Source organism: Magnolia sinica, chromosome 1, assembly GCF_029962835.1.
Source record: "Magnolia sinica isolate HGM2019 chromosome 1, MsV1, whole genome shotgun sequence".
In the NCBI taxonomy this organism is placed as follows: Eukaryota; Viridiplantae; Streptophyta; class Magnoliopsida; order Magnoliales; family Magnoliaceae; genus Magnolia; species Magnolia sinica.
In genome coordinates this window covers 60,926,023-60,998,111 of record NC_080573.1, presented here as the reverse complement: position 1 = coordinate 60,998,111, position 72,089 = coordinate 60,926,023, and the positions used below count along the sequence as shown (strand labels likewise).

General features: G+C 38.0%; 2 protein-coding genes, 1 long non-coding RNA gene and 1 pseudogene across 4 annotated transcripts; 2 read left to right on the top strand and 2 right to left on the bottom strand.

The window, feature by feature from the left end:
- Window positions 1-25,587: 25,587 nt before the first annotated feature.
- LOC131245597 (uncharacterized) lies at window positions 25,588-26,627 on the top strand. Its single transcript, XM_058245203.1, has 4 exons — window positions 25,588-25,788; window positions 25,899-26,003; window positions 26,097-26,168; window positions 26,249-26,627. The coding sequence occupies exons 1-4, from the start codon at window positions 25,765-25,767 to the stop codon at window positions 26,471-26,473; spliced, it is 426 nt and encodes a 141-aa protein (XP_058101186.1). The 5' UTR covers window positions 25,588-25,764; the 3' UTR covers window positions 26,474-26,627.
- Window positions 26,628-29,506: 2,879 nt separating this feature from the next.
- On the bottom strand, window positions 29,507-42,282 carry LOC131245527 (uncharacterized). 2 transcript variants are annotated; one of them, XR_009170909.1, is made up of 3 exons: window positions 42,192-42,282; window positions 37,730-37,786; window positions 29,507-29,586 (listed from the first exon to the last, which is right to left on the bottom strand). It is a non-coding gene; the product is annotated as an uncharacterized LOC131245527 (long non-coding RNA). The 2 variants fall into 2 exon arrangements; XR_009170917.1 differs by lacking the exon at window positions 42,192-42,282 and adding an exon at window positions 38,078-38,115.
- A 23,825-nt stretch (window positions 42,283-66,107) lies between these two features.
- LOC131245455 (calcium-dependent protein kinase SK5-like) lies at window positions 66,108-67,706 on the top strand (annotated as a pseudogene).
- A 2,153-nt stretch (window positions 67,707-69,859) lies between these two features.
- Window positions 69,860-72,011, bottom strand: LOC131245385 (protein FAR1-RELATED SEQUENCE 5-like). The gene is made up of 3 exons (XM_058244859.1): window positions 70,467-72,011; window positions 70,315-70,375; window positions 69,860-70,160 (listed from the first exon to the last, which is right to left on the bottom strand). Exon 1 carries the CDS (start codon window positions 71,925-71,927, stop codon window positions 70,611-70,613), a length of 1,317 nt encoding a protein of 438 aa, XP_058100842.1. The 5' UTR covers window positions 71,928-72,011; the 3' UTR covers window positions 69,860-70,160; window positions 70,315-70,375; window positions 70,467-70,610.
- Window positions 72,012-72,089: the final 78 nt, after the last annotated feature.

Below are 72,089 nucleotides of genomic sequence, written 5' to 3'. Positions count from 1 at the left end.
GCTTACCATGTTGCATCAGGACAACACCCAAACTAACTCGCGAGGCATCGGTAAATACAACAAATCGATCACTTTCAGAGGGAAGAGTGAGGACAAGAGTGGACGTGAGGCGGTCCTTCAGCTCCATAAATGCCTGCTCACAAGTATCACTTTAAACAAACTCGGCACCCTTCCGGGTCAACCTGGTCAACGAGGCTGTAATACGAGAGAATCCCTCAATAAAACGTCGGTAGTAGCCCGCCAAACCAAGGAAACTGCGGATCTTGGATGCATTTGTGGGCTGGCCCCACTGACGCACGGCATCGATCTTCGAGGGGCCCATTGTGACACCCTGCCTCGTCACCACATGACCGAGGAACTTCACCTCCTCCTGCCAGAACTCACACTTCTCTAGCTTCGGGTAAAGCTGGTGTGCATGGAGGATCTGCAATGTAATCTCTAAATGCTGCTCATGCTCATCACAGGTCCTCGAATGTATCAGAATGTCGTCAATGAACACCGCAACAAACTAGTCGAGATATGGATGGAAGACCTCGTTCATCAACTACATGAATACAGTGGGCACATTGGTCAATCCAAAGGACATGACTTGGAACTCAAAATGACCGTAGCACTTCCTGAAAGCTGTCTTTAGGATATCCTCATCTCGAACCTGAACCTGATGATAACCGAAATGTAAGTCTATCTTCGAAAAGAATTGTGCCTCCTGCAGCTGATCAAACAAATCATTGATCCTCGGGAGTGGGTACTTGTTCTTAATCGTAACCTTATTGAGCTCGCGGTAATCTACGCAAAGCCTCAACGAGCCATCCTTCTTCTTCACAAAGAGTACCAGCGCTCCCCACGGTGAACTACTCAGACGGATAAAGCCTAGCTCACGTAACTCATCCAATTGCTTCTGTAGTTCCCGTAACTCCAATGGTGACATACGATACGGGGCCTTCGAAATAGGTGCGGTACCAGGCATGAGATCAATCTGGAACTCGGTGTGCTGACGAGGTGGTAACCCCAGAATCTCCTAGAATACATCGCGAAATCCATAAACGACCGGCAACTGGTCGATGCTCAAAGCAGCTGAGTCCTCAACGACACACGATAATAGGTAAGAAAGCTGCTCTCCTCTGGGCTCGGCAACAAACTGAAACTTTAGCATGCTGGGTATACAAAACGTGACTGTCCTTGCAAAGCAGTCTAATATGGCGTGGTACTCGGTGAGCTAATCCATACCTAGGATGACATCAAACTCAGACATCATTAATACAAATAAATCAGTAGGCAAAAAGATACCCCCAATTAGAATGGGGTAAGACGAGCAAAATTAGTCTAATACTGTAGTCTTCCACAAGGGCGTCGATACTGACAAACCCTTATGGGCAGACTCCATCGGTAAACCAGTCGATCGGCAGAAATCAGTGGTCATAAAGGAATGAGATGCACTAGAATCAAACAATACACGTGCAATACATGCCGAAACAGGGAGAGTACTCTCGACGACTCCTCCTGATGACTGAGGGTCCTGCTGGGTGGCATAAAATCTACCCTGGGCCTGCTGGGGAGGTGCAGGTCCCCTCTGAGGTCTCTGCTGATGCTGCTGCCACTGTGGCGGCCTGATTTACTGCCTCTGCTATTGTGGGGGAGGTCTCGAAGGCTGATGTTGTGGTTACTACTGCTGTTGTGAGGGCTGTCGTAGAGGTTGATACAGTGCCCTCGGCTGCTGCTGCTGTGGATGGGGAAACTAGTGTCTACGATGTCCGGTCCTACCACACCCAAAGCAGGTACCTGAAAACGGTCCCGGAGGTGGTGCAGGGGGTGCCACTGGTGCTCGAAAGCTGGGCGGGTCATACATCGCTGCTGTGGACGATGCTACTACTGCCGCGAACCACCGGAGGGCGCCTTCCTCTTCTGATCTCCTCTCTGGTCACGGGCTCTCTGCAGACAGGCCCAATCTGACTCGTAGATCTGGGCCCTCTCCATAATCTGCTCAAACGTCGGAAGCATGTGTCCTACCACACGGCTCCTGAGGGCAGGATGCAAACCGTTCTCAAAACGGCGGGCCTTCCGCCCCTCATCATCAACAAGATACATCGCGAATCTCGATAGTGCGACGAAATGTACCTCATACTGGGACACAGTCATGTCCCTCTGGACCAGAGTCTCAAACTCTAATGCGCGCTGCTACCGCACATGCTCGAAAAAGAACTTCCGGTCAAACTGGTCTGCAAAGTCCTCACAAGTCCACACGAAATTGGCCGCTACTGATCGGGCGACAGATACACACCAATGCTGAGCCTCACCCTGGAGAAGGAATACAGCTAATGGAACTCACTGCTGGGTCGTACATCTTATGGTGTCGAATATCTTCTCCACCTCAGAGCACCATATCTCTACTGCAGTAGGGTCTGACTCACCTTGAAAATGCGGGGGATCATGCTGTCTGAAGTCCTTGAGAATGGCACTCGCACGCTCCTGCTTGGCCACAACTGGCGTAATAGTGGGACGCTTAGTCTGCCCTTGAAAGATAACAGTCATCATCTGTAGCATCTGCTGAAGCTGCTGTAGTCATGGGTGCTGTCGACGCTGTGCCAGGCTCACACAGGGGACCGGGAGTCACTTGGGTCACTCTCCTAGGCGGCATGTCCTATAGGAATAAACAAGGGCCTATCAGCCTTGAGAATTTTTGAAGGCATAAATGTTAAGGGGGTCTATGTTGGAAAATTGCTAAGTTATTCAGACTCGGGACCTATTTATTTTAAGTTCATAACAGGTATGTGATGTGATCCTTAGGTATTCCCAAGTTATACTTTGATGCCAACTTCTGTTATGCCCCAAACTCATAAAATGGGCTCACAAAATTCTCGATCACCGAATCCGGCGCCGACAGCCTCCGTAGTGCCCAATTCTTAGATTTCGGCACTAACATGCCAGATTCCGATCCTGGGATCCTACAAGGAGGATTTTCAGTATGAATTTTTTTTTTAAATGGAGCATAACCACAAGCATAACCAAATCACAAAACAACGTCACCACATATCCACTATATCAAAAACTTTAAGTACAATGCGGAAAGGGAAATACAAGGTAATCAAAAAGCTTTAAAATGATCTGATACGCACTCCTGCCTCAGCGTTGTTGCGATCCAATTACACCTGCATGCAACAGTCATGCATAAGCTTACAAAAGCTTAAAGGGTGGTGTAAGTGTGTGTGCAAGGCAAGCGCTAAGTGTATAATATTAGAGTAATGTGAAAATATGTGGTAAGTCCATGAATGCTAACAGCTGTAGCAAAGCTATGTGATACAAGGCATGAATGTTATCAGCCATACCAAGGCTATGTAATGCGTGGCTTGTGTAGCCAAATGTCATATGCGAGATACAAAGCAAGCATGCCAGTACTCATCGAGTACACATATCAGTACAGTTCCTCTCTAAGATATCACCGGGGTTTAGTACACTCCACAGGGACTGCCGCCTCCCTAACCGCACAGTCCAGCGAGTGGAATATACCTCACTATCTGCCTGACCAGCAGTCTGCCAATACATACCTGGCTCATCCATAGCAGACTCATTTGCGAGCTGGTCAAACTCAGCCTAGCTTATAGCCCCCTCACTTGGGCGGATAAGGCCACACCCCCTTCCAATCGACCACGACACAGTGGAAGACATGGCCTACTAGTATTCGGCACTCGGACGGTCGTGTATCCACTCGGTCTAGACGTTAGAGCACCTCTTGGTACCAAAAAGGTTCTTGGACTTTCACCCAAGGACATCCTAAGTGCCCACAGTGCTAGAGCAAAGTATTTTCGATATCCGATACGGCCATCCACGATGTACCTATGGAGCCACGGCCCTGATGTCGCTAGGGCGTACAATGATCAAGTCACACATATGCGAGATGCATGAGTCACACCGTACAGTCATGTAGCAATCCCGCGCGTACCACGTGCTCATGTGGGGCACTCCATCTCATAAGGAGTCTCGTAAATGTCTCAGCCCAATGGCTTATGCTATGATCAAACATTCTTCATATCAAGCATACATATGATGCGCATGGCATGAGTCATGAAATTATACTAAGCATGTTATAAAGTGATGAGCTATTGACACGTATGAGCTTATCAATGGGCCTTAAGGAGAGTTACATTGCATACATTTAACCAACATTGTACTTATAATGTGGGCGTCAAACCATCATTGCTCCCAAGGCATAGCCCGCTATAAAGGTCAACACATAAACTACGGTGGAATCACATTACAATGGTCCTATATGCATCTCATTGGGCCTCGACCCATGGGCCTCCGATCCATCAAATGAGCCTCATAATGTGGGCCTCATATATATCAAAGTGGGCCTCAACAATGGGCCACAAATGCATCAAGATGGGCCTCCTTAAATGGGCCTTGTAATATCAAGGTGGGCCTCAACAACGGGTCTTATATACATCAAGGTGGGCCTCAACAACGGGTCTTATATATGTTAAAGTAGGCCTCAACAATGGGCCACAAATGCATCAAGATATATATAATTTTTATATAAATGAATCACCTCAAAAGATTAACTAGACTGCACTCCAAATAACAGTGGTAACGATGATTTCCACTGTTAAAATCCTATAAGGCCCACCGTTATGTATTTTTGGGATCCAACCTATTCATAGGTTAACACGGAGATAGATTGAGTAGAGCAAAAACATCAGCTCGATCGGAACTACCGTGGCCCTTAAGAAGTTTTGAACGATGAATGTCACTATCCTTACTATTTTTCAGCAATGGGGATCGACTTGAACCATGGGTCTGACTCATTCTGTAGCTGATGCCATAAAATGAGCTTTCAAGGTGGTTGGATGGTTTGGATGCAACACATGCATCATGGTGGGTCCCACCATCCAGGTGTGGATGGTGTGGATAAAACACATAAATCATGGTGGGTTCCACCATCCACTGCTGTGGACGGTGTGACTAAAACACACACATCATAGTGGGTTCCACCATCCACGGTTGTGGACGGTGTGGATAGAACACATACATCTTGGGGTCCCATGTGGGGCCACCATAATGTTTATATGTCATCCAACCTGTTGATAAGGTCACGCTGACCTGGATGGAAGGAAAAACAAATTTCATATTGACCCAAAACTTCTGTACCCATAAAAGGGGTTTCAATGGTTGCCATTCAATCACCATTGCTTCCTATGATGTGGGCCACCTGAGCCACATATACGGCTCAAATTGGGAGGGGGTTCATAGTAAAAAGTGGCCCACCATCTGTACGGTGTGGATAAACAACACACATCATGGTGGGGCCCACAGTTGGGACTGTGGTCCCTGCCCACCCGCCAAAACGAAGCAGTGTCCTGCTGCAGCGTCAGCGGTAGCAAGCGCTGCACTTATTTTGTTTTTTTTTTTTAAATGTAGTTTTTTCACATCAGGTAAATCCACCCCAGCCATTGGCCCCCATGGCTCAAGACAAGCCAAACAAGCCCAATATTCAATAAATTTTGGGGTACAGAAACATCAGGGTAGATTTCAATGGTAGACACACTGTTTGCTATGCTATGGCCCACCCAAAATTCGGATCAGGTTCATCTTTCGGCTCAATGCCTAAAATGATATAAGGAATGGAATGGACGGCTTATATCAGATCAATACGTTAAGGTGGGGCCTGCATGAGCGTCTCACCTCAAAAGCTTAAACCAAGCTAATATATATATATATATATTGACTTTTCTATTGTTGTCAGTACACCCCTGCTCACCCTTCACTAGACCACGTCCAGCGTCCCTGGACGCTAGATGGTTTGAATGTAACACATTTAAGGTGGGCCCCACCCACAGACCAACTACTAGGGTGGCCACCAAATGGTTGGATGGTGTGGATAAGGTACCTATCAAGGTGGTGTCGATCCGGGTAGACCACACGGCCACATCATCATACAACAAAAATGAAAGAGAGAGGGAGAGAGAGAGAGAGAAAGGGAGTGAGACACACGTGTGATGGAAGGGACCCCGACACTATGGGCCCTCCCTTTCAAGCATCCAATCATACATCAAGTGGGTCCCAGTACATGTGGGCCCACCAAATCAAAAAATCAACGGTGGAGATTACTTCTCCACCAAGATGCAAGGTCTAGATGACCCTATTTATGCAAGAAAAAATAAACATCATGATGGGGTCCATGGAGAACGGTCCCATCATGGAATGATCATGGGAATCAAGGTGGGCCATCGGCCACATCTTAGGGTCCAAAGTGAGATCCATACCATCGATCGGTAGGCCTCACTTGGCCCATCTTAAAAACATGAAAACTAGCCTATAGAAGCACCCACCGTTCGATCTCCTTGGCCCGATGGAAAGCCGATCTCCTTGTGTCTCACTTTGATGGAAGGTGGTGAGAGATGAAGGGCTAGGATGAAGGATTTTGGGAGAGGAAAGTGGGCCACACAACTCACTCTTTTCTCACATGGAAGAGCTTGGACGTGGGATTTTTCCTTGCTTAGGAATGTGGGTTTGAGAAATAAGAGAGAGAGTAGCTTAGGTAGGCCTTGATTACTTGTAAGAGAGGTATGGGTGGCTATAGTAATAAATGCTTGTAAGAAGGGCTAAGGGTAGGGTGGCTAGCCATAAGTGCTTGTATGAAGGGCTAGGGGTAGGTAAGGTGGCTATAGCTAAGGTAGGGTGGCTATAGCTAGAGTAGATTGGCTATAGATAGGGTGATGTCATCACTCTCATGATTTTCTAGGGATTAGTGCCACATGGAGTAGGTGGGTCCCGCAATATGTGGTCCACGACCATTATAATGCACGGTCCACATCTTATGATATAAGCGTTAGATTGGCGCACGAGACGCGGCGTTGGAACCGCGGTGACGGTGCGGTCACAATGGTACAGGTCTCGGATTAAGCTGACTCAAATCTATAAGATATGACTTAGGATCGAGTACAAATATCGATTATAGGTCGCAGATTGTCAGAATTCGAGGGGAATGATCACGGGAGTCAATGGAATAGTGTGAACTATGATACGGGTCTTACAATACAGATACGGATAGTATTTGTAGCTAAATTAGTGCTCAATCCGTAGCAATATGCTAAATTTAATAACAGCTACGGTCAATATCCGTAGCTATATCTTACATTAAAATTTTTATAATTATTCATTCATTCAATTACCACCTGCATAATCATTCATTCATTCAATTACAATCATTCATTCAATAATGAATCAATTACAATCCTTCATTCAATCAATTACAAATACAAATACAAATACAATTATAATTACAATTACAATTGCAATTACAAGTACAGTTATAGTTACAATTACAATAATATACTGAAAATATGAAGAAAATGTCATCAGGTCATTATCCCTTTCTTGGTGAGTCTGCTCCCCAACTGATGAATATCGTAGATCTGACACACGCTACAAAGATCCTCTTCCCTTTGCACCAATCTCCTTTGCATTTCTCTCTATTTTGCAGGAGGCAATACCTTTCCATCTATCGGTTCTTTTTCCTTCAAGATTTGTTACTACCAGTAGAGAGGAGATAATCAACATAGATTGATGAACAACCAAGAGATGAAGATGGGTACATGTTTGTACCCATTCCTAGCCGACGCCCAATTTCCTTAGCAATTGCCAATTGATCACCTGCAATGGTTTCCGTGGGGGACATTAGTGGAAACATATATATAGTAGCACTGACTGGCAGTGCGATAATACAAAGAAAACCAATTCAAACATGAAAAGAATGATTTCGACAATGAGAAAACTAAAAAAAAAAGGTTCACTACTCCCAAACTTCAGTTGGGAAATCTGTAAATATAAAGGCAAAAAAGGAATTGATCAACCATTGTATTTGTTGTTTGGTTGTGGATATCTCTATTTAACCTTTTTCTCATACTATGAAATTTGCTTAGTTATGTTAACTATTGATTCAATTCACATAAATAAAAAGAAAAGAAGTGTTAATATCACAACTGCTGGACAGTACTTGATGCTAAATTCTCATGAATGAGCTACGAACTGTGACACCGTAATCATCAGTATCTGAGCAATTCAGGGATTGGAATTTCTAAAATACAATAGAGGAAAACTATGTAGTTAAGTATGAGTTTATTTAAGGGTTTTCTCAATGTCATCAACGTTTCGAGAGAATTGAGTATTGGTTCTATAAACTGTTCAGAGTCAGTAACATTTCCTGATTTACAATTCCTTGCAGTCTTGGTTGGCAACATCAAAGAATTTGCAATAAGATTCCAATCATTTTTTTTTCAATAGTGCGCTCATTCATATGTATTTTTCCTGTACAGAAAACAATTCACAATACCAATAAAGCTCAATTGTAACAGGTTCTGCCTCAGGTACATCAGGTGCATGTGTATCTCTATGTAGAACATGTAAAAGATGTGCAAGGTTCCACGTTCCAAAAGACCTCCAAAAACAAATTAGAATTCCATCTCCATTTGAATGAGAATGTAAATGCAATTTGTAACTCTGACAAAAACTTTTATGCTCTGGCAAAACAAACCAAAAATGGAGCAATGAAAGAAAAAAATGACATGAAAAGGAAAATAAAGCTACCAAAATCTATGCCACCTCAACAAATTTCTCCATTAGAACTATGGGCTAGAAAGAGACAGCTGAGAATAAATTAATGCCATTTCCAAGATTACATCATGATCTGCTTAGTTGCAGAATTGAAATGGACTGCAAATTGAATTTGAATACAAACTTTTACAAATCATTCCACATCAAGAAACCTTATAAGCTACTAAGAAATTTCCAACCCATAGTGATAGATGATTGATTTGTAGGATGAAGGATATCCATATTAAATCAGTCAGTACAAGGAAAAAAAAATAAATAGATTATGGTTGCTACAAATATAAACAACAAAAATGGCAATATCTTTACATTGTTGTATATCAAGAAGCTTCATAGTAAGCTAGAAATTCATCACTCACAGTAACAGATAATCAAAATAGCTATAAAAAAACTGTAACTTGTTTATATACAATATTGAAGTTACAAGCCATAAATGGTTTACCTCTGATTCTTGAAATTCAAAATGTTTAGTAGTTCCAATCATGAAAGATTCCAATTGCCACTTGAGTTCTTTGGAATCGGTACAACAAAGAAACCCAACTTCAATTCAATGAAATTATCAATGAAAATAGAGAATTATGCATGAAAAAATGTTAAAAAAATTGAACATTTTTCTATGGCACTCTTGCTTTGCGCCAAAGCCTCAGCTCTTCCGGTAAGCTTCACATCAAATTAATGTGTATGATAACCATCAGTCATTTCTCAGCAATGATTCAGAATAAGAAAGAAAGAACAACCATCATACAAAGGTGTAAGACATGCAAAGTTGTAGGGCATTAAAAACAAGAATCATGAGATAAGTGAGAGTGAATCGGCATACTTTCTGCGAGAAGTTTATACAACTTTCTTTGGTATAATGCTAGCTTAAAAAGAATACAAGACAAGCATTTCCCTGCAGGTGTTCATTTTAATAAAAGGAAAAAGGCAGCAGAAAAATCTGTATAGTTCACTCATTTGATGGGTCCACAAGCTACAAAAAAATCTTATTGTTATGATGACTCCAAGCTACTCGCTGAAACTGCCTTGAAAATTCCTCATAAAATCTGAATAGACTTAAAATAAGAGTTCAATCTCCTAACACTTCATCGCATCCCAGGATATGTAGCTTTCTTGTCATGAGTTTCAGCTTCTTTTCCACTTTATTCTGGGATTCCATCTCTAGTTGTAGCTGCCTTTCTAGCTCTATGAGCTGCATCTCCTCTAAAAGGAGATAAGGGAATGAGAAGAAAGAAGGATACTCAATTCAAAATCAAAGCTGACTTAGATTCCCAACATGTAATTTTAACTAAGAAATCCATCAAATTACAATACCCATGAATTTTTTACATGGGAAAAAACAGAGGAGAGTATTCAAAAAATAGAAATTAAAAAAAAAACCCACAAAATTCTACAGATATTATAAAATTATAATATAATAGAAATGACAGTAGTCTTTCCAAAAAATAAAAAAAGAAAAGATAGTAGCAAAAGGAAATGAAGAAACATAGCTTAACATGTGGGTCCACTGTACATTTCTTTTTGTCAATGAAAAAACATAGCTTAACCATTCGGTTTGTGCTTTGGGTGTATTTAGCAGTGGACTATCTTTTATTTATACATTCAGACAAGAGAAAAAAGGTTAGTAATCTGGCAGAGTTGATGGATGGAAGGCAGGCACTTAAAAATTGGTAAAAAAATTACATACCTGGAATGCAAGTAATTAAGTTAAATTGTCCAAACCTGGAATGCACATGGATGGCAGGGCTCACACGCATGTGGAATTAGCGAATCTCTTTCTAATTTTGGCAAACTTGGTTTCAAAGACCTGCTTTTCCATAGCATCAAGGTTGTCCATTACTTTCAACCAAAAAAGGAATGGTAAATCAAACTTGCATAGAATTATGAACTCGGATTGACAATCATTGAGATTCCATAAGAAAAAGGAAAGTGCAGATGAAACAACATTTTTTTTCATCTTGCTGAAATAAAAGAATTAGTTCTTATGCCATTAGCCAAAGTAACAACATTTTTTAAAAAGAAAAAGATGTAGAAGAAACCTCTTTCAAAGCTACACCTGGAATTACAACAAAATGAAACAAAAATAGATGTTTTTTTAATGATTTGTTCTAGCTGGAAAAAAACAAAAAAAGTTATCATGCCATAGTTTTCTATTTTCACTTCTTGGCCGTTGTAGCCTAAGAAGTGACTATTATGAACTATGGAACTGTTCTCTTCCAAGAAACAGAACATGGAACTGTGAACCATTTTTTTTTAGATGAACTGTATTTTTTATTTTTTATTTTTGAAAACTAAATGAAACAAAGTATGGAACTGCTCCAAAACAGATTCATCGGAGGAAAAAAAAATAGAACTATAATCTTTTGTAATTTTGAGATGACGTGCTCCCAACAACACATTTGTAATCTATATGGAAAAAAGAATTAATGAATTATGAAAATTTTGTCCCTTTTTGAAAGATTATCGAGAAAAGTAAAAGAAAAAAAAGGGATTAGCTCAAACCAACAAACTTGGAGTGTAAATCGATTCATCTAAATCATCATCCTGTTGAACAGAAATGCAATGATTAGTATCCATGAGAACATCCAGAACCAGACAGAATGACTTGATAATGAGTTCTTCAAGGAGCCATCATCAACATGTCTGCAAAACTATGCGTGAAACATGCCATTTTTTAATATTTGTGGTAGCATTTATGTGACTGTGTGCAACAAATGCAAGAAATAGGAGGCATGAAAGTAGGTACTTCCAAGGCAGAGGAGACTGGCTTTCTAGTAGTCCTCTAATCTAACCCAAGAAATAGGAACCAAGAAAGTAATTCTTTTAGGATGTGAAAGAGAAAAATAGAGGCATTAAAAAAAGAGCTTCCTATAACTAATGAAATTCACTACGATAGTAAAAAAAACTAACTCCAATTGCCTACATTCTTTAAGGACACTTCTGGACACTTAGCCATAGAACCTGGGGCTTTAAGTATAGACAACAAATTCTCTTTTGGTTGGGGCTCATCACTCAATGATGATAATGGTGAAGTCATTGATGCATCCCCACTTATTGCAGGAAAAAGAAAAAGTATAGAACAGTATCAACAAATAAGCAACTTTAATAAGAAACAATAGTAAAATCTCCTTGACATGAGTGGTGAAAACAATTGAAAACTTCATAGATTTAACAAGACCACCGCAATAATAATTTAAAGAAAAAAATGGTAAGAGTTACATGGCATATGTGTGAAATATAGATGCAATTTCCATCCCGGTCTCATTTTGCATTTTCCTTGGCCAGGAAAATCTATCCCTGAGAGAAAAAATAAGCTTGTAGAATCATCGCCTTGCAATTGTTCGTATCCACTACATCTATGGCTATTGTGAACGTTCTAAAGACATCTAATCTCTGTATATAAGAACCTGCAATGATGAGGAGCAACAATTACAAGCATAATATTAGATTCAGTTGCTAAATAATGTTTTTGTTGTAATATTCTGGAACATTAAAAAATGAACTTCCGTTACTAAAATTTAACAACAAATCTCAACAGTAGAGGCTATATGATTAAGAATTGGCACAGTATGTACTAATGAAGTGAACTGAAATAATTAGTTCTTGAAGTGGAAGTGACAAAATTGCAATTACCTTAATATTCATATTGAGGAACCAGTCTCCAAATTTCAATTATATTAGCATCATGTCAGATACAATTGGAAGTTAACTACAACTTGAGGGCTACTCCCTCATATCATAAATACTAGGACAATTTCACCATTTCCTTTCTATTGAACTAACCATGGTTAATTGGTCACGGTGCATCCAAATGCCCATCATTCAATGAAAGCCCGTGATGTGAAGGTGTGGGACGTGCTAGAATCTAGGTAGACGCCAACATGTGCTGGAGATCTGTGAAATTAATCCATATTCTGAAAGAGTACGTGACACAATTGAGAATATTGGTTGAAGCATTTCTTCAAACATGTAGGGGGCCATGGACAGTGGTAGACATGGCTGCTGCCCAATTTTCGGCTATTAAAAGAGAAAAAAAGAGAGAAAGAGAGAATACCTCGAGTGCCTCTTTTTTTTCTTTTTTTTTTACATGGAGACTATAATTCTTCTTCAAGAGACAATGTTTAAGAAGTTCAACTACTGCTACAACAAGGGCAGATACTTCAGAACCATGAAGAATGAGTAAATCTTTCTATTTTTATTTTATTTATTTATTTTTTATAGGAACGGGATTTCTTAAAATTTCACAAACAAGGGGAGAAATCCGAATTATAAAAGAGATTTCAACATCAAAGCTGGGAAAAAAAAAAAGGAATGTGATACCCAAACACCCAAATCCAGATGGACAAAAAACCATCAAATCCCAAAACAAAACCCCCCACTGAAGAAAGCATAAATTACCATAAACCCAGGAACCTAAATCCCCAAAACACAAAAACCATCATACCCCCAAAAGAAAATGTTGAAACGAACGACAAAAAAAACCCACCCTCAAACCCAACACGATCAGACCCCAAAATCATTTAAAAAATAAAAAATAAAAATTCCCACCCATGAAATGAAAGGAAAAGATGATCCTTTTCCCATTACAGATTCAGAAAAATAAACCATAAAAGTGATTTTTACAAAAGCCCAAATCCTTTTCCCATTACAGATTTTAGGAAAGCCCTAATTCCAATATTGTAAAATATGATAATACGCAGATTTGCAGATCTATAAATAAAAACCTTAAATCTCTATTTGAGAGAAATGAGTACCTGGTTGGGGAAGAGGTGAAAGGGTGAGGGCTACTGGCCGCACCGGATCTGGAGATGATGCTGGAGATGATGTGCTGAGAGAGAGAGAGAGAGAGAGAGAGAGAGAGAGAGAGAGAGAGAGAGAGAGGGAGGGAAGGGCAACGGCGAGCAAAGGCAAGGGAGTGCGAGAGAGGGAAGGTGAGGGCGAGAGGGACAGGGAGAGGGAAAGTGAGGGTGAGAGCGAGAGGGAGAGGGAGAGGGAAAGGGAAAGTGAGGGCGGGAGTGTGCGGGGGTTTCTTTTACCAAAAGAATAAGCTAAAATTTTTGGGACCGTCATTGCATGGACGAACCTGTCATGGGCTCATGGGGCCCACCATGATGTACATGGTTTATCCAATCCATTCATTCATTTTAGGATCTAATTATATGTGTGATACAAAAAAAGGAGGCAGATCGAAGGACCACATGGATCACACAAATATAAATGGCGGCGACTTAATATCGGCTATTTCCAATGGTGTGGTCCACTTGAGCCTTCGATCTGCCTCCTTTTTTAGGCTTATGCTTTAAAATGAGCTGTCCAAATGGATGGACGGCTTAGATAAAACATGCATGTTGCGGTAGACCCATGGAGGCTCTTAGGGTACTGTAAAACATCAGTAGGCTGTGGGGGGTGCAATATCCTTTAGCTATGGATTAAAACCGTAGTAAATTAGCTACGGTTTATATCCGTAGTAAAAAAATCTCATAGTCTGTAGCGTTTGGTCATTTTTTTGGTAGTGTTGGATTCCTTATCCAAGCCCAAACTGTTGATGCAGTTTCTGGCTCACCCCTTCTACTACTCGAACACCTGCACAGGAAGAAGACAAAGGAGACCTTATTTTTTATAGGGGACCCTCTGATGCCAAAGTTAGGCCAAGACTCTGAGTCTAATAACTTAATGATGGGTTAGAGGTGAGAATGTGTGTGTACCTTTCACCGTTAGGGGCTTCTTACTTATAGAGGAGGTGCAATCCTGTGGATTTGGGATATTTCTCTGATTTGCAGAAGACCTGGATTCCTTATCCAAGCCCAAATTGTTGATGCAGTTTCTGGCTCACCCCTTCTACTATTCAAACACCTACACAGGAAGAAGACAAAGGAGACCCTGTTTTGTACAGGGGACCCTCCAATGCCAAAGTCAGGCCTAGACTCCGGGTCTAATAACTTAATGATGGGTTAGGGGTGAGAATGTGTGTGTACCTTTCACCATTAGGCATTTCTTACTTATAGAGGAGGTGCAATCCCGTGGATTTGGGATATTTCTCTGATTTGTAGGAGACCTGGATTCCTTACCTTAGTCGATCCTAAGATCTTCGATCTCCTAGATTTTCGGGATCAGATGTTATCTTCTGAGGATCTTGGGAAGGAAATCTTTCATCTCGAGACGTCTCCTTAGTTCGGCTCTAAAGAAGATAATGTCGAATCGTGCTGATTGAATTGTGCACCAATCAAATTGCGGTCGGCTGTGAATAGTTGATTCATGGCCGACTTAGCGGGTAGACTAAACTAGGGTTGGGTCATGATTTGATCGACCTATGTTTTGGCCGACCTATGCATTGAGTTGGCATTATATGCCTCTGAAGGCCTCGACTCTTAGCTCAGTGTTTATTGGCTCTTGGCCCGGCGCCTATTGGCTCTTGGCTCACATGGGCCATGTTTGTAGAGTGGGTCCATTACATAAGCCAACTTACCGACTTGTCATATTTTTCCCCAACAAAGGGAAAACACAAATACCAGCTTTATCTAAAACTTCTGTAGCCCCAAGAAGTTTTCAATGGTGGGCACTCAATCCCAGCTATGTAGTCCACTTGAGCCTTGGATCTGCCGCAGTCTTCGGTTAATACCCTAAAATGATCTGGAAAATGGATGAACGGTGTGGATAGGATCCATGCATCATGGTGGGCCTCACGGAGCCCCTACCTGGACTGATTCAGACAGGGCATGCAGGACGTAATCCGCTTCCATCCTTTTGTATGTGTTTAACACAAATAACTAATCAATCAAAATGTTGACGCTTGATTACACAGGTGGGCCTCACAGGGATTCATCACAGTTTCTATAATAACCGATCTACCTTTTATGATTTTGATCAATTGGATATATATGCACACATATACACTCAATATCCAACAATACAAGGATCCAACGATACAAGGATCCGATAAAGAAATAACACGTGGCATTATACTTGGAATAGGTGTATAAATAGATTTTCTGAGAGATTTAGTATAGAATCATAGATGACACTAATTTGGCTCTACACATCATCAGTGGAGGATGCGTTACCAGTAATATACTGTATTTGAGAGAAATAAAAGTTTAGAGTACGGTTGAGAGACAAAATGCAGATGAGAAGAATGAACTATGACCAAGGGAAACAAAGTGCGATCAATATGAGAAAAATCGTCACAAAAATGTAACAAAAAGAATGATTTAGAGAAAAGCTTTTGGACTACCATAACTGCTAAAGTAATGATAGAAATTCATAAATAAAAGAGGAAATCTAAAGAGCAAGCACCAAACACAACCCAATCCAATACCAAACAAATTTATCAATTTACTTTATCTTAATTTATCCTACGAGTAGAAATAATCCAGTAGTGGTAATTCTTAATTGTAGTTCTTAGTTGTAATCAAAATCTATGCTCATACATTGGATTTGACTTTTATCCAACATCACACAGTTCTTTCAAGAGACCCATTCTTGCAATTGCTCTTAGCGAGTGATTGTGAATTTTTTCTCTTTTTTAATTGCACGGTATTCTAAAAAATCCTTTCTTGGAAAAGGCAAAACGCAACCCATCTTCGGAAGAAGAATCCCACCTTCCAATAATTACTTGATCATTACAAAATTTTTCTAGTGGTTGAGTGAGCGACCGATCTTCTCATAATTTGGTCATATACGTTGACGTTGGACATATTTGCTTATTTCAGAGCTCGGGGTCAAAAGTTGTTCAATTCAAATGAAGTAGATATATCAATGCTGGCATGCTTGTGCATTCACACACACCCAATGGAAAGAACAAAAAAACAAAAAAAAAATTAAAAAAAATAAAAAACAAAACAAAACAATCAGTGCCGACACCGTGAACATCACTAAAAGGCCCCTTATCAAAATCAAGATCCTAATGTGATCACTTACGATCATAAACAAATCACGAATATGGATTCTTGTGCATTCATCCACCACACATCATCATCATCTCAAAATTAAACCGTACAACAGGTCCCATCGTGGGAAAGACTCGTTGGAAAACCCAAGTTACCTTGCAAATTTGTCTCCTCAAAAGATATTCCCAATTTTGACCAAAGAATAATGGGCCTAAATATTTGACCCATGACCTTTGCACATCTATGTGGGGTCCACACATGTTTTCCAGATACCCAAGAACTGTGTGTACCAGTTCCCACAAGTGAATAAGTTTTTTAAGGGATCAAACTGTCTCACAAAGATCACAAAATGAACATGAAACTAACAACCAGATCCACACCCAAATGTGGACCCAATTCAAAAAATAAGGGTATGGACAACCTTTAAACCATGAGCATTATTGTCTAAGGATTTGATTGAGCATTAATTGGACTCATACCTCCAAAAAAAAAAAAACCTAACTGGTGCAACTTGGCCCAGTAAAAAAGCCCAAGAAAAGAAATAAGAAGAGGGGCAGAAAATCAACCATAGCAGTGTGCTTGGAGGTGACTTTCCATTAAATTGGACGTAATAGTGGTGGATGTGGCTAGTGGCCAAATCACATTGGCCATGGCCATGGTCCCCATTATCATCCTGGCAATGGCCATGGCAATAAAATGTCGGCTGGGCTGTTACTCCATGTGTGGTGGTGTATACATAGCTAGCCAGTCTAGATGACCACCTAAGTTTGCAATATGTTACAAATTTCATATTTATATATGAAGAGTTATAGAGAAGGGTTCATTTATTTGTCTAAGAGGAAGATGAGAATGACACAACAGTCACTGGCCATGGGAGAGTATTGGCCCATGGTTTTCAAGTATTGGTCCAACAGATTCATCTATTATCCATGACTACTTTAGTCGGTTTGAGCTAAATGTGATAATGTTTTTGTGGTCATCCTGTGTGATGATGGGAACCAATGTCAAGTTTTAAATGAATAGTCACTACTAAAAAATCGAGCAAAGGCTATGGAAGTTGAAAGCATTTAGCTACGGATTTAATCTGTAGCAAATTTAGCTACGGATTTAATCCATAGCTAAATCCTAGCTGATCTGTAGCTAAAGTGTAACTCCTCTCCTAAACGGTATTAAACATAGATGGTGCTATGGGGCTCCATGGGGTCATCTAAGGTGCCCATTAATTCTGATATATAATTTTAGTAGATGAGCTCAAAAATTATATAAATTAAATGTCTAAGTGGACCACACCATAAGAAATAATAAAAATTAAATATCTACTGTTCATATGTTGTGTGGTTTCTTTACAGATTCGATCTGACTCATTTTTTGTATCGGCATTTAAAATAATAATTTAAAATTAATGGACGGAGTGGATATATAAAATACATATCCAGTGGGCCCTATGGTCCTAAAACTCAACTCTCAAAGGGGTCGTCCATTACGCGCCCCTTCAGAAACTCCCTAAATGGAATTGCGTACTAAGTTGTACGCTCTTATCGTACTAAGTAAACTCAATTGGGCCCACCGTGAATGCAATTGTCATATCCACTCCGTCCATCCATTTTTTCAAATCATTTTAGTGGTTGATACCAAAATTGAGGTATATTTAAAACTCAAGTGGATACATACCATAGGAAACCGTGGGAATAATGATTTCCACCGTTGAAACATTTCTATGGCCCACAGTGATGTTCATTTGTCATCCAACCTGTTCATAATATCACCAAGACATGGAAGAAGTGAAAGCACAAATATCATATTGATCTAAAACTTCTATGGCCCCCATGAAATTTTCAATGGTAGATGTTGAATTCACACTGTTTCCGGTGGTGTGGTCCATTTGAGCTTTGGATATGCTTCATTTTTAGGCTAAAGACCTAAAATTATCTTCTAAAATGTATAGACGGAGTGGATAAAATTCGTGAATGACTATGGGACCCATAGAGTTTAGTTAACGTACGCTTCGAAAACGCCCTTCCCAAACCAAAACCTTTCCATCCGCCATTTTCTCCCACGCGCAGGCAGACAAAAACCCATCTCTCCATCTCTCTGTCCATCTCTCTCTCTCTCGCACTCATCCTCTCTCTTTCCCTTGCCCTCTCTTGATCTCCCACTCTCCCTCACCCTCTCTCCCTGTCTATTGGCCGCATTCCCCTATCTCTGTTGTCAAAACCCCCTTTCACTGCAAGAAGGAGAAGAAGAAGGAGAAGAAAAAGAAAAAGAAGGATGGTAAGTTTCTCTCTCTCTCTCTCTCTCTCTCTCTCTCTCTCTCTCCCTCTCTCTCTCTCTGTTTCTGAAATCTATGGTATTTTTTTATTTTTTTTACACACGCACACACACCCCCACACACTCACGCCACACGCACACACACCCTACACATGCACGCCATGGGATTTCACCACTGTGGTGATTGAATTCCCACCATTAAAGCTGAATACAGACCACTATTGCAATGGGAGGGCTTGTATTGAGGGGATTTTTGGGTATGGCCCGTCTGATGGGTTGATGGTTGCTGTTGAGGGCCAATGCGAACTGTATTGGCCTGTCTATTATGGTTCATATTGGCCAATGTGAAACCGTATAAACCTAATACAATGCCAGAAATGCATTGCAAATAGGACGCCCTGAAAACTGATTTTTAAACACTGGTGTAAATCTTAAGTGAATGCCCACCATTATAATTAAACTTAGCTGCCTTGAAAGTTTTGGATCAAATTAATATTTGTTTTTTCCCTTCATCAAGTTCTTATGACCTAATCAACAAGTCGGATGTCAACCAAACATTACAGTGGGCTGGAGGTTTTTAATGGTGGACATTCAATTACTACTGTTTCCCTATGGTGTGGTCCAAAACACCTACAAGATGGTCTGCCTCACAGGGCACTAACCAGTAGCCGCCACGTGGCTATACCAGTGCCCTCTAAAGCCTTGCCAAATATAAAATACATTATAAAAAAAAAATGATGAAGAGAGGGTTTTAGGGCATCCCTTTAGTGTAGCTGGAGAACTTATTGGCTGTTGCATCATCCTAACTCATTTTCTTGTAACTAGGGCTGAAAGTCCTGACATTAGGTTGGGCTCGGGCAAGATGTATTGGGTTTGGTCTCAAGCTTGGGTATATAAACACCAACTCGATAAAACTTGGGTCTGACTCAGGTTGAGGTATCAGGTTGCCCGAACCCAATCGATATATAAATTATAATTGAGTGCGGATTGTCTTTCTTGAAGGCACATGAAATTCCTATGTCTCAATATTGATATTATTAATAGGAAGAATTTTTATTTTTATTTTTTTGATAATTCTCCACTCTAAATATTTTCTATCCGGATTTCTTCCTTGTATCCCCACCTATATAAAATGATTTAGCTTCATGCGTGCTGTAATTATATTGAATCTCTCCGTCTCCCAATTACTTGTAATGGCGATCTATAAATATATGAGCCCTTCCTGACCTCATAGGGTCTCATTGGTCATGCCATTTCAGATGACTTGAGCTAATAAAGTATGTCAGATTTCTCTCTCCCAAATAAATTGCATGCTACACAACATAACTTTTAAAGGAGTAGTTGTCCTATATTTTACCTTGTTTGTTTAGAAAAAATGAAGCTTTTTTACTGTAAATAAATGAATATATAATTAATAAAATCATAAGTATAAAAAATAAGACGGGTATTGAAATATAACGGATTAATTTAATAACAAAAATATTAGCATGTATCCACCTGACCAATCTGACCCGACTTTCAGCCCTACTTTGACTTTTTTACATTTTACAGAAGTAAAAGGCATCCAAACGGCCCCTACAGAGTTATAAACCTATTAAATGAAAATCCTCAAAAGAAATCTTTCTCAGTGTCTATAACTGTGGATGATTTATTTTTTGTTCGTGTTAGATGGTAAGGCTATTGGCCTGTTATAATGAGTCTTGATAGAAAAAAGAAAAAGAAAAGAAGGGTGTGATGATGCAAGAGAAAGGAAGAAGAGAGAAAATTGGAACATGCCTAGGTACCCCGCCTGGGTACCTTGGGTTTCTTTTACTAGCTTAGGGGTAAACATTTTTGGCTTTTATTCAAAAAATTAGACTGTTTCAACTCTTAGTCTAGCCACTTATAAAATTGGATCATGCCTAGGTACCTCGCCTGGGTACCTTGGGTTTCTTTTACTAGCTTGGGGGTAAACATTTTTGGCTTTTATTCAAAAAATCAAGTTGTTTCAACTCCTAGTCTGGCCACTTATAAAATTATACCTAAAAATTCAAAATATACACTGTATGGTCCACTTTAGTCTTGGAATAATACAATTTTTGGGTAGTTTTTTTCATCATGATGAGTCAATACTATATGAATGGATTGGATGCACACGAAATAGTGGTAATTCACCATTAAAACTTAATGTGGGTTGAAGAAATTTTGGATAGAGATGATATTTATGTGGTTTCTTCATCCTAGGTCTTTGTAAGCATTCCATTGCCCTTATGTGGTGAAGTCTTTAACTAGTACAATCCATCATTTAGCTTGATATATTAGAATTGCATGCAAGACTTTTCATCTATGCAAATGGTTTAAGATTTTACTTATAAATTACATTATTAATTTATTGTAAAAATATAATGATTGCAAACTCCTTAATACATTGTATTTGGTAGACAATATCTGTATGGGTCCAATCATCTTATAGCACTTCCTTCATTTCTAACTTTTGAGGAGGATGGTGCATTAGGCTAATTTCCAACTTTAATTTTTGGTAAGGTGCAGGTTGAAAATGGACCCGTTTGTTAATCGAGATTTGGCTGTAATGAATAGCGAGTGGATGACACTAAGTTTCCCAGACCCACGTTTTCTTTTTGAAATCAGAAGTTTTTCAAAGTTTGCACAAGAAAACCTTCCTGGTAGAGAATTCGTTCCTTGTCCATGTACCACTTGCAGATGTGTACATTTTCTGGTTTCTTATGATGATATAGAAATACATCTAGTGAAAAATGGATTCGACCCAAGCTATAAGGTTTGGAACATGCATGGGGAGCATGTATCACCTAAGTGTACTGTACGTGAATCAAGTTCCCAACAATACCACAGTGTCCCGAACTTAAATGAGGTTCACAACGTGATTGTTCAAGAACTTAGTGGTAATAACCTAAATGAATTTGTATAGGATGAGCCCAACGTGGCCCCTATAGTTGAAGGTGTCTTTGGAGAAAATGAAACTAATGAGTTTGAAGCAAATCTACAAGACGCAATAGCTGAGCTATACCCTGGGGCCCAAGATTTCACCTTGTTGACTTTCATTGTACAACTTTTCAAATTAAAGGTGAATCATGGATGGAGTGAAAAAAGCTTTAAAGAGCTCCTTCAACTACTAAAGAAGGTGTTACCTTCTGGTAACAAGGCCCCAACTAATACCTACCAAGCGAAGAAGATCAATACAAAGTTAGGTCTTAATTATGTGAAAATCCGTGCTTGTCCAAATGATTGCATCTTATACTGGAGAGAGAACGAGATGAAAACCATTTGTCCAAATTGTAAAACTTCTAAGTACAAGACTGAAATGAATTCTGAGAAAAAACAATCTACAAAACCAAGGAAGGTGTTAAGGTATTTTCCATTAACACCAAGGCTACAAAGAATGTTCAGTGTGCCATGGTTGGCAAAAGAAATATCTTAGCACTTAACCAGGAAATTTCAATATGAAAAGATGGAGCATCCGGCCGATTCTATTACATGGAAGAATCTTGATGACAAGTATACAGATTTTTCAGCTAAACCTCGCAATGTTCGATTGGGTTTGGCTACGGATGGGTTTAACCCATTCGGCACTTTCAGTATGTCGCATAGTTCATGGCCCATTATGTGTGTGACGTACAACCTTCCACCAAATCTTTACACGAAACCTCAGTTTACTATGTTGACTTTGCTCATTGAGGGACCGCGACAACCGGGAAAAGATATTGACGTTTATTTACAGCCATTGATTGATGAACTATAAAAGTTATGGCGAGAAGGGGTCACGACGTTCGATGCATACCATGAAAACAAATTCAACATGCATGCCGTTCTGCTTTGGACAATCCATGACTTTTCAACATATGGTAACGTTTCTGGTTGTAGGACAAAGGGTAAGTATGGTTGTCCTGTATGTGGTCGTAACACAGATTCATTTCGACTCCAATATGGAAAGAAACATGTTTATATGGGCCACAAACGATGATTGCCAATGTCAGAACAGGCTAGGAAGGATACAAGTGCTAGCACATTCAATAAGAAGGTAGAGATACGACGTCAACCGATCCGTCTGGATGGGATTGAGGTCAAAAGACAAACCACTAACTTGAATATGCAGTGGGGGAAGACTGGGAAGAGTAATATAAGGGGTATTGATGGAGGCCGACAAGAGCTAGCGGATGATGTTGAATCACCATGGTTCTTCAAACGGTCTATATTATTTGATCTAGAGTATTAGAAAGATATTCCCGTGCGTCACAACCTTGATGTCATGCATATTAAGAAAAATATATGTTAAATCCTTGTTGCCTTGATGTTGAACATGCCTAGCAAAACCAAGGATGATGCTAATGCAAGCAGGGACCTGAAATAATTGGGAATTAAGAAGCGTCTATGGCTGAAAAAGAACAATGGCAAGGTGATTTAGAAACAAGGTCCTTTCTGTCTAGGAAAAGAAGAGAAAAAACTTTTCATCCAGACTTTGCATGAGCTGCATGTTCCGATCGGTTTTAGTGCGAATTGGAAGACCATCATAAAGGAAGATTGCGTGGATTTAAAGGGAATGAAGTCTCATTCTTATCATGTGTTGATGCAACATTTGCTCCCAGTTCTCATCCAGCATGCATTCAGGGATAGAAAGGTCATTCGTCTTATAATTACAAGCTTTTGCACCTTCTTTAATGCCTTGTGCTCGACAATCGTAGACCTTTAAACACTCCGTACTTTCGAGAGGGGCATAGCTAGGACGTTATGTCAGCTTGAGACTATATGTCCGCCATCGATATTTGTCATTATGATGCATTTGTCAATCCATATGGCTTACGAGGCACGCATATGTGGTCCTGTATACTATCGATAGATGTATCCATTCGAAAGGTACGTTGTGAGCTTAATAAGAATAAATCGGCTTAACATCTACATTTACATGTATATATAATGTATCATTAACTTTGTCAGGTTCATGAAGACATTCAAGGCCTATGTCCGTAACAAGACATGACCTAAGGGTTGTATTGCAGAGCAGTACATCCAAGAGGAGACAGTTATATTCTCAACCAATATAAAGGAAAACAGAAAACAAGCCTACTGGAAAAGCTGAAAAAACGTTTTAACAGAGTCATTCCAAGACTACGTAAGTTGGAAGATATCATTGATGATGACCCTAATGATGACGATGTTGGTCCAGTAGGTTCGGGTCAAAGTGTTATCCTAGCGGGTATCGAATATGAACAAGCTCGTAGATGGGTACTGAAGAGTTTTCCCTGCTACGACAGTGGGAAGGGTATGTACAATAAGCTCATATATATATATATATATATATATATATATATATATATCTTCCTTACTTTATGCGATTTTAATATAACAATGTTATTGAATATCGTGTAGGAAGCACAAAGATTTCTTGCAGCGATGCTATAAGAGGACCAACAGGGTGCCTAGCGAGGATGAATTCATATCTTGGTTGAAGAGGCAACCAGAGTTCATTGAATCTGACGATAATGAATTCAAAGATGTTGTGAGAGGACCTCTAGCTTTTTCTATGCAATATAATAAATATTATATTAATGGTTTCCTCTTTGTCACTAAGGACTATGAAGAGAATAAAACAAACCAAAACAGTGGGGTTAGGACAGAGGGTATGACAACCTTTCGATCAAGTGCTAAGGATATCAATACAGTAGATGAAAATTAACCTTACTATAGAGTCCTTCATAGAATTATCCAATTGGAGTACCGAACAGGGTACAAGCCCATCCTATTTAAGTGTGATTGGGTGAAAGTGACGCATCATGGTGTTTCTTTTGATGCAGAAGCGAATTTGAGATTAGTAAATTTGTCTAGTCTTTACAGTTCAAACATAGTCAGTGACGAGCCCTTCATTCTTGTAGAGCATGCCACGCAAGTTTTCTACTCCAGAGATCCAAAAAACCCTGACTGGCATGTGGTCTTGGAGGTTCCAAAAAAATTTTTGTCGAAGAAGAGACGTGCGTTCTATCAGAACAATTAAAGGCTGTAAGTAATGCCGATGCAGGACCTGATCTCACCTCATTAGTAATGGTTGATGAGTTGATATTCAATGAATCTGAAGATGTCAGTGTTGTGGTCGAGAAAACAAAGAAAAGAAAACGATCGAAGAGAATCTACTGATTTGTTTGTATTTTCTAAGCATGTTACAGAATGATATTTATTGAAGGAAATCTAATCAAGGTTTGGATAATATAATAAATTTTTTATACTTTATCTGTGATCTAAATTATTTCTTAACCATTAGTTTTTTTTTCTTTTCTTTTCATATTAGGGAAGAAATAGGCACGTGGATTCACAACCAGAGGTATAGGGTGCGCAGGTGCTTGGGAGTACAGATTCAAGTAACACCAAAGGTAATAAGATACTTCTCCTTAATTATATATGTAAATTTCCTTTTCCTTATATATTGGCAGTAATCAATGACGTGTATATATAACTGTTATTCTTTTTATGTAATTGTGTCAGCTTCTTCTTCATCTAAAAAAAGAGGCATTACTAGGGGGTCTCTTTACTTGTGCCACCTGATAGAAAAAAAAGTCCTAAAGACGAATGAATTCGGGCAACCAAATGAGGATTGTTCCGATCACAGAGACTTTGCATCGCATGTCGGTGTCCTCACCCGTTCTCATATCCCGATCATATACCTGAACTTTCGTCAGGTGCCTCATAAACAAATTCATATGGTCACAGAAAGATTGTCACAGTTTTATGAGTTTGAGGGTCAAAGTTGGGCTGCAAGTCTTGATTACGTTACAAAACGCATCAATGAAGCGTTGAGAAATTACAAGAGAAGATTGACTGTAAAATATATTACAAATAAGGATCATATTGTTGTGAGAGATGGTCCTGCCCCCCAGGTATCCCTATGGAGGATTGGAGGGCCTTCGTGGATTAATGTACCACCGAGGAATTCAAGAGGGTAAGCATAAGGAATAAAGTCAATCGGGCTAAGCTAAAAGGACCTGCGTGTCTTGGGAGGCACAGCATGGCTGTTACTCGCTATAAGATGGTATGTATTTAAAAATAGATATTATAGTTTAAAATTGAATTTAAATTTGAATTATCATTCATCTAAATCTATTAATGATGTGTATTTGAATGATATGTAATGTGCTAAAGGCGATGGAGAAGAATCTTACCTCTGATGTCAAGATAGGTAGATGTGAAGTCTTCTTAAGAGCCCATACAAGAAAGGACAAAGTTGTCCAGTATCCTGACCTTGTTGTAAGTGCATCCCTCATACCACTAACTAGTACCCTTATGAAAAGCCTATGTATAACTTTGAATTATATTGAATTCATTTGTATTTTTTCACAGGAAAAACTAGATGAGCTCTATAGTAGCAATCCTGCTTCTAGGATGACCGACATGGATGATGCCCTTACAGAGGTACTAATAAAATTTAAAAATTACTTAAGTTTTATGGTAATTATGAATATCCTAATAACTTGATTTACAATGTTTTACAGTTGGTTGGTTCTGATAATAGAGGGCGAATGCAGGGTCTAGGTTGCTCAATAAGCAAGGTAGGACTGAAGAAGTCAACCCCTGCTCGTTCGAAGGTAGAGAATGTGACAAAAGAAAAAGAGAGCGTAACTCAAGAGTTATCTCAGGTGAAGAAAAAATTGGATGGTATGACTCAAGATATAGTTGAGATGAAGAAAATATTGGTGGATATGCAGAAAGAGAGATAGTATACTCAAAATCTCTCATCACCAACCGTCGCTAAATCTACTCAGGCATCGTCAGTATGCAAGTATAAATTTTTTACTGTATTGAGCTTACAATTATATTATAAACGCTAACAATACCAATGCCATTTTATGTGTAAATGTAGCTGGATATTATATATATCGGTATGAGATGCGACTTGCATGGTTTTGGAAAACGTGGTGTAGTTGCTCGTGGTGAAGTACAAGAAGTTAATCCAAATACAACTGTCCATTGCGAGCCGTTGGAGGATGGAACTTTTGTTGTTGTCCTGACTGAGGTTATACAACCTCACGCTCCTTTGTGGAAAGAAGATGAGTTCGCATCTACACTTGGAGAAGCTGGTCCAGGATCATTTGTGCAATGGGGGAAAGAGGCATTGAGAATTCATAATTTGAACAAATTTGGTACTGTATAATTGAACATGTGTTGTGTGCATTTTGAACTAATTTTGAACTTGTTGTGTGCATTTTGAACTAATTTTGAACTAATTTGGCACTTATTTTTTTTTTTTTAAAAAATATTGAATGAATTTTGTACTCTATATATGAAAGTATTTATAGTGTTAAGCTCCATTTGGTAATCACATTAGTATTTATGAAAACATTTTTTTTAAAAAACCAAATGGAGCCTAAGCCCTTTTTTAACTCCGCCAATGCAACTCCTTGCATTGCCGGTCCCAAGCCCGAGTAAAGGAGGAGGGAGAAGGGCTTTAGAATGAATCATCAACTATGGAGGAGATCCTGAAAATGCAGTGAGTATCTCTAGTTTTATGGTTTTACTTGTACATTCTTATATTGATTACTCAAGCATGACGGTTATGCGCATTCTTTCAGGTGGATGTTTCATGTGGGAGGGTTGGAGCTGCATATTCCAGATTCAAGCATCTAGTATGTCTCTTGTCAAGAATGCACATGTATAGTTCATCAAATAAGACATTATGTGATATCGTGTGCATGATATCTATGTTGTAATTTCCCTCATGCATTTTGCTTAAAATCCATGTTTATGCATGATTCTCATGCATTGACGTAGATTTGGGCCAAAAAAGATCGAAATGGAAAATTTGAGAAAACAGGAGAAATTTTCTTTTATAAAGTAAGTATTTGGGGCCAAGTGGTTATGTATTTGTGCCATTAAATTTGTTCGAAATTAATGGAGCAAACCCGGATGTGCGTCAGAGCTATCCGGATGAATGGGGGTCCTTGGAAGGTGGGAACCGCTGTTATGACCATAATGAAGCTGTCCATTTCCTATGGACAGCATTGGAGGGGCCTGGCCATTTGGACAGGCCGTGTTTATGTATTTGCTCAAAAATAATGGAGCAGATCCGGATGTGTGTCGGAGCTATCCGGATGAGCCGGGGTCCATGGAAGGTGGGAACAGCTGTTATGACCATGATGAAGCTGTCCATTTCCTATGGACAACATTGGAAGGGCCTGGCCATTTGCGCTGATGGTCGTGTTTATATCTGTTTTTATAGGGACCATACCCTTAACCTAAACCACACCTTAAACATATAACCTAAACCTATTCTCAATTACCTAAACTTATAACCTATAACTTAAACTTAAACCTTAACCTATTCTCAATTCCCGAAACCTATAGCTTATAACCTAAACCTAAACCATAACTTAAACCTATAACCTTAACCTAAACCAAAACCTATGACCTAAAACCTTAACCTATAACCTAAACCTCAACCTTCACCTATAACCTAAACCTAAACCATGACCTTAACCTTAACCTAAACCTAAACCCTAACCTATAACCTATAAACTAAACCTAAACCTAAAACCTAAATGTATTTTCAAATCCCTAAACTTAAACGTACACCTAATCCTAATCTCAACTACCTAACCTAAACCTATACCTAAACTTGAAAACCCAAACATAAACCCGATCCTGAACTTGAACCCGATTTCCTAAACCAAAACCTTAACCTATTCTCAATTCCCTAGACCTATAGCTTATAACCTAAACCTAAACCTAAACCTAAACCTAAACCTAAACCTCAACCTAAACCTATAACCTTAACCTAAACCAAAACCTATGACCTAAAACCTTAACCAATAACCTAAACCTCAACCTTAACCTAAAACTAAACCTAAACCTCGACCTTAACCTTAACTTAAACCTATAACCTAAACCAAAACCTAAAATATAAATGTATTCTAGAATCCCTAAACCTAAACCTACACCTAATCTTAATCTCAACTCCCTAACCTAAACCTAAACCTAATCTTGAAAACCCAAACATAAACCCGATCCCGAACCCGAACCAGATTTCCCAAACCTAAACCTTAACCTATTCTCAATTCCCTAAACATATAGATTATAACCTAAACATAAACCTTAACCTAAACCTAAACCTAAACCTTAACCTATACCTATAACCTTAACCTAAACCAAAACCTATGACCTAAAACCTTAACCTATAACGTAAACCTAAACCTAAACCTTAAGCAAAACCTATAACCTTTACCTAAAGCCTATAACCTAAACCTAAACCTAAAACCTAAATGTATTCTCAAATCCCTAAACCTAAACCTACACATAATCCTAATCTCAACACCCTAACCTAAACCTAAACCTAAACTTGAAAACCCAAACATAAACCCGATCCCGAACCCAAACCCGATTTCCTAAACCTAAACCTTAACCTATTCTCAATTCACTAAACCTATAGCTTATAACCTAAACCAAAACCTAAACCTAAACCTTAACCTATACCTATAACCTTAACCTAAACCGAAACCAAAGACCTAAAACCTTAACCTATAACCTAAACCTAAACCTATAACCTTTACCAAAAACCTATAACCTAAACCTAAACCAAAAACCTAAATGTATTCTCAAATCTGTAAACTTAAACCTACACCTAATGCTAATCTCAACTCCCTAACCTAAACCTATACCTAAAGTTGAAAACACAAACATAAACCCGATCCCGAACACGATTTCCTAAACCTAATCCTCAACTTATTCTCAATTCCCTAAACCTATAGCTTATAACCTAAACCTAAACCTTAACCTAAACCTAAACCTTAACCCATACCTATAACCTTAACCTAAACCTAAACCTATGACCTAAAACCTTAACCAAAAACCTAAACCTAAACCTAAACCGAAACCTTAACCTAAACTTATAACCTTAACCAATAGCCTAAAACCTAAACCTAAACCTAAAACCTAAATGTATTCTCAAATCCCTAAACCTAAACCTACACATAATCATAATCTCAACTCCCTAACCTAAACCTAAACATACACTTGAAAACCCAAACATAAACCCGATCCCGAACCCGAACCCGATTTCCTAAACCTAAACCTTAACCTATTCTCAATTCCCTAAACATATAACTTATAACCTAAACCTAAACCTTAACCTAAACCTAAACCTAAACCTTAACCTAAACCTATAACCTTAACCTAAACCAAAACCTATGACCTAAAACCTTAACCTATAACCTAAACCTAAACCTAAACCTTAACCTAAACCTATAACCTTTACCTAAAACCTATAACCTAAACCTAAACCTAAAACCTAAATGTATTCTCAAATCCGTAAACTTAAACCTACACCTAATGCTAATCTCAACTCCCTAACCTAAACCTATACCTAAAGTTGAAAACAAAAACATAAACCTGATCCCGAACACGATTTCCTAAACCTAAACTTTAACCTATTCTCAATTCCCTAAACCTATAGCTTATAACCTAAACCTAAACCTTAACCTAAACCTAAACCTTAACCTAAACCAAAACCTATGACCTAAAACCTTAACCTAAAACCTAAACCTAAATCTAAACCTAAACCTTTACCAAAACCTATAACCTTAACCTATAACCTAAATCTATAACCTAAAACCTAAACCTAAACATAAAACCTAAATGTATTCTCAAATCCCTAAACCTAAACCTACACATAATCCAAATCTCAACTCCCTATCCTAAACCTAAACCTAAACTTGAAAACCCAAACATAAACCCGATCCCGAACCCGAGCCCGATTTCCTAAACCTAAACCTTAACCTATTCTCAATTCCCTAAACCTATAGCTTATAACCTAACCCAAAACCTTAACCTAAACCTAAACCTAAACCTTAACCTATACCTATAACCTTAACCTAAACCAAAACCTATGACCTAAAACCTTAACCTATAACCTAAACCTAAACCTTAACCTAAACCTATAACCTTTACCTAAAACCTATAACCTAAACCTAAACCTAAAACCTAAATGTATTCTCAAATCCGTAAACCTAAACCTACACCTAATGCTAATCTCAACTCCCTAACCTGAACTTATACCTAAAGTTGAAAACACAAACATAAACCCAATCCCGCACACGATTTCCTAAACCTAAACCTTAACCTATTCTCAATTCCCTAAACCTATAGCTTATAACCTAAACCTAAACCTTAACCTAAACCTAAACCTTAACCTATACCTATAACCTTAACCTAAACCAAAACCTATGACCTAAAACCTTAACCAAAAACCTAAACCTAAGCCTAAACCTAAACCTTAACCTAAACCTATAACCTTTACCTAAAGCCTATAACCTAAACCTAAACCTAAAACCTAAATGTATTCTTAAATCCCTAAACCTAAACCTACACATAATCCTAATCTCAACTCCCTAACCTAAACCTAAACTTAAACTTGAAAACGCAAACATAAACCTAAACCTTAACCTAAACCTAAACCTATAACCATAACCTATAACGTAAAACTTAAACCTAAACCTAAAACCTAAATGTATTCTCAAATCCCTAAACCTAAACCTGACATAATCCTAATCTCAACTCCCTAACCTAAACCTAAACATACACTTGAAAACCCAAACCTAAACCCGATCCCGAACCCGAACCCGATTTCCAAAACCTAAACCTTAACCTATTCTCAATTCCCTAAACATATAGCTCATAACCTAAATCTAAACCTTAACCTAAACCTAAACCTAAACCTTAATCTAAACCTATAACCTTTACCTAAAACCTATAACCTAAACCTAAACCTAAAACCTAAATGTATTCTCAAATCCGTAAACCTAAACCTACACCTAATGCTAATCTTAACTCCCTAACCAAAACTTATACCTAAAGTTGAAAACACAAACATAAACCCAATCCCGCACACGATTTCCTAAACCTAAACCTTAACCTATTCTCAATTCCCTAAACCTATAGCTTATAACCTAAACCTAAACCTTAACCTAAACCTAAACCTTAACCTATACCTATAACCTTAACCTAAACCAAAACCTATGAGTAAGAACCTTAACCAAAAACCTAAACCTAAACCTAAACCTAAACCTAAACCTTAACCTAAACCTATAACCATAACCTATAATTTAAAACCTAAACCTAAACATAAAACCTAAATGTATTCTCAAATCACTAAACCTAAACCTACACATAATCCTAATCTCAACTCCCTAACCTAAACCTAAACCTAAACTTGAAAACCCAAACATAAACCCGAACCCGATTTCCTACACCTAAACCTTAACCTATTCTCAATTCCTTAAACCGATAGCTTATAACCTAAACCTAAACTTTAACCTATAACCTAAACCTAAACCTAAAACTTAACCTAAACCTATAACCTTTACGTAAAACCTATAACCTACACCTAAACCTAAAACCTAAATGTATTCTCAAATCCCTAAACTTAAACCTATACCTAATCCGAATCTCAACTCCCTAACCTAAACCCATACCAAAACTTGAAAACCCAAACATAAACCCGTTCCCGAACCCGAACTCGATTTCCTAAACCTAAACCTTAACCTATTCTCAATTCCCTAAACCTATATCTTATAACCTAAACCTAAACCTAAACCTTAAACTAAACCTTAACCTATACCTATAACCTTAACCTAAACCAAAACCTATGACCTAAAACCGTAACCTATAACCTAAAGGTAAACCTAAACCTAAACCGTAACCTAAACCTATAACCTTAACCCATAACCTAAAACCTAAACCTAAACCTAAAACCTAAACGTATTCTCAAATCCTGAAACTTAAACCTGCACCTAATCCTAATCTCAACTCCCTAACCTAAACCCAAACCTAAACTTGAAAACCCAAACATAAACCCGATCCCAAACGCAAACCCGATTTCCTAAACCTAAACCTTAACCTATTCTCAATTCCCTAAACCTATAGCTCATAACATAAACCTAAACCTTAACCTAAACCTAAACCTAAACCTTAACCTATACCTAAAACCTTAACCTAAACCAAAACCTATGACCTAAAACCTTAACCTATAACCTAAAACTAAACCTAAACATAAACCTAAACCTTAACCTAAACCTATAACCTTAACCTATAACCTAAAACCTAAACCTAAACCTAAAACCTAAATGTATTCTTAAATCCCTAAACCTAATCCTACACCTAATCCTAATCTCATCTCCCTAACCTAAACCCATACCTAAACTTGAAAACACAAACATAAACCCGATCCCGAACCCGAACCCGATTTCTTAAACCTAAACCTTAACCTATTCACAATTCCCTAAACCTATATCTTATAACCTAAACCTAAACATAAACCTTAACCTAAACTTATAACCTTAACCTAAACCAAAACCTATGACCTAAAACCATAACCTATAACCTAAACCGAAACCTAAACTAAACCTTAACCTAAACTTATAACCAAAACCTAAAACCTCTAGCCTAAACCTAAACCTAAAACCAAAATGTATTCTCAAATCCGTAAACCTAAACCGACACCTAATCCTAATCACAACTCCCTAACCTAAACCCATACCTAAACTAGAAAACCCAAACATAAACCCGATCCCAAACACGAACCCGATTTCTTAAACCTAAACCTTAACCTATTCTCAATTCCCTAAACCTATATCTTATAACCTAAACCTAAACCTATACCTTAACCTAAACTTAAACCTAAACCTATAACCTTAACCTAAACCAAAACCTATGACCTAAAACCTTAACCTATAACCAAAACCTCAACCTTAACCTAAACCAAAACCTAAAGCTTAACCTAAACCTATAACCTTAACCTAAAACCTAAAACCTAAACCTAAACCTAAAACCTAAATGTATTCTCAAATCCCTAAACCTAAACCAACATCTAATCCTAATCTCAACTCTCCAACCTAAACCTAAACCTAAACTTGAAAACCCAAACCTAAACCCGTCCCAAACTCGAACCCGCTTTCCTAAACCTAAACTTTAACCTATTCTCAATTCCCTAAACCTGTAACTTATAACCTGAACCTAAACCTTAACCTAAACCAAAACCTAAACCTTAACCTATACCTATAACCTTAACCTAAACCAACACCTATGACCTAAAACCTTAACATAAAACCTAAACCTAAACCTAAACCTAAACCTTAACCTAAACATATAACCTTAACCTAAAACCTAAAACCTAAACCGAAAAGTAAAACCTAAATGTATTCTCAAATCCCAAAACCTAAACCTAACCCTAATCCTAATCTCAACTCCCTAACCTAAACCTAAACCTAAACCTGAAAACCCAAACATAAACCCGATCCCGAACCCGAACCCGAGTTCCTAAACCTAAACCTTAACCTATTCTCAATTCCCTAAACCTATAGCTTATAACCTAAACCTAAACCTAAACCTTAATCTAAACCTATAACCTTAACCTAAACCAAAACCTAAGACCTAAAACCTTATCTTATAACCTAAACCTCAACCTTAACCTAAAGCTAAACCTAAACCTCGACCTTAACCTTAACCTAAACCTATAACCTTAAACTATAACCTAAAACCTAAACCTAAACATAAAACCTAAATGTATTCTTAAATCCCTAAACCAAAACCTACACCTAATCTTAATCTCAACTCCCTAACCTAAACCTATACCTAAACTTGAAAACCAAAACATAAACCCGATCCCGAACCCGAACCCGATTTCCTAAACCTAAACCTTAACCTATTCTCAATTCCCTAAACCTATATCTTATAACCTAAACCTAAACCTAAACCTAAACCTAAACCTATACCTATAACCTTAACCTAAACCAAAACCTATGACCTAAAACCTTAACCTATAACCTAAACCAAAACCTTAACCTAAACCTTAACATAAACCTATAACCTTAACCTAAAACCTAAAACCTAAACCTAAACCTAAAACCTAAATGTATTCTCAAATCCCTAAACATATACCAACACCTAATCCTAATCTCAACTCCCTAACCTAAACCTAAACTTGAAAACCCAAACCTAAACCCGATCTTGACCCGAACCCGATTTCCTAAACCTAAACCTTAACCTACTCTCAATTCTCTAAACCTATATAGCTTATAACCTAAACCTAAACCTAACCCTAACCCTAAACCTAAACCTATAACCTAAACCTGAACCTAAAACCTATAACCTATAACCTAAACCTAAACCTAAACCTAAACCTAAACCTAAACCTAAAACCTAAACCTAAACCTAAAACCTAAATGTATTCTCAAATCCCTAAACCTAAACCTACACATAATCCTAATCTCAACTCCCTAACCTAAACCTAAACCTAAACCTAAACCTAAACCTAAACAAATAACCTATAACCTAAACCGAAACCTAAACCTACCCCTTAACCTAAACCTAAACCTAAACCTATAACCTATAACCTAAACCTAAACCTAAAACCTTAACCTATAACCTAAAACCTAAACCTAAACCTAAAACCTAAATGTATTCTCAAATCCCTAAACCTAAACCTACACATAATCCTAATCTCAACTCCCTAACCTAAACCTAAACCTAAACTTGAAAACCCAAACATAAACCCGATCCCGAACCCGAACCCGATTTCCTAAACCTAAACCTTAACCTATTCTCAATTCCCTAAACCTATATCTTATAACCTAAACCTAAACCTAAACCTAAACCTAAACCTATACCTATAACCTTAACCTAAACCAAAACCTATGACCTAAAACCTTAACCTATAACCTAAACCAAAACCTATACCATAACCTAAATGTATAACCTTTACCTAAAACCTATAACCTAAACCTAAACCTAAAACCTAAATATATTCACAAATCCGTAAACCTAAACCTACACCTAATGCTAATCTCAACTCCCTAACCTAAACCTATTCCTAAAGTTGAAAACACAAACATAAACCCGATCCCGAACACGATTTCCTAAACGTAAACCTTAACCTATTCTCAATTCCCTAAACCTATAGCTTATAACCTAAACCTAAACCTTAACCTAAACCTAAACCTTAACCTATACCTATAACCTTAACCTAAACCAAAACCTATGACCTAAAACCTTAACCAAAAACCTAAACCTAAACCTAAACCTAAACCTTAAGCTAAACCTATAACCTAAAACCTAAACCTAAACCTAAAACCTAAATGTATTCTCAAATCCCTAAACTTAAACCTACACATAATCCTAATCTCAACTCCCTAACCTAAACCTAAATCTAAACTTGAAAACACAAACATAAACCCAATCCCGAACCCGAACCCGATTTCCTAAACCTAAACCTTAACCTATTCTCAATTCCCTAAACCTATAGCTTATAACCTAAACCTAAACCTTAACCTAAACCTAAACCTAAACCTTAAGCTAAACCTAAAACCTTAGCCTAAAACCTAAAACCTAAACCTAAACCTAAAACCTAAATATATTCTCAAATTCTGAAACCTAAACCTACATCTAGTCCTAATCTCAACTCTCTAACCTAAACCTAAACTTGAAAACTCAAACCTAAACCCGATCCCGAACCCGAACCCGATTTCCGAAACCTAAACATTAACCTATTCTCAATTCCCTAAACCTATATCTTATAACCTAAACCTAAACCCTAACCTAAACCTAAACCTAAACCTTAACCTAAACCAAAACCTATCACCATAAACCTTAACCTATAACCTAAACTTAAACCTAAACCTAAACCTAAACCTAAACCTATAACCTTAACCTAAAACGTTAAAACCTAAACCTAAACCTAAAACCAAGATGTAATCTCAAATCCCTAAACCTAAACCTACACCAAATCCTAATCTCAACTCCCTAACCTAAACCTTAACCTAAACCTAAACCTAAACCTTAACCTAAACCTAAACCATAACCTAAACCAAAACCTATGACCTAAAACCTTAACCTAAAACCTTAACCTAAACCTAAACCTAAACCTTAACCTAAACCTATAACCTTAACCTATAACCTATAACCTAAACCTAAACCTAAAACCTAAATGTATTCTCAAATCCCTAAACCTAAACCTACACATAATCCTAATCTCAACTACCTAACCTAAATCTAAACCTAAACTTGAAAACCCAAACATAAACCCGATCTCAAACCTGAACCTGATTTCCTAAACCTAAACCTTAACCTATTCTCAATTTCCTAAACCTATAGCTTATAACCTAAACCTTAACCTTAACCTAAACCTAAACCTATACCTATAACCTTAACCTAAACCAAAACCTATGACCTAAAACCTTAACCTATAACCTAAACCTAAACCTATACCTTAACCTAAACGTATAACCTTTACCTAAAACCTATAACCTAAACCTAAACCTAAAACCTAAATATATTCACAAATCCGTAAACCTACACCTACACCTAATGCTAATCTCAACTCCCTAACCTAAACCTATACCTAAAGTTGAAAACACAAACATAAACCCGATCCCGCACACGACTTCCTAAACGTAAACCTTAACCTATTCTCAATTCCCTAAACCTATAGCTTATAACCTAAACCTAAACCTTAACCTAAACCTAAACCTTAACCTATACCTATAACCTTAACCTAAACCAAAACCTATAACCTAAAACCTTAACCAAAAACCTAAACCTAAACCTAAACCTAAACCTTAACCTAAACCTATAACCTTAACCTATAACCTAAAACCTAAACATAAACCTAAAACCTAAAAGTTTTCTCAAATCCCTAAACCTAAACCTACACATAATCCTAATCTCAACTGCCTAACCTAAACCTAAATCTAAACTTGAAAACCCAAACATAACCCCGATCCCGAACCCGAACCCGATTTCCTAAACCTAAACCTTAACCTATTCTCAATTCCCTAAACCTATAGCTTATAACCTAAACCTAAACCTTAACCTAAACCTAAACCTAAACCTTAACTTATACCTATAACCTTAACCTAAACCAAAACCTATGACCTAAAACCTTAACCTATAACCTAAACCTAAACCTTAACCTAAACCTAAACCTAAACCTTAACCTATACCTATAACCTTAACTTAAACCAAAACCTATGACCTAAAACCTTAACCTATAACCTAAATCTAAACTTAAACCATAACCTAAACCTATAACCTTTACCTAAAACCTATAACCTCTACCTAAACCTAAAACCTAAATGTATTCTCAAATCCGTAAACCTAAACCTACACCTAATGCTAATCTCATCTCCCTAACCTAAAGCTATACCTAAAGTTGAAAAAGAAACATAAACCCGATCCCGCACACGATTTCCTAAACCTAAACCTTAACCTATTCTCAATTCCCTAAACCAATATCGTATAACCAAAACCTAAACCATAACCTAAACCTAAACCTTAACCTATACCTATAACCTTAACCTAAACCAAAACCTATGACCTAAAATCGTAACCAAAAATCGAAACCTAAATCTAAAACTAAACCTTAACCTAAACCTATAACCTTAACCTATAACCTAAAACCTAAAACTAAACCTAAAACCTAAATGTATTCTGAAATCCTTAAACCTAAACCTACACATAATCCTAATCTCAACTCCCTAACCTAAACCTAAACCTAAACTATCAAACCCAAAACAGAAACCCGATCCCGAACCCGAACCCGATTTCTTAAACCTAAACCTTAACCTATTCTCAATTCCCTAAACCTATAGCTTATAACCTAAACCTAAACCTTAACCTAAACCAAAACCTAAACCTTAACCTATACCTATAACCTTAACCTAAACCAAAACCTATGACCTAAAACCTTAACCTATAACCTAAACCTAAACCTCAACCTTGACCTAAACCTATAACCTTTACCTAAAACCTATAACCTAAACCTAAACCTAAAACCTAAATGTATTCTCAAATCCGTAAACCTAAACCTACACCTAATGTTAATCTCAACTCCCTAACCTGAACTTATACCTAAAGTTGAAAACACAAACATAAACCCAATCCAGCACACGATTTCCTAAACCTAAACCTTAACCTATTCTCAATTCCCTAAACCTATAGCTTATAACCTAAACCTAAACCTTAACCTAAACCTAAACCTTAAACTATACCTATAACCTTAACCTAAACCAAAACTTATGACCTAAAACCTTAACCAAAAACCTAAACCTAAACCTAAACCTAAACCTTAACCAAAACCTACAACCATAACATATAACCGAAAACCTAAACCTAAACCTAAAACCTAAATGTATTCTCAAATCCCTAAACCTAAACCTACATATGATCCTAATCTCAACTCCCTAACCTAAACTTAAACCTAAACTTGAAAACCCAAACATAAACCCGAACCCGATTTCCTAAACCTAAACCTTAACCAATTCTCAATTCCCTAAACCTATAGCTTATAACCTAAAACAAAACCTTAACCTAAACCTAAACCTAAACCTTAACCTATACCTATAACCTTAACTTAAACAAAAACCTATGACCTAAAACCTTAACCTATAACCTAAACCTAAACCTTAACCTAAACCTAAACCTAAACCTTAACCTATACCTATAACCTTAACCTAAAACAAAACCTATGACCTAAAACCTTAACCTATTACCTAAACCTAAACCGAAACCTTAAGCAAAACCTATAATCTTTACCTAAAGCCTATAACCTAAACCTAAACCTAAAACCTAAATGTATTCTCAAATCCCTAAACCTAAACCTACACATAATCCTAATCTCAACTCCCTAACCTAAACCTAAACCTAAACTTGAAAACCCAAATATAAACCCGATCCCGAACCCATAACTAAACTTGAAAACCCAAACATAAACCCGTACCCGAACCCGAACTCGATTTCCTAAACCTAAACCTTAACCTATTCTCAATTCCCTAAACCTATATCTTATAACCTAAACCTAAACCTAAACCTTAACCTAAACCCAAACTTAAACCTATAACCGTAACCTAAACCAAAACCAATGACCTAAAACCGTAACCTATAACCTAAAGCTAAAGCTAAACCTTAACCTAAACCTATAATCTAAAACCTAAACCTAAACCTAAAGCCTAAATGTATTCTCAAATCCCTAAACCTAAACCTACACCTAAACCTAATCTCAACTCCCTAACCTAAACCTAAACCTTAACCTAAATCGATAACCTCAACCTATAACCTAAAACCTAAACATAAACCCAAAACCTAAATGTATTCTCAAATCCCTAAACCTAAACCTATACCTAATCCTAATCTCAACTCCCTTACCTAAACTTAAACCTAAACTTGAAAACCCAAACATAAACCCGATCCCGAACCCGAACCCGATTTTCTAAACTAACCTATTCACAATTCCATAAACCTATAGCTTATAACATAAACCTAAACCTTAACCTAAACCTAAACCTAAACCTTAACCTATACCTAAAACCTTAACTTAAACCAAAACCTATGACCTAAAACCTTAACTTATAACCTAAACCTAAACCTAAACCTAAACCTTAACCTAAACCTATAACCTTAACCTATAACCTAAAACCTAAACCTAAACCTAAAACCTAAATGTATTCTCAAATCCCTAAACCTAAACCTACATCTAATCCTAATCTCAACTCTCTAACCTAAACCTAAACCTAAACTTGAAAACCCAAACCTAAACACCATCCCGAACCCGAACCCGATTTCCTAAACCTAAACCTTAACCTATTCTCAATTCCCTAAACCTATATCTAATAACCTAAACATAAGCCTTAACCTAAACCTAAACCTTAACCTTAACCTATACCTATATCCTTAACCTAAACCAAAACCTATGACCTAAAACCTTAACCTATAACCTAAACCTAAACCTAAACCTTAACCTAAACCTATAACCTTTACCTAAAACCTATAACCTAAACCTAAACCTAAAACTTAAATGTATTCTCGAATCCTTAAACCTAAACCAAAACCTAATGCTAATCTCAACTCCCTAACCTAAACCTATACCTAAAGTTGAAAACACAAACATAAACCCGATCCCGAACACGAATTCCTAAACTTAAACCTTAACCTATTCTCAATTCCCTAAACCTATAGCTTATAACCTAAACCTAAACCTAAACCTAAACCTTAACCTATACCTATAACCTTAACCTAAACCAAAACCTATGACCTAAAACCTTAACCTATAACCTAAACCTAAACCTAAACCTTAACCTAAACCTATAACCTTTACGTAAAACCTATAACCTACACCTAAACCTAAAACCTAAATGTATTCTCAAATCCCTAAACTTAAACCTATACCTAATCCGAATCTCAACTCCCTAACCTAAACCCATACCAGAACTTGAAAACCCAAACATAAACCCGTTCCCGAACCCGAACTCGATTTCCTAAACATAAACGTTAACCTATTCTCAATTCCTTAAACCTATATCTTATAACCTAAACCTAAACCTAAACCTTAACCTAAACCTAAACTTAAGCCTATAACCTTAACCTAAACCAAAACCTATGACCTAAAACCGTAACCTATAACCTAAAGGTAAACCTAAACCTAAACCTTAACCTAAACCTATAACCTTAACCTATAACCTAAAACCTAAACCTAAACCTAAAACCTAAATGTATTCTCAAATCCCTAAACCTAAACCTACACCTAATCCTAATCTCAACTCCCTAACCTAAACCTAAACCTAAACTTGAAAACCCAAACATAAACCCGATCCCGATCCCGAACCCGAACCCGATTTTCTAAACTGAAACCTTAACCTATTCTAAATTCCCTAAACCTGTAGCTTATAACATAAACCTAAACCTTAACCTAAACTTAAACCAAAACCTTAACCTATACCTAAAACCTTAACCTAAACCAAAACCTATGACCTAAAACATTAACCTATAACCTAAACCTAAACCTAAACCTAAACCTAAACCATAACCTAAACCTATAACCTTATCCTATAACCTAAAACCTAAACCTAAACCTAAAACCTAAATGTAATCTCAAATCCCTAAACCTAATGCTACACCTAATCCTAATCTCAAATCTCTAACCTAAACCCATACCTAAACTTGAAAACCCAAACATAAACCCGATCCCGAACCCGAACCCGATTTCTTAAACCTAAACCTTAACCTATTCTCAATACCCTAAACCTATATCTTATAACCTTAACCTAAACTTATAACCTTAACCTAAACCAAAACCTATGACCTAAAACCATAACCTATAACCTAAACCTAAACCTACACCTAAACCTCAACCTAAACTTATAACCAAAACCTATAACCTAAAGCCTAAACCTAAACCTAAAACCAAAATGTATTCTCAAATCCGTAAACCTAAACCGACACCTAATCCTAATCTCAACTCCCTAACCTAAACCCATACCTAAACTAGAAAACCCAAACAGAAACCCGATCCCAAACACGAACCCGATTTCTTAAACCTAAACCTTAACCTATTCTCAATTCCCTAAACCTATATCTTATAACCTAAACCTAAACCTATACCTTAACCTAAACTTAAACCTAAACCTATAACCTTAACCTAAATCAAAACCTATGACCTAAAACCTTAACCTATAACCTAAACCTCAACCTTAACCTAAACCAAAACCTAAACCTTAACCTAAACCTATAACCTTAACCTAAAACCTAAAACCTAAACCTAAACCTAAAACCTAAATGTATTCTCAAATCCCTAAACCTAAACCAACATCTAATCCTAATCTCAACTCTCCAACCTAAACCTAAACCTAAACTTGAAAACCCAAACCTAAACCCGTCCCAAACCCGAACCTGCTTTCCTAAACCTAAACTTTAACCTATTCTCAATTCCCTAAACCTATAGCTTATGACCTGAACCTAAACCTTAACCTAAATCAACACCTATGACCTAAAACCTTAACATATAACCTATACCTAAACTTAAACCTAAACCTTAACCTAAACCTATAACCTTAACCTAAAACCTAAAACCTAAACCGAAAACTAAAACCTAAATGTATTCTCAAATCCCTAAACCAAAACCTAACCCTAATCCTAATCTCAACTCCCTAACCTAAACCTAAACCTAAACTTGAAAACCCAAACATAAACCCGATCCCGAACCCGAACCCGATTTCCTAAACCTAAACCTTAACCTATTCTCAATTCCCTAAACCTATAGCTTATAACCTAAACCAAAACCTAAACCTTAACCTAAACCTATAACCTTAACCTAAACCAAAACCTATGACCTAAAACCTTATCCTATAACCTAAACCTCAACCTTAACCTAAACCTAAACCTAAACCTCGACCTTAACCTTAACCTAAACCTATAACCTTAAACTATAACTTAAAACCTAAAACTAAACATAAAACCTAAATGTATTCTCAAATCCCTAAACCAAAACCTACACCTAATCTTAATCTCAACTCCCTAACCTAAACCTATACCTAAACTTGAAAACCCAAACATAAACCCGATCCCGAACCCGAACAAGATTTCCTAAACCTAAACCTTAACCTATTCTCAATTCCCTAAACCTATATCTTATAACCTAAACCTAAACCTTAACCTAAACCTAAACCTATAACCTTAACCTAAACCCAAACCTATGACCTAAAACCTTAACCTATAACATTAGCCTAAAACCTAAAACTTAAACCTAAACCTAAAACCTAAATGTATTCTCAAATCCCTAAACCTAGATGTACTAAATGTATTCTCAAATCCCTAAACCTAAACCTACATCTAATCCTAATCTCAACTCTCTAACCTAAAGCTAAACTTGAAAACCCAAACCTAAACCAGATCCTGAACCCGAGCCCGATTTCCTAAACCTAAACCTTAACCTATTCTCAATTCCCTAAACCTATATCTTATAACCTAAACCTAAACCTTAACCTAAACCTAAACCTAAACCTTAACCTATACCTATAACCTTAACCTAAACCAAAACCTGGCACCTTAAACCTTAACCTATAACCTAAACTCAAACCTAAACCTAAACCTTAACCTAAACCTATAACCTTAACCTAAAACGTTAAAACCTAAACCTAAACCTAAAACCTAGATGTATTCTCAAATCCCCAAACCTAAACCGACACCTAATCCTAATCTCAACTCCCTAACCAAAACCTTAACCTAAACCTATACCTAAACCTTAACCTATACCTATAACCTTAACCTAAACTAAAACCTATGACCTAGAACCTTAACCTAAAACCTAAACCTAAACCTAAACCTAAACCTTAACCTAAACCAATAACCTTAACCTATAACCCAAAACCTAAAACCTAAACCTAAACATAAAACCTAAATGTATTCTCAAATCCCTAATCCTAAACCTACACATAATCCTAATCTCAACTCCCTAACCTAAACCTAAACCTAAACTTGAAAATCCAAACATAAACCCGACCCCGAACCCGAACCGGATTTCCTAAACCTAAACCTTAACCTATTCTCAATTTCCTAAACCTATAACTTATAACCTAAACCTAAACCTTAACCTAAACCTAAACCTAAACCTTAACCTATACCTATAACCTTAACCTAAACCAAAACCTATGACCTAAAACCTTAACCTATAACATAAACCTAAACCTAAAACTATAACCTTTACCTAAAACTTATAACCTAAACCTAAACCTAAAACCTAAATATATTCTCGAATCCGTAAACCTAAATCTACACCTAATGCTAATCTCAACTCCCTAACCTAAACCTATACCTAAAGTTGAAAACACAAACATAAACCCGATCCCGTACACGATTTCCTAAACCTAAACCTTAACCTATTCTCAATTCCCTAAACCTATAGCTTATAACCTAAACCTAAACCTTAACCTATTCTCAATTCCCTAAACCTATAGCTTATAACCTAAACCTAAACCTTAACCTAAACCTAAACCTTAACCTATACCTATAACCTTAACCTAAACCAAAACCTATGACCTAAAACCTTAACCAAAAACCTAAACCTAAGCCTAAACCTAAACCTTAACCTAAACCTATAACCTTAACCTATAACCAAAAACCTAAACCTAAACCTAAAACCTAAATGTATTCTCAAATCCCTAAACCTAAACCTACACATAATCCTAATCTCAACTCCCTAACCTAAACCTAAACTTAAACTTGAAAACGCAAACATAAAAACGATCCCGAACCCGAACTTGATTTCCTAAACCTAAACCTTAACCTATTCTCAATTCCCTAAACCTATAGCTTATAACCTAAACCTAAACCTTAACCTAAACCTAAACCTAAACCTTAACCTATACCTATAACCTTAACTTAAACCAAAACCTATGACCAAAAACCTTAACCTATAACCGAAACCTAAACCTTAACCTAAACCTAAACCTAAACCTTAACCTATACCTATAACCTTAACCTAAACCAAAACCTATGACCTAAAACCTTAACCTATAACCTAAACCTATACCCTTTACCAAAAACCTATAACCTAAACCAAAACCTAAAACCTAAATCTATTCTCAAATTCGTAAACCTAAACCTACACCTAATGCTAATCTCAACTCCCTAACCTAAACCTATACCTAAAGTTGAAAACACAAACATAAACCCGATCCCACACACGATTTCTTAAACCTCAACCTTAACCTATTCTCAATTCCCTAAACCTATAGCTTATAACCTAAACCTAAACCTTAACCTAAACCTAAACCTTAACCTATACCTATAACCTTAACATAAACCAAAACCTATGACCTAAAACTGTAACTAAAAACCAAAACCTAAACCTAAACCTAAACCATAACCTAAACCTATAACCTTAACCTATAACCTAAAACCTAAACCAAAACCAAAAACCTAAATGTATTCTCAAATCCCTAAACCTAAACCTGCACATAATCCTAATCTCAACTCCCTAACCTAAACTTAAACATAAACTTGAAAACCCAAATGTAAACCCGATCCCGAACCCGATTTCCTAAACCTAAACCTTAACCTATTCCCAATTTCCTAAACCTATAGCTTATAACCTAAACCAAAATCTTATCCTAAACCTAAACCTAAACCTTCACCTATACTTATAACCTTAACCTAAACCAAAACCTATGACCTAAAACCTTAACATATAACCTAAACCTAAACCAAAACCTTAACCTAAACCTATAACCTTTACCTAAAACAAATAACCTACACCTAAACCTAAAACCTAAATGTATTCTCAAATCCATAAACCTAAACCTACACCTAATCCGAATCTCAACTCCCTAACCTAAATCCATACCTACACTTGAAAACCCAAACATAAACCCGTTCCCGAACCCGAACTCGATTTCCTAAACCTAAACCTTAACCTATTCTCAATTCCCTAAACCTATATCTTATAACCTAAATCTCAACCTAAACCTTAACCCAAACCTAAACTTAAACCTATAACCTTAACCTAAACCAAAACCTATGACCTAAAACCGTAACCTATAACCTAAAGCTAAACCTAAACCTAAACCTTAACCTAAAATCTAAAACCTAAACCTAAACCTAAAACCTAAATGTATTCTCAAATCCCCAAACCTAAACCTACACCTAATCCTAATCTCAACTCTCTATCCTAAACCTAAACCGAAACTTGAAAACCCAAACATAAACCCGATCCCGAACCCGAACCCGATTTTCTAAACCTAAACCTTAACCTATTCTCAATTCCCAAAATCTATAGCTTATAACATAAACATAAACCTTAACCAAAACCTAAACCTAAACCTTAACCTATACCTAAAACCATAACCTAAACCAAAACCTATGACCTAAAACCTTAACTTATAACCTAAACCTAAACCTAAACCTAAACCTTAACCTAAACCTATAACCTTAACCTAAAACCTAAAACCTAAACCTAAACCTAAAACCTAAAACCTAAACCTAAACCTAAAACCTAAATGTATTCTTAAATCCCTAAACCTAATCCTACACCTAATCCTAATCTCAACTCTCTAACCTAAACCTATACCTAAACTTGAAAACCCAAATATAAACCCGATCCTGAACCTGAACCTGATTTCTTAAACCTAAACCTTAACCTATTCTCAATTCCCTAAACCTATATCTTATAACCTAAACCTAAACCTAAACCTTAACCTAAACCAAAACCTATAACCAATAACCATAACATATAACCCAAACCTAAACCTAAACCTAAACCTTAACATAAACTTAAAACCATAACCTATAACCTAAAGCCTAAACCTAAACCTAAAACCTAAATGTATTCTCAAATCAATAAACCCGAACCTACACCGAATCCTATTCTCAACAACCTAACCAAAACCCATACATAAACTTGAAAACCCAAACATAAACCCGATCCCAAACACGAACCCGATTTCTTAAACCTAAACCTTAACCTATTCTCAATTCCCTAAACCTATATCTTATAACCTAAACCTAAACCTATACCTCAACCTAAACTTAAACCTAAACCTATAACCTTAACCTAAACCAAAACCTATCACCTAAAACCTTAACCTATAACCTAAACCTCAACCTTAACCTAAGCCAAAACCTAAACCTTAATCTAAACCTATAACCTTAACTTAAAACCTAAAACCTAAACCTAAACCTAAAAGCTAAATGTATTCTCAAATCCCTAAACGTAAACCTACATCGAATCCTAATCTCAACTCTCCAACCTAAACCTAAACCTAAACTTGAAAACCCAAACATAAACCCGTCACAAACCCGAACCCGATTTCTTAAACCTAAACCTCAACCTATTCTCAATTCCCTAAACATATAGCTTATAACCTGAACCTAAACCTTAACCTAAACCAAAACCTAAACCTTAACCTATACCTATAACCTTAACCTAAAACAAAACCTATGACCTAAAACCATAACCAAAAACCTAAACCTAAACCTAAACCTAAACCTTAACCTAAACCTATAACCTTAACCTAAAACCTAAAACCTAAGCCTAAACCTAAAACCTAAATGCATTCTCAAATCCCTAAACCTAAACCTACACATAATCCTAATCTCAACTCCCTAACCTAAACCTAAACCTAAACTTGAAAACCCAAACATAAACCCGATCCTGAACCCGAACCCGATTTCCTAAACCTAAACCTTAACCTATTCTCAATTCCCTATACCTATAGCTTATAACCTAAACCTAAACCTTAACCTATACCTATAACCTTAACCTATACCAAAACCTATGACCTAAAACCTTAACCTATAACCTAAACCTAAACCTAAACCTTAAACTAAACCTATAACCTTTACATAAAACCTATAACCTTCACCTAAACCTAAAACCTAAATGTATTCTCAAATCCCTAAACCTAAACCTACACCTAATCTGAATCTCAACTCCCTAACCTAAACCCATACCTAAACTTCAAAACCCAAACATAAACCCGTTCCCGAACCCGAACTCTATTTCCTAAACCTAAACCTTAACCTATTCTCAATTCCCTAAACCTATATCTTATAACCTAAACCTAAACCTAAACCTTAACCTAAACCTAAACTTAAACCTATAACCTTAACCTAAACCAAAACCTATGACCTAAAACCGTAACCTATAACCTAAAGCTAAACCTAAACATAAACCTTAACCTAAACCTATAACCTTAACCTATAACCTAAAACCTAAACCTAAACCTAAAACCTAAATGTATTCTCAAATCCCTAAACCTAAACCTACACCTAATCCTAATCTCAACTCCCTAACTTAAACCTATACCTAAACTTGAAAACCCAAACATAAACCCAAACCCGATTTTCTAAACCTAAACCTTAACCTATTCTCAATTCCCTAAACCTATAGCTTATAACATACACCTAAACCTTAACCTAAACCAAATCCTAAACCTTAACCTATACCTAAAACCTTAACCTAAACCAAAACCTATGACCTAAAACCTTAACCTATAACCTAAACCTAAACCTAAACCTAAACCTTAACCTAAACCTATAACCTTAACCTATAACCTATAACCTAAACCTAAACCTAAAACCTAAATGTATTCTCAAATCCCTAAAGCTAATCCTACACCTAATCCTAATCTCAACTCTCTAACCTAAACCCATACCTAAACTTGAAAACCCAAACATAAAACCGATCTCGAACCCGAACCCGATTTCTTAAACCTAAACCTTAACCTATTCTCAATTCCCTAAACCTATATCTTATAACCTAAACCTAAACCTAAACCTTAACCCAAACTTATAACCTTAACCTAAATCAAAACCTATGACCTAAAACCATAACCTATCACCTAAACCTAAACTTAAACCTAAACCTTAACCTAAACTTATAACCATAACCTATAACCTAAAGCCTAAACCTAAACCTAAAACCTAAATGTATTCCCAAATCCGTAAACCTAATCCTACACCTAATCCTAATCTCAACTCCCTAACCTAAACCCATACATAAACTTGAAAACCCAAACATAAACCCGATCCCAAACACGAACCCGATTTCTTAAACCTAAACCTTAACCTATTCTCAATTCCCTAAACCTATATCTTATAACCTAAACCTAAACATATACCTTAACCTAAACTTAAACCGAAACCTATAACCTTAACCTAAACCAAAACCTATCACCTAAAACCTTAACCTATAACCTAAACCTCAACCTTAACCTAAACCAAAACCTAAACCTTAACCTAAACCTATAACCTTAACCTATAACCTATAACCTAAACCTAAACCTAAAACCTAAATGTATTCTAAAATCCCAAAACTTAAACCTACATCTAATCCTAATCTCAACTCTCCAACCTAAACCTAAACCTAAACTTGAAAATGAAAACCTAAACCCGTCCCAAACCCGAACCCGATTTCCTAAACCTAAACCTTAACCTATTCTCAATTCCCTAAACCTATAGCTTATAACCTAAACCTAAACCTTAACCTAAACCAAAACCTAAACCTTAACCTATACCTATAACCTTAACCTAAATCAACACCTATGACCTAAAACCTTAACATATAACCTAAACCTAAACCTAAACCTAAACCTTAATCTAAACCTATAACCTTAACCTCAAACCTAAAACCTAAAACCTAAACCGAAAATTAAAACCTAAATGTATTCTCAAATCCCTAAACCTAAACCTACCCCTAATCCTAATCTCAACTCCCAAACCTAAACCTAAACCTAAACTTGAAAACCCAAACATAAACTTGATCCCGAACCCGAACCCGATTTCCTAAACCTAAACCTTAACCTATTCTCAATTCCCTAAACCTAGCTTATAACCTAAACCTAAACCTAAACCTTAACTTAAACCTATAACCTTAACCTAAACAAAAACCTATGACCTAAAACCTTAACCTATAACCTAAACATCAACCTTAACCTAAACCTAAACCTAAACCTCGACCTTAACCTTAACCTAAACCTTTAACCTTAAACTATAACCTAAAACCTAAACCTAAACATAAAACCTAAATGTATTCTTAAATCCCTAAACCTAAACCTACACCTAATCTTAATCTCAACTCCCTAACCTAAACCTATACCTAAACTTGAAAACCCAAACATAAACCCGATCCCGAACCCGAACCCGATTTCCTAAACCTAAACCTTAACCTATTCTCAATTCCCTAAACCTATATCTTATAACCTAAACCTTAACCTAAACCTAAACCTATAACCTTAACCTAAACCAAAACCTATGACCTAAAACCTTAACCTATAACCTAAACCTCAACCTTAACCTAAACCTAAACCTAAACCTTAACCTAAACCTATAACCTTAGCCTAAAACCTAAAATCTAAATGTATTCTCAAATCCCTAAACCTAAACCTACATCTAATCCTAATCTCAACTCTCTAACATAAACCTAAACCTAAACTTGAAAACCCAAACCTAAACCCGATTTCCTAAACCTAAACCTTAACCTATTCTCAATTCCCTAAACCTATATCTTATAACCTAAACCTAAACCTTAACCTATACCTATAACCTTAACCTAAACCAAAACCTATCACCTTAAACCTTAACCTATAACCTAAACTTAAACCTAAACCTAAACCTTAATCTAAACCTATAACCTTAACCTAAAACCTTAAAGCCTAAACCTAAACCTAAAACCTAAATGTATTCTCAAATTCCTAAACCTAAACCTACACCTAATCCTAATCTCAACTCCCTAACCTAAACCTAAACCTAAACTTGAAAACCCAAACATAAACCCGATCCTGAACCCGAACCCGATTTCCTAAACCTAAACCTTAACCTATAGCCTAAACCTTAACCTATAACCTATAACCTATAACTAAACTCAATTCCCTAAACCTTAACCTATAACCTAACCTAAACCTAAACCTATAACCTAAACCTAAACCTAAACCTAAACGTAAAACTTAAACTTAAACCTAAAACGTAAAACCTAAACCTAAACCTAAAATGTAAATGTATTCTCAAATCCCTAAGCCTACAACTGGAGTCGCAAACGCCAACAGGGAGAATCTTTCGACGATTTCACAACCTGCCTGGTGAGTACCCAAGTTTGTATTTGGGTCATGTTATTTACAACATCTGAATTTCTTCCAGCCATACTTGCAACTTGAATTATTTCATGGATTTTGGGATCTGAAATTTAGCAAATGTCTAACCATTTTTAAAAGAACACTACCATAGAAAATTTCTATATCAGTAATGTCTTAATGCTTGGTTTTGCCCCATTTTCATCTACATATCATTCCTGGGGCAACTAATAGAAAATTCAAACGGTTCTATACCAGCAAAGTAAGCATACATTAAGTTTCTTCCTATCCTATGCAGGGCTTTGACAAACAGAAAGAGACAGTTGAGAAGTGCGAGGGCATAACAAAAGCATCGACACGATTTAATCTAAAGCTTTTTGCTGACAAAGACACGTATGAAGACATGGATGAGCTTGTAAAGTTGTAGAAGAAGACTACTCACCAGCTGGCCATAGAAGTCATCCGCAACTGAAATGAAAGTGTTTCTCTTGCCTTGCTTCAATCTGAGGCAGCTCATATGAGGCCAGAGAATGGTTCTTGGTTCACCATTGCTGAATGGTCTTGTAACTCTTCACCATTAGTAATTGCTTCAATCTGAGGCAGCTCATATGTGATTGTAATTGAATCAATGAATGGTTATGCAGGTGATAATTGAATGAATGAATAATTGTAATTGAATGAATGAATGATTATGTAGGTGGTAATTGAATGAATGAATGATTGTAATTGAACGAATGAATGATTCTGAAGTTGGTAATTGAATGAATGAATGATTATGCAGGTGGTAATTGAATGAATGAATGAATGATTATAAAAAAAAAAATTAATGTAGGCAATAGCTACGAATATTAACCGTAGCTGTTATAAAATTCAGGATATTGCTACGGATCTAACACTACCTTTAACTACCAATAATATCCGTAGCTGTAGGTTTTTTTGGCTACAGAAAAATTTGCTACGGATTATATCCGTAGCTATTTTAACCTATTGCTACGGATTAGATCCGTAGCCATAGGTTTTAGACCTATTGTTTCGGGACCTACGACGACGGTCGTGCCACAGACGTGCTACGGATTTAATCCGTAACTATAGGTCTATGGCTACGGATTAAATCCGTAGCCTTTGCCCATTTTTCTGGTAGTGAGTTTCCACCTTCCAACATCATTTTCCTTTGCCCTATCTCACGGAAGTGTGAGTATTCAGCATGTTTGTAAGTTCTCATCGTTAGGACTAAATGAACACTTACATTGAAATATAAGTCTTTGATTCATGGGACATATCATGTTTGAGTTAGATTTATTTGATCATGTATTAGCTTGGACTAATCCTTAAACTAAGAATGTAAGAGAATTTGAGATTTTAGTATTATCTACACTACATTAAAAAAAAAATGCTCAAAAAGACGAAAATGCAGATTTAATTATTCGATGGGAGATGCCACTGAAATTTTGAACTTGGGTATAACAAATTGGGCAAGAGATGCCCTAATCTCTCTCATCCTTGTTCCTCTTTCTCTCCCTCCCTCCCTCTCCGAAACCAACGCTGTAATCTCTCTCTCTCTCTCTCTCTCTCTCTCTCTCTCTCTCCCTAGTTGCAATCTTCATAGGCCCTACCATGATTGAGCGTATCTAGATTTCAGGTGGGCCACACTACTGGATCTTTATAAAAGTGGAAAAATGCCCGTCATCGACACTCCACTAGGGTCCATGATCAAACCCAAGGGTTAACAACCCCAAGTACATGATTGTGATGCAGCAATAACTCAGTGAGACTGAGGTCGAATCCTAAGGGAATGGGGAACACAACCGAAAACTACTCTAAAGGTAAAGGTTTGTCTGAATTTTAATCCAGCAAATAAAAAATGGTTTTAAACAAATAAATAAACTATTAAGAATTCAAAAATGCAATTATAGTAATCACAATATCTCATTTACTTATTCAATTTATAACTTAATTGGAATCAAAGTCATATCCTATCCAATCAGAAAATAACTTTATTAAACCAATCATCAACACCAATAATATATGATTTTGATTGAATGATTCTCTTATGAAGCATTCAGACATCAATCGCAGGGTGTCAAGAGTGTATAAAGCACCATTAGGAAACAATTGATTTATCAATTATACGGATGAATTTCTTCTCTAATTTAGGCTAAGCAATTGTTAAATTAAAGCATTCATTGTAACCACAGTTCAAAAGAAATTCATAAATCAACAACTCAAAGACTCTAAAGTAAAATCCAAACCAATTCAATTTACTGTCATTAATATTGAATCAAATAAACTAAATATTATAATTAACTACCAGCTTCATCCCTTAGCCTTATCTAATAGATTAGCCTAACATGGTTAACATCTTATAACAAAAGGAAGAGAAAAACATAAAAGACAAACTAGAATTGAGGGATTGAAGAAGGAAAACGGCTCCGTAGAAGCTCCACCACCCCTTAGTGCATCTCTCAAGCCATAATTCGTACCTAGAAGAGCTTAAAACACCTCATTAAATAGAGAAAATTAACACCAACTTTGAAATAATTTCAAAAGTTCGTTCTTTGTTATACTTCAATCACACCAAACATTAGTTCGATCAGATTGAATTTGCTTATCGGTTGCAGTCGAATTTCTTCAATATTCATTTGAAGTCTCTGTCTCCCTCAGGTTGGACCAAACCCTCATTTGATGGCATCGAATAAACTTCAGTCGAACCTAAGTGTTAAGCCAAATTAACTCTGTAAATTAAGATTTCTTATTGAACCGTTCTGGGTACTTTCAGTCAATCCGAACCAACCTCAAGTGGGATTGAACAACCTCTTATTTTTGTTAATGGACTTTGTCATTTTTCAATATTTTCTCTATCCTTTGTACTTGGTTTTCTTGAATCTTTGACAATTGAATTCTTCAATATTTTCTTCTAAATCTCCAATTCTTCATTAATTATTCTTTTGAGCTTTAATTCCTCCATTTAATCATGTATTCAACTTTGTATTCCAAATTACCTCGCATGTACAAAACATATCTTAGTGAATTGATTTAGCACTTAAATACAACTGAAAATAATGCAATTGAAAGGATAAATATACACTATTTAGGCTTGATCATACCCTCCAACTAGCATTTTGCTAGTCCCGAGTAAAATATGTGAAAGATATTTCAAAATAAAATGAATATATTCCTATAAACTCAAACAATCCAGATTATAGAAATCCAAATCCCATTAATGGAAAGTGCAACTTTCACCTAAACTCTATGTAACATCCCAAATTTTCACGGCTAGAATTTGTACTCGTGCCTGAGAAAATCGGGTGTTAATAATGTATAAATTGGATGCCTTAAAAATTACACTTTTTTTTTTCATTTGAATCACATTCAGATACATTCATGAAGGTAACATTTACGAGAAAAAAAATCGACTGTATTGATTATTTCATTAAAGTAAAAAAATTCATTAAATAATCAAATGCCTTCTAAATGTGATCTTAATTACATTATCGAGTTCGTAGCGGAAGTATAAAACTAAATCATAAAATTATCTTCTTATTCTTTCAGTAAAATCTTCTATAGGGAGATGGTCTTATAAGTCTTCAATCTATACATCACCTACATCATCTGTACGATTGGAGAGGGTCAACTCTCTACTCATAATGATGGTTATCCTTTAAGATTAACAATAATTCAAGAGGTTCATAAAAGTAATATAAGGGTTCTAATACATCTCATACTCCATTACTACGAGGGATATCAGCATGCGCAAACAACCTACAGGAGATGCATGCCTAACAAAGTGTGTGCGGCTCATCATACGTAGTGATCATCATATGTAGAATATAATTTATAGAAAACCAGATCATCACGCATTCTCACACTATGAAGATTCACCGACATGTCCGACGCTACCATAGATTTACGTGAACACCTTGAGGTGGCACAACACATGAGTTGGATGAATTATATAACATGATTTGTTCATGGAGCGACTATTTACGACATCCAATCCCGGAAGTGACGTAATTCGCATTGCGAATTACTTACATCGATTTGTGTACTATCAAAACCCATGGAATTACGTGTCGAGTAAGAGGGTCTCTACCTAGAACGCATTAGGTCCATGATAAAATATTTGAATCACTAGTTGTAATACCCTCTTAACACATTACTTGCACTTATAGAGGGATAAATTGAATTATGGGAGTTATGGGATATCAAGACAATATGTCCAAGCCTTAAAGGTAAATAACACAAGGCTAGTAAAGTAAGAGGAGAGTAGTAATGACTAACTTACAAAGAGAAGAGTGGCAATGACAACCTCAATAAGAAGAAGAGTAGAAAAGGGTAACCTAACAAAGAAGAGAGTGGCAATGGCCAACTCAAATAATAAGGAGAGTGACAATGGCCAACTCAATAAAGAGAAGAGTAATAAGGGCTAACTCAACAAAATTGGTAAGGCAAAGGCAAGGCCCACATAAATTCATAAAGATCACATGTAATTAAAGTCATACTATAATTTTCCAAATAATAGATAATTGATGGTGGTAAAATTATATGATTGTAAGGAGAGAATCATAATAACATATAAACATATAAAAAGGCAATTAGATCATACCAACTTAAATTAAGGTAATTATAAAGGATAAAACCTTCACATCTAGTGTTGCTCCATCCTTGAAGGTGGGTATGTGTTGAAGAATTAGGTCCTTAATCTAGTATTTAAGAATTTGGATGGTTAGATTTGATTTAAACTGACTAGTCTTCTTAGCTTGAATTCTGGATCGAAGCATTGGGAGAGGAATGAGAAAAGAAGTCTGGGAGAGGAAAGGAATCTAGCAAGAAGGAAGAACTAGATGTGGGCCTACCTCGAGTCTGGCTTGGCTCGGTGATCTCCTGCCTTCTATGGACGTCTCCCTCTCTTTCTTTTTCTCTCTCTTTATTTCTCTCTCTTTCTTTGCTTTTCTTTTCTTTCTCTCTCTTTCTCTCTCTCTCTCTCTCTCTCTCTCTCTCTTTCTTTTTCTTTTCTTTTCTTTCTCTTTCTATTTCTCTCATTCTCCTTCAGCATGTGAGTGGAGAGGGGAATGCACGTGTGAGGCACGTATCCTAGACTATACCGTTCCGTAAGCTTTTGCAGTCCTTCTGGTTGAATTTCGGTGACCCGCGACGCGTAAATAGTATTTGCGTGCATCCCTGAGTCGTATCCCGTATTTCAAAGTCGGCTCAACCTGAGACTTGTACCCTAGCGACCGCACCGTCGCCGCGGTTCCGATTTCGCGTCTCGCATGTCGGTGTGATACCTAGGCCAGGAGTTATGGGCCTGAGAATAGATCGAGGAAACACTGCGGGCAATGTGTGCGCCATTTCCAGGAAGAGTCCTAGTTGAGAGAATGGAATCTGTACCCATACCCCCTCTTTCCACTAAGTCAACCAAGACCTTACCTCTCCCTTACCTTTCATGCCAACAAGGTAATGCTACCTAAACCCCATCTCATCTCATGCCCAAAAAGTCAATTAACCCCATCCCTCACCCATACACTCCATGTCATCCATCCTTACAACTTTCATCACTCTTTCATTTCTCTCTTCACCCCATTTAAGCAACTCCCAAGAGAGCCAGCGTCCATGGCTTCCAAAGAGATTAGAGAGCGAGTGTGGCACACCTTCCTACCTCCCATCTCCACCATCCAATGATCATCTCCACCGTTGAAATGCGTCCCTCGGAGCTTTGGGATGCGTTGATGGAGGTGGAAGACCAAGAAGATCATAAGGTGGGTGATTTTTTGTTTGTATTTGTTGATTAGAGGGCCCACATATGTGAGACCCATCTTGATGTATTATCCTTACCGTCTGATCTGGAGGCCCACCATGTTGCTTCCCATTTTAGGACAGATTTGATGAAAGAAAAATATAAATATCGGTCTGATCCAAAGTTGGCGGGCCATGCCGTCATGGACCCCACCTTAATGCGTGGTGTATCCATACCATCCTGCTGTGAGGACCCACCATAATATGTGTTATATCTGTACCGTCATGGGGCCCACATATGACATACACGTCTTATCCACGTCACCCCAGCAGACGGTGGGCCCTACCCAGATGTACGTGTCTCATATCCAGCCGTCCATTCGTGGCAGCATCACCGTGATATATGTATTTTATCAATGTTGCACAGCAGCCGTGGGACCCACTTGACGGACTTGTGTATCCACACCGTCCATCAAATGAACAGATTCAAATCTATGGTGGAAACCACCTTGATGTACGTTTTTTATCCACGTCCGTCCATCCATTTTACTGGTGGGTTCCACATGTGTGGACCCACCTGCCACGTGTGGACCACCTCCCCTCTGGCGTACGTAATCCAGACCGTCCACGGACAGATATCCAACCCCCTGGACGGACTATATATAATATTATATATTATATATGATATATATATAATATAATATAATATAAAATATATTTATATGTTATATATAATATAATATAAGATATATTATATATTATGTCTGATGGGCCCCACGTGGGACCCACCTTGATGGTGTGAACGTCCAAGCTAACAAAGTATATTCACATATCAGGTGGACAGCCGTCCATACGTGAACCCACCATGATTTATATTTAAATCCACACCGTCCATATATCTGAACGGTGGAAATCCGATGTGGGCCTCCACCATGAGTCATTGTTATATCCAAACCGTCCATCAATGATGGTGGGGCCCACTGGCGTGGATGTTTTATCCACCGTCCATTCATATGAACGGTGGAGCCCCTCTAATGTATGTGTTTTATCCACCGTCCATCATCCGGACGGTGGAGCTTCCTATGATGTATGGGGTTTGCATACACCGTCCATCTGGTGGGAATCACCTGGTGTATGGGTCTTACCTGCACCGTCCAGTAGGTCTGGACAGTGGGTACCCATCATGAGATATGTGTTTTATCCCAGCCGTCCATTGTCTGGACGGTGGGTGTCCATCATGATGTATGTTTCATCCACACTGTCCACTATTTGGATGGTGGAGATCCACATGATGCACGGGTTTTATCCTCACCATCCGTCCACTTGCTGGGACGTGGGACCCACCTGCTGACGTGCTGCATCTAGCACTTGGGGACACCATGATGTATGTTTTATTCACACCATTCATGGGACAGTGTGACCCACTATAATATATGTATTTTAGACGGTGAGTGATACAGTGATGTACGTGTTATATACCCATAGTCCATCTATGGGACCATCGTAATGTATGCGTTGTATATCCAGTTGGTGGGGCCCATTCTGTGATGCTTAAGGCCCACCTTAATGTGTGTATTGGAAGCACACGGTCCATAGGGCTGACCCGTGTGGCCCACCATGACGTATGTGTATTACATGTACTGTCCATTTATTTTTGGGCCGTAGGCCTCATTACCTTGAGAGGCCCATGGATGTGGCCCATATGGTGTATTCATGGCCTATGGGTAAGGCCCATTATGATATGTATTAGGCCCATGGGTCGTGGCCCAATTTGATGTGTATGAGGCCCGAGTGCAGGGCCCACCTATTATGTATATTAGGCCCATGTGTAGAGCCCACCTATTACGTATATTAGGCTCATGTGCAGGCCCGCCTGTTATGTATTTGTGGCCCTTTTCGGCATGGCCCATTGAGTTGTATTCTAGGTCCATATGATGCACCACACTTGATGCATTTTCGACCAATATGTTTGGCCCTATATAGGTCACTCCTTGGGGGCAATGTTGGTTAGATGTCCACATTGATGGGCAATGATGGTTAGATGTCCTCATTGAAACCTTCCCTTAGGCCTCATTAAGACCATTCTCTGCGTGGGTTAACCCAAATAAGTGGGCCTCATTCGCTATAGATGGATGGTTCTGCGCTATCGGACATTGATATAACCACAGTCGAAAGTCGATCTTTACATTATAGTTGATTGATTGTCTATCTATGGACCCCGCCTTATTTATATATGCTGGTTGTCGGTGCTGATTATCGATGTTTATTTTCGGTGCTGATTATCGATGTTGATCCGAATGTCAAGGTCGATTATATAGTCCGATTCCGATTGTCGACGCCGAGTATCGAGGTCGATTATCGATTCTGATTTGTCGTGGCCGTTTGTCGATTATCTATCAAGGCCGATTATCGATTCTAATTTATCGTGGCCGATTGCCGATTATCGATCGAGGCTAATTACCGATTATGATTTGTTGTGACCGATTGCCGATTATCGATCGAGGTCGATTACCGATTCCGATTTGTCGTGGCCGATTGCCGATTATCGATCGAGGTCGATTACCGATTCCGATTTGTCGTGGCCGATTGCCGATTATCGATCGAGGACGATTACAGATTATGATTTGTCGTGACCGATTGACCGATTATCAATCGAGGTCGATTATCGTGGTGGATTATTGATTATGATTGTCATGGCCGATTGATCGATTATCGATCAAGGCTGATTATCGTGGCTGATTACCGATTATCGATCAAGGCTGATTATTGTGGCCGATTGCCGATTATGATTTATCGTGGCCGATTGACCGATTATCAATCGAGGCCGATTATCGTGGCCGATTACTGATTATGATTGTTATGGCTGATTAACCGATTATCGATCAAGGCTGATTATCGTGGCGATTGCCGACTATGATTGTCGTGGTCGATTGACCGATTATCGATCGAGGCCGATTATCGTGGCCGATTGCCGATTATGATTATCGTGGCCAATTGACCGATTATCAATCGAGGCCCATTATCGTGGCCAATTACAGATTATGATTGTCGTGGCTGATTGACCGATTATCAATCGAGGCCCATTATCGTGGCCAATTACCGATTATGATTACCATGGCCGATTGACCGATTATCGATCGAGGCCGATTATCGTGGTCAATTGACCGATTATCGATCGAGGCCAATTATCGTGGCTGATTACTGATTATGATTGTTATGGTCGATTGACCGATTATCGATTGAGGCCGATTATCGTGGCCGATTACCGATTATGATTGTCGTGGCCGATTGACCGATTATCGATCGAGGCCGATTATTGTGGCCAATTACCGATTATGATTGTCATGGCCGATTGACCGACTATCGATCGAGGCCGATTATCAGAGCCGATTGCCGATTATGATTGTCGTGGCCGATTGGTTGATTATCGATCGAGGCCAATCATCGTGACCGATTGTGGATTCTGATTGTGATGTATATTCTGCCCGTGTTTAAGGCCCAATGTGATGTATATGCGGCTCGTATTTAAGGCCTATTGTGATGTGTATTCTGCCCGTATTTAAGGCCCAATGTGATGTATATGAGGCCTATGTGATGAGGCTCATTATGATGCATTTGAGGGCCATGCGATGGAGCCCATTGTGATGTATGTTAGGCCCATATGAGAGGCCCATCGTGACATATATTAAACTCTTGAGTGAGGCCCATGGTGTTGTATATTTGGCCCTTGTGTGAGGTCATGGGTCCACTACATGTTAGGATCCATGAGGGCCATTCCTTGGGGGCAATGTTGGTTAAATGTCCACATTGTCGAGGTCGATTGTTGATGCCGGTTGTTGATACCAATTATGAGTATGTGACAGTATAGCATCATGATACATGCCCATATGCATCATCTGCATGTTTGTTATGAGATGTGGTTGATCATTGCATATGTCATTGAGCGTGTTGTTATAAGACTCCCTGATAGGTAGAGATTATCTCACATGAGCGCACGGTATGCGCAGGATTGATGTATGATTGGATTGTATGATTCATGCATCTCGTGTTATGATTACTATATGCCCTAGCGACATCAGGGCCGTAGCCTCCACAGGTATATCGTGGATGGCCAGACGGGAAACTGAAAATTTGTTCTAGCATCGGGCTGCCATAGATGGCCCTGGGTGAAAATTTCTAAACCCTCTTGGTACCAGAGGACGCCCCAACGTCGAGACCGAGTGGATACATGAGTGCCCGAGTGCCGAATATCAGGAGGTCACGTCTCTCACTGTGTCGTGGTCGGTTGGGAGGGGGTGTAGCCTTACCCGCCCGAGCGTAGAGGGTATTGCTAGGCTGAGTTTGACCAGCTCGTGAATGGGTCCGCTATCGACATGCCGGATAAATATTGGCAGACTATTGGCCAGGCGGATAGTGAGGTTTCTTACGCTCACTTGGACTATGTGGTTGGGAGAGCGGCAGTGCCATTGGGAGTGTATTAAACCCCGGTGATGATCCTTGAGATGAACAGTACTGATATGTGGACTTATTAAGCAAGAGTTGCATACTACTTCATTCATTCATTCACTATCCACTCGGGCTGGTGGTACGCAACTATTTGTTACGTTTACCTTCATAATGGCCAGAATTTTGGTTGGGATGCACGACTAACCTGAGATCAGGAGTTTACCACATTGAGTCTGACTATACAAATTTAGGTATGTGATTGGTTTGGATAGAAGTCCCTTGTGATGGACCCCATAGCCTGCGATACTACGTACTATCATCCCGACTTCACACTTCAGTATGGTCATTCCATTCGCACTGCATAATTGCATTACATCCGCGGCATATGGCATTTTGGGTTACCTATGTTTTTGTATTTATATGGTTTTGATACGGTATCTGATATTTGACTCTTCATTTGTATAGTTGATCTGTATCGCGTATTCTGATCTTGTTCCTCATTTGTATAGTTGATCTGTATTACGTATTCTGATATTGTTTGACTCATAGACTTGTCAGTATTTTCACTTACTCTGATAACGTATGATTCATGATCTTGCGCCTATTTCGACATCGTATGATTATGGCTTTGCGTTGAATACTTGACACTTATCTTGTACACACACTTACACCACCTTCTAAGCTTTCTATAAGCTTATGCACGATAGATGCGTGCAGGTGATGTTAGGTTGCAGCAGTGTGGAGCTTGGAGTATGTAGCTGACTTCTGTAATTTTTCATATGTATTTTCCTTTCAGCATTGTATTCAAATGTTTATATTAGTGGATATGTGATGATGATGTTGCCTTTGTGATTTGGGTATACTTTTGGTTATGCTTATTAAGAGTTAAATGTACATTAAAAAAAATAAAAATAAAAATCCTCTTTGTAGGATCCCAGGATCGGAATCTGGTGTATGGACGCTAGGAGCCGAGAATGGGGTACTACGGAGGCTGTCGGCACCAGATTCGGCGATCGAAATTCCTGTGAATCCAATTTCTGGGTTTGGGGCGTGACAGAAGTCGGTATCAGAGCATAACTTGAGAATACCTGAAGATAATATCACATATCTGCTGATAGCTATCCTACACTGTATAATTATTAAAAACTTAGAATGGTTAGATCCCCGAGTTTGAATAACTTAGAGATTTTCTGATATAGCTCTCCATCGTTGAGATTGCGAGGCTGCATAGTATTCCAGTTTCGATCATCTCTGATACGGGATCCGAAGATTAGTAGGGTTACCATAGTGTTGATGACGCATCTTGGGAGGGCGAGGTTATGATTAGAGAGTGCTATCTTCATCCTTTAGTAGATTGATTGTGCCTTGACTTATATACTTGATGATGTTTCCTCTTTCCTTGCCTGATCTGTAAATTTTGAGGACGAAATTTTTATTTGGAGGGGAGAGCTGTGAGGTACGTATCCTAGACCGTACCATTCCGTAAGCTTCTGCGGTCCTCCCGGTCGAATTTCGGCGACCTGTGACGCGTAAATAGCATTTGCGCGTATCCCTGAGTCATATCCCGTATTCCAGAATCGACTCAACCTGAGACTTGCACCCTAGCGACCGCGCCGTCGCTGCGGTTCCGATTCCGCGTCTCATGTGCCAGTGTTATACCCAGGCCAGGAGTTGTGGGCCGGAGAATAGATCGAGGAAACACTGCGGGCAACGTGTGCGCCGTTTCTAGGAAGATTCCTAGTTGAGAGAATGGAATTTCTACCCATACCCCCTCTTTCCACCAAGTCAACCAAGACCTTACCTCTCCCATACCTTTCATGCCAACAAGGCAATGCTACCCATAACCCATCTCATCTCATGCCCAAAAAGTCAATTAGCCCCATCCCTCACCCATACACTCCATGTCATCGGTCCTTACAACTCCCATCACTCTTTCATTTCTCTCTTCACCCCATTTAAGCAACTCCCAAGAGAGCCAATGCCCATGGCTTCCAAAGAGATTAGAGAGCGAGTGTGGCCCACCTTCCTACCTCCCATCTCCACCATCCAATGATCATCTCCACCGTTGAAATGCGTCCCTCGGAGCTTTGGGATGCGTTGATGGAAGTGGAGGACCAAGAAGATCATAACGTGGGTATTTTTGTTTGTATTTGTTGATTAGAGGGCCCACATATGTGAGACCCATCTTGATGTATTATCCTTACCGTCTGATCTTGAGGCCCACCATGTTGCTGCCCATTTTGGAACAGATCTGATGAAGGAAAAATATAAATATCGGTCTGATCCAAAGTTGGTGGGCCATGCTGCCACGGACCCCACCTTGATGCATGGTGTATCCATACCGTCCTGCTGTGAGGACCCACCATAATATGTGTTATATCTGTACCGTCATGGGGCCCACATATGACGTATGCATCTTATCCACGTCACCCCAGCAGACGGTGGGCCCTACCTCGATGTACGTGTCTCATATCCAGCCGTCCATTCGTGGCAGCATCACCGTGATATATGTATTTTATCAATGCCGTACAGCAGCCGTGGGACCCACTTGATGGACGTGTGTATCCACACCGTCCATCAAATGAACAGATTCAAATCTATGGTGGAAACCACCTTAATGTACGTGTTTTATCCACGTCCGTCCATCCATTTTGCTGGTGGGTTCCACACGTGTGGACCCACCTGCCACGTGTGGACCACCCCCCTCTGGCGTACGTAATCCAGACCATCCACGGACAGACATCCAACCCCCTGGACGGACTATATATAATATTATATTTTATATATATATATATATATATATATATATATATATATATATATATAGGGAAAAGGTACTATACGCTCGACCTTACCGTGGCACTCCGTAAGGTCGAGCGCTGTCGTAATGCTGGCCGTCGGATGCGGCAATTTTAAATCAACGGTGGGCGTCAAAACGGGATTCGAAGGAGGGAGACCGGTCGTTCCGGTTACCTTGAGGCCCTAGCCGTGCAACCATCACTCTCCCCCTCGTTACCTACCAGCAGTGGAAACCCCGTCCAGCCCTCTCTCTCCCTCAATCCCTACCACCAGCTACGCCCGCGTACAGCCCTCTCTCTCTCCCTCACTCCCTACCACCAGCTACGCCCGCGTACAGCCCTCTCTCTCTCTCTCCCTCAATCCCGACCACCAGCCACATTCGCCTCTACCTCTCTCTCTCTCCTTCTCTCCCTCAATCGGTACCACCAGCCGCGGCCGCCTCGACCTCTCTCTCCCTCGTTCCCTACCACCACGCTGTGCAGCCTCAGATTGAGCGTTACAGGTAAGGCCCCTACCAGCACGCTGTGCAGCCTCGGATTGAGCCTTACAGGTAAGGCCTCTGTTTTTTGGTATTTTCTTTCTTCTTCTTCTTCTTCTTTTTTTTTTTGACCAGGTCACCCTTGATCGTAGATGATTGAGTTGCTCTTGATAGACCTCTGGATTCTGCAGTTTTATCACGCCTAAAGCAGTTCTCTGCAATGAACAAACTTAAAAAGATGGCCTTTGCGGGTAAGCTTTTGATGATATGTTCTGAAAGATCACTGCATCATTCCAACCAAAGTCATGTTATGTTGCGATTGGGGTCCTGTTCAAAGATTTTTGCCATGCTTCTGCTGTAAAATCTTGCAACCGCAGGCTACTTTTGGAAGTTCCAGGTTTCCAAGTCTGGGTGCAAATGGGGTTGACCTGGGACAGGCTAGGCTGGTCTGGGCTGAGGCTTAACCCAAGCCTGATCCATGTTCTAGATACCCAATCCCAGGCCTGTTCCACTAGATAAGCATCTAGGTACAAGCCCCTCAATATGAATGATAAATTGCAAATCAAATTTTAGTGCAATTTAGTGCCAAGCCCCTCAATATGAATGATAAATTGCAAATCAAAATTTGAAATCACCATAAGTGCAATTTAGTGCTAAGCCCCTCAATATGAATGATAAATTGTAAATCAAAATTTGATTATTTCCACTTTGGTGGACTGAAATTTCAATTCAATTGGATAGTGAATCTCAGGCTGTGTTTGGCTGTGCACAAATCAGATAAATTATGAACATTGAGTTTAATCGAGAATACTAATATAATATGAATGCTGAATCATTATTATTCATTTTAACAATTAAGAGGAAATGACGAGAAATAATGACGTCTCCTAGTATTCATAATAAGCAGTAGCCCTCAGTTTGTAGTTAAATGTCTCCTAGTATTTTCCAATTGAACTGCAAAATAATCTCGGAGAACAGACATAACAAGATTTCAATTTTCCATCTTCAGCGTTCATATCGAAGGTTTGGGCTCCAAATTGCAGTTATTTCATGTTGAAGTAGGAATGTAACTGCAGTTCAAGGGATACTTCTTTGTTTTGATTACTAGGAAAGATCTCTAATTTTTTCACTGAAGCTTCGTGATTTAATCCAACTCAACCCTATAACATCTCCAGTGCTCTGTTGATGAGGCTGATTGCAATACATGCAAGTGCTTTGTCAAACCAGTGTTTTAAATAGCTTATGCTATGTAGCATAGCCTAGTTTTGTGCTACATTGCTCATGAAAATAGCAAGTGACCTGCAGCTTACACTACAAGCTATGCGATACACTACGTTACCTATGCTGCACGCTCTGTAGCGTCCGCTACATGTTATTTTTCACTTAAATAAGTAAAGATCAATTAATGTCTTTAATGATTTCCTTTTGTTACATTTGGATATTTTCACTAAAAATTAGTAAATGTTTTCAATGATTTTAGTGAAGTAATACAAACAACAGTATTATATCCATTCCGTTACTGTTTTTATCTTTATATTTACTCCTTGCCCTTTTTTTTTCCCTGAAATTTTGATTAAAAATATAAAAGTAGCAGCTTCCGCTTCACACTTTAGAGGGGTAAACACTACATGTTATTCCCTATTTAAAACACTGGTTCAAACACTCAAGTGTGCATTTATGTATTTCTTTGTTAAACTTTTAAAGATAACTTAGATACTTGTGAACTAACCAAACTTCATATGATTATGTTTGGAATTGGACAGGCTGGCATTGACAACAGTGGCACCATAGATTATGGCGAATTTCTTGCTGCTACAGTGCATTTGAACAAGATGGAGAGAGGAGAATTTGATATCTGATTTCTGTTTTTTCGACAAAGATGGCAGTGGTTACATAACAATTGATGAACTTCAACATGCCTGCCGTGAGTTTGGTTTAAGCGAGGTCCACCTTGATGATATGATCAAAATAAATTGATCAAGACAATGTGCGTCTCTCTCTCTCTCTCTCTCTCTCTCTCTCTCTCTCTACTATTTCTGGAATCACAAATTTATTTACTGTTGCAGATCTTTCTCAATATAGTATACATTTTTGTCTCTTTGGGTTTTCACTTCCAGTCTGGAAAGAACTGCTAGACTATGGTGCACATTTCCACCATCTTAAAATCCAGACCATCCAAATTGTGGGCCCCATTTAGGATAGAGCATACTCCAAATGTTACACTGATTGGAATTGGATGATCCTAGCCTTAAAATGGATGGTTAACACAAAAGGGTCGTAGTAATAAAACTGCATCTATTGAATGGTTCATACCTTCTGATCAGAGTGATTTTTGCAGTAGGCTCCATCCACTGAAAGTTTTGGAATTCTGGATTGACATAAAAGATTTCAGTTGTGAATTATCTTATGTCCCCTGAAATTCCATCTGTTCTGCATGTATTCCTTCCCAAGTGTTGCTGAATTTTATCATTTGAGTGTATATTTTCAGGATGGCCAGATCGATTACAGTGAATTTGCTGCGATGATGAGGAAAGGCAATGGTGGCATTGGGAGGAGAACAATGAAAAATAGCTTGAACATCAACTTGGGTGATGCCCTCAGAATGGCAGACCACGCTCCCTTGTCGAATCAGAAGTGAAAGCGATCACTTTCTTTATTTATAGTATAACTAGGAAATACTTAATGACTGAAAGAACATGAGGGCTAAATCTTCTAATATTCATTGCCCCAGCTATTGTTTACATCACTTGATAACATAGCAGGATTCAAGCTTACCTCGGGATGTTTTTTTTTTTTTCACACCATAAGTTGTGTTTAAATGGACTTTCTAATCATTCGCGCAAATGACCCCGATGTCGAAAAATTGGTAGGCTGATGCTGGGGCACGGAAGGAGGGTGGCCAGCTTTCCCACCTGCAAATCGAAGGTGATTGAACATCATGCGATGGACTGCACATGAATCTGTTCTTGGGATCTTTCTTCCATTTTTCATGTAATCTTTGAACGAGTCTTTGCTAAGGTTAGGTTTCCTACATGCTTTAGGAGTGTAATCAGTGATGTGTTGAGATTTGTGAAATTGGTTATTGTTAGCATACGAGAGACATTATTATAATTTCTATCAGGGCATGTACTACAATGGTAAGAAATCCCATTATTGTAATTTATTGTCTTTTTCCTAAAAACAGTAGGCCCTCGCTACAGCTATTAACCGTAGCTTTTACGTACGTTAGCCTATTGCTCCGATTAAATACAAATATATTCCGTAGCTATATGTCTTTTGAGTTATCAAAAGTGTAGCTACAGATTTAACCCGTATGATTTATTCGTACCCATATCTTGAAGGCCTATGAAACGATACCATTGATACCATATACTACGGCCTTTATCCGTAGCTTTTCTACTTTCTCTGTTAGCGTTAGTTAATACAATCTGTTGCATAAATTGTATTTTTGATTTCATATTAGTGTTAGTTAATACAATAGACATGTGATATGTTGGCCAGAAAGACAGTTGCATGTGAAAGTTCACAATCACATGCATCCCATGAATGGAAACTTCACCAAGAAGCAATGTGTGACATGCATCAACTGAACCCAAGCGCAGTTAAAGGAGCAGAAGTTATGTCCAGTGAGCAGCCCATTGTAGAAATTTTTCCAAGAATCATAAGAATTCTTGCTTTGGATATGATTGGCAAAACGGAATAGTAATGCCAACCCCAAATAGTTGGGAGTTGGGACAAGGCTATAATGATGGGTTGAACACAATAATGAAAATTTGCACATGAGGTGCGCATATTTATTAGCTTTGTTCACCTGCAGTAATGTTCTTCTTCACACCCTCGAGGACATGGAATGACCGAAGGCAATGTAAACCGCTTAGAGTGAGGCAAAGCCAAGCTACCATTTACTAGCGCCTCCAAGACCTCTTTTGGTACAACATTGTTGTTCTTCATATTACTTGAAGAACATGACTGTACACTGTCATAGTTCGCCATGAGAGTATTATCTTCTTCATCCGATAATTCAACTGGACAAGCCTCTTCTAAAGAATGTGAAGATGTCCCATGATCATGTTCTGTATTTGCTGGTAATCCCAGAGATTGCAAATAGAGTTTCCTACCAATCTGAAGTTCTATTGAACCAATATAACAAAAACAGTAGCTACATACAAGGCAGTCAACCTGCAAAACATAAGAAATTAGTGAGCGATATGTATATATGAGAGGCCAATGTAAGAAGAGTGAGACTAAACCACTGCATGACCTCCACACTTGTTGGATGGCGGTTACTCATCCACCATACACGTGGGACATGGCATATATGTATTTCAATGCCAACCACCAAAATAGTCAGCCCCACTGTGGGTGCAGCAAAGCCCAAAAATCACACCGAATGACTGATCTTAACCACACATCCAAAAATCTCACTTTACCATCTGCTTATGTCACACTTGTACTTTCCCTTGCCTTCCCTAGTTTACTGTCAATCCAAACACACCCTAATAGATCACAAAATGTAAAAGATAATCCTCAACATTGAAAAGGCAAAGCATGATCTACGAATTGTTTCTAGCATCATTCGTGATGCCTTTTCTAACTTTTCCAATTTTTCCTGTTTTCTCACACACTAGTAATTGAGCACAAAACTTTTTAGACCCAATCTGCAAAAAACCATAATCTTCAGCAAAGCATTGGAATGTAGCTGCAATATACTATAACAGAACTGTACTCTATAGTATATACTGTACCGAAGCGGGTTAAATTGTATTAACTAACACTATAACAGAAACTCAGAAACATTTCAAATTAGATTGATTGGGACTCTTCCCTCTCAAAGAAAACCACAGCAGAAACCACCCTTCCCATCTCCTTATGAAGCTTTCTCACCCCTTCAAAAATCTCCCACAAGCCTTGCAGGGATGCCTGCCCCTCCAGGCCTTTTCAATGCTACCAGCTGCATCTTACAAACCCATGAGAGGTTTCTCATACATCACTACCACCACCACCATCATCCACACTATTCATATCAAATGAAAGATGGAGCTTACATGCTTGGAGGGGAGAAGATATTCAATGGCTTCAATGGGCTGTGGGGAGAAGTTCCATTAGAGTATGGTTATGAATGATAGCTTTTTCTACGATGCAAGTGCAATGATGTTGGAGGGAACAAAGCCCAAGGGAGGGATATGTACAACTGACTGTAAAATCATAAATTGGATTGTTCCAGTCTATGAAACACAAGGGAAAGCACAAAATCTTGCAATCATACCAAGTCAATTAATATTTCTCACTTATTTACTTCTATGTATGTTATTAAAAAAAAGAAAATGTTATTCAAAATTTCAACGACCTTAAAACACCGATCAACAATAGTTGAATGTTTCACTGTCCTTGAAACATGCACGCAAATATTTTATAATAAGAATATGAAAATCAAAAAAATAAAAATAAAAAATGCACGTTATTGCCATGAAAATGAAATCAATCCACATCGTCGACATTAAGAGTAGTGGATGCTTCAATCTTCCGTGATCTATAATAGGTATCTTCTTAGTAAACAATTTCAAGTTATTCCTGCATACAAAACGACCAGAAAAATTTTCAATTATACATCCATTGAAACTTAACTATATGCATGAAAAGGAAAAGAACCAAAAAAATGTAGTTATCAAAAGGAAAAGAACATATATTTAAGTTATTGTTTTAATAAAAGGGTTAGAATTCGTACATGTAGCCGATGGCGCAAGCTTGTAGACATTTAAGACACCATGCCTTTGGTACCGATCAATCTAATCATGTGAGATTATGTAAGTACGTGAAAATCGAAAGTATATATTAAGCATTCATTAATAAATGCCTTGATAGTTATTTTTTAATTACCTTGATTTAACATCCTACCACGACCCTGTACTATATTTTTTCCTCTTGGCCTACCAACTGCTTTTCCCTTTCCTCTTTCAACGTTACTGCCATAACTGTGGAGATAATGAATGTAGTTTAAAATAATGCAATGTATGTAAGAAATCAAATAAAAATACAAGAAAAAAATATATACCTGGCTTCTTCAGATGCATTATCAAGTTGGTTATATATAGGACAATTTCGTTTATCATGCCCAATAACCCACTTGTTACACCCACGACATAACTTACTACTCTCCTCCCTGCCAGATTTAAATCTTTTACTCGTTCGGCCTTTAGTACTAACAACCATCGGATCAAGTACTACGTAAGAGTTCTTAGAATGTGCATTGAACAATAGATTGCTTTCACCACCCTCAACATTCTTGTCAATACTGGTTTCTTCTTCGACTCCACATTTTTGACGAACATTTGCAACCAAATCTTCTAAAGCTGATAACACAGGTTCCATTATTTTTGGAGTCCTCGTTCCTTCATTTATTAAATAGTTCATCATACGAGACATTTTATTGCGCCCCAAGATGGTTGACTCATCAATGTTTGAAGACAGAGGAGTTGAGTCACTTTTATTTTTTTCTTTCGCATTTCGTGTCCACCTTTTAAGTATATAATGAAAAGGCATTTTTATGATGGATTCTTCCTTGAACACAACTAATAAATGCCTGCAAACAATCCCACGAAATTCGAAGCTCTGACAAGTACAAGAACCGAACCGTTCATCATGGTTCCAAATAATTGTATACATTTTATCATTCCTTCTATAGTCGAATATATTATATTTACTTAATGGTCCTTCCCTTACTACCAACTTATTAACAAGTAAAGCACTTGCCTTCACCTCTACTTGAAAGTCATAAAATACTTCTCTTGTATAAATTTTTGCCATCTCTATTTCAATATCAATCGAGGTTATTGCTACAGGTATACTATATAAAGTGTCACAATCTGATTTCAACTCATTATGCCGACGTTTTTGTAAAGCGCGATCATATCCTTCTGCAAATTCTAATAACGTTGACTTATGACTTACAAAATAATCAAAGAAGGCATTCATACCTTCACTCCGTTGTGTCGTTGACATCCCTGCATAAAATGTTTTCTTGACATAAGCTGGAATCCACATTTTACGTATTGTGTACAAATCTTGTAACCATTTATTTTCTTCAAGATTATAATCTACAATCATTTTCGACCATAATGCATCAAATTCGGCTTCCTGATCGCACATATATACACAATTTCTCCAATCAGTGTTGAATGATGGGTTCTCATTAATTACTTTACCTAACTTCTCTGGAAGCTTCTGAACAATGTGCCACATACACAACCTATGCTCGGTATTTGGAAATACACTTGCAATTGCAGCAGCAATTGCTGGATCCTGATCTGTGATTATGGCCTTTGGAAGCTTCCCACCCATAGCTTGTAACCATGATTGAAATAACCATTCGAAATCTTCAATGGTTTCACCAAATAGAAGCCCGGCACCAAACAAGATAGATTGCTTATGGTGGTTGACTCCGACAAATGGACCAAAAGGCATATCAAATTCATGTCTTGTATGTTGTGTCAAAACATACAA

What these genes read in the sequence shown, in the direction of transcription:
- LOC131245597 (XM_058245203.1), top strand. Translation starts at nt 25,765, where the DNA reads ATGGCTGTTACTCGCTATAAGATG. An exon ending in TCCAGTATCCTGACCTTGTT is followed by an intron (nt 26,004 to 26,096) that starts GTAAGTGCATCC and finishes ATTTTTTCACAG; the next exon opens with GAAAAACTAGATGAGCTCTA. An exon ending in TGGATGATGCCCTTACAGAG is followed by an intron (nt 26,169 to 26,248) that starts GTACTAATAAAA and finishes AATGTTTTACAG; the next exon opens with TTGGTTGGTTCTGATAATAG.
- LOC131245385 (XM_058244859.1), bottom strand. Translation starts at nt 71,927, where the DNA reads ATGGGTGGGAAGCTTCCAAAGGCCATAATCACAGATCAGGATCCAGCA.